Source organism: Triticum aestivum, chromosome 3D (assembly GCF_018294505.1).
Source record: "Triticum aestivum cultivar Chinese Spring chromosome 3D, IWGSC CS RefSeq v2.1, whole genome shotgun sequence".
NCBI classification, from domain to species: Eukaryota; Viridiplantae; Streptophyta; class Magnoliopsida; order Poales; family Poaceae; genus Triticum; species Triticum aestivum.
The window spans coordinates 601,141,901-601,213,989 of NC_057802.1; the positions used below are offsets into that span (position 1 = coordinate 601,141,901).

Genomic DNA, 72,089 nt, shown 5'->3' on the forward strand with positions numbered 1-72,089 from the left:
GACACGGGGTATATCGACAACGACATATCCGATAAAAAAATAAGAAGACGAAGAAGAAATAAAAAGAGGAGAAGAAGATATTAATAGAGGAGAAGATTGAAGAAAAAAAGAAAAAAAAAAGAGGAGAAGAAGAAAGGAATAGAGGAGAAGAAGAGAAAATAGAATATTCTATTTTCTCTTCTTCTCCTCTATTCCTTTCTTCTTCTCCTCTTCTTTTTCTTCGTTTTTCTTCTTCTTATTTTCCTTTTTCCTCTCCTTCTTTTCCTTCTTCTTCATTATCTTCCTAGCTAGATATATAATACTTTTCTAAAAATGTAACTTTTGCATATAAAACGTTTTCTTCTTCTTCCTTCTACCTTCTTCCTTCTCTTCCTTCTTTTCCTAAATATATAAAACTTTTCTAAAAATGAAACTAACCTAAAATGTACTAAATCAGAGAACATATATAGATAAAACTAACCTAAAATGTACCCAAATGTACTAAAAATCTAACTTTTATATGCACAGAGAACATACATACATATATACATTTTTATAAAAATGCAAAAAACAAATCATCATATATATGAACAAAAAATCTAAAAAAATGACATATAATCATATATACACACATACATTACTCACACATATACATATAATCTGGAAAAAAAACATCATAAATATGTGATAAACAGAGGTGAGGACAGGGGGGGCGGCGCCGGCCTGACCAAGGAGAGGTGTGGCGTGGTCGGGGCAGGGGCAGAGGCACGGCGCCGACATCGGTGTAGAGGGCGGCGACGGCGGCGTGGTCGGGGCAGGGGCGACGGCGGCGTGGTCGGGGCAGGGGCGATGGCGTCGACGGGGCAGAGGGCGGCGACGGCGTCGACAGGGCGGGTCGAGGGCGCGACAGAGGCACGGCGAGGGCGCGTGGCGTGGTCGGGGGGCAGGGGCGATGGCATCGACGGGGCAGAGGGCGGCGACGGCGTCGACGGGGCCGGTCGGGGGCGCGGCAGAGGCACGGCGAGGGCGCGCGGCGTGGTCGGGGGCAGGGGCGAGGCAGCGTGGTCGGGGGCGCGGCAGAGGCACGGCGAGCTCGGGCAGCCTGGCGGCGTCGTCGGAGGGATCGAAGAACTGACGAAATTTTCACAAGTGCTGGCTTATATAGCAAACCCATTGGTACCGGTTGGTGGCACAAACCGGTACCAATGCCACCTTTAGTCCCGGTTGGTGTCACCAACCGGGACCAAAGGCCTCTTTTCAGCAGCCCAAAGGGCAGGAAGCGGCGGCCATTGGTCCCGGTTGGTGGCACCAACCGGGACAAAAGGGGGGGATTGGTCCCGGTTGGTGCCACGAACCGGGACCAAAGGGTGGCATTGGTCCCGGTTCGTGCCACCAACCGGGACCAATGGCCTTGCACAGCGGCGTGGTGGTGGGAGTTTAGTCCCACCTCGCTAGTTGAGAGCGTCCAGTACCTTTTTATTAGCACTGCTACCTCCTCTCTCTCGAACTCCTCTGAACTGCAGGCCTATGGGCCTAATTTGACACTGCTTTGCCTGTGGGCCTGTTGGGCCTTCTGCGGGCCTGAATCCTGGCCCAACTAGCTGGGTTTCTAATCGTATTCATGCCGTGGTGGCCCAGGAGGTGGCATTTTTTTATTTTTTTTTCTAGTTTTTTTGTTTTCTTTGTTGCTTTATTTTTTTCATTTTGTTTCTACTTACAACAAAATACTTACTGTTGCTATTTTATTTATTTTATTAAGGTTTATTTATTTTGTTTTATTATAGTTTATTTTATTTTATTTTATTTTGTTTCTACTTATTTATTTTTATAAAAGTTTATTTTATTTTGTTTCTACTTATTTATTTTATTTTATTTTATTTTGTTTCTACTTATTTATAAAAGTTTATTTTGTTTATACTTATTTATTTTATTTTATTTTTTGCTTTTTGTATTTATTTTACGAAAATTCTTTTTGCTTTTAATGTTTTGAACAGAAAATACTTTGATAATTTTAGTTGCATAAATTCTATATAATTTAGTTTCAATAATACTAGAGGTTTATAAAAGCTTTTTAGTTGATTCCTTTAGTACCGGTTCTTTCTGCCCTTTCTGACTTCATTTGTTATTTTTCATGCATTTATTGATTATTTTGAGCTATAAGACCCTGAAATTGAAAAGCATTTCGAATGAACTCTGAAAAGGTTGAAAGTTGGCATGGTATCATCATTTCATCCACATAGCATGTGCAAGAAAGTTGAGAGGGTTACGGCAAAAACTGGATGCACTTCATGTACAAAACGGACAATGGTATCATACTCGTCTGTTACAAAGTTGGCATGGTATCATCATAATAGTTGCGGGAGAAAGTCTTCACTTTTTCTTCGCTTGTGTCATTTGCTTATTGCGCCGTAACCATGGATAATCTTCATCGTTTATCAGGATGCTTGGGTCAGCCTTGACTTTGAAGGGAGGAATTTCATGAAACTTTTGATAATCTTCAGACATGTCTGTCTTGCCCTCCACTCCCACGATGTCCCTTTTTCCTGAAAGAACTATGTGGCGCTTTGGCTCATAGTATGATGTATTCGCTTCCTTATCTTTTCTTTTTCTCGGTTTTGTAGACATGTCCTTCACATAGATAACTTGTGCCACATCATTGGCTAGGACGAACGGTTCGTCAGTGTACCCAAGATTTTTCAGATCCACTGTTGTCATTCCGTACTGTGGGTCTACCTGTACCCCGCCTCCTGACAGATTGACCCATTTGCACTTAAACAAAGGCACCTTAAAATCATGTCCGTAGTCAAGTTCCCATATGTCCACTATGTAACCATAATATGTGTCCTTCCCCCTCTCGGTTGCTCCATCAAAGCGGACACCGCTGTTTTGGTTGGTGCTCTTTTGATCTTGGGCGATCGTGTAAAATGTATTCCCATTTATCTCGTATCCTTTGTAAGTCAATACAGTCAAAGATGGTCCCCTGGACAATGAGTACAGCTCATCACAAACAGTGTTGTCACCTCTGAGACGTGTTTCCAACCAACTGCTGAAAGTCCTGATGTGTTCACATGTAATCCAGTCGTCGCACTGCTCCGGGTGTTTGGAGCGCGGACTGTTCTTGTGTTCATCGACATACGGGGTCACCAAGGTAGAGTTCTGTAGAACTGTGTAGTGTGCTTGAGACCAAGAATGCCCATCCCTGCATTATTGAGTCCGCTCCTAGCGTGCCTTTTCCAGTCAGTCTCCCCTCATACCGCGATTTAGGGAGACCTATCTTCGTAAGGCCAGGAATGAAGTCAACACAAAACCCAATGACATCCTCTGTTTGATGGCCCATGGAGATGCTTCCTTCTGGCCTAGCGCGGTTACGGAGATATTTCTTTAGGACTCCCATGAACCTCTCAAAGGGGAACATATTGTGTAGAAATACGGGCCCCAGAATGACAATCTCGTCGACTAGATGAACTAGGACGTGCGTCATGATATTGTAGAAGGATGGTGAGAACACCAGCTTGAAACTGACAAGACATTGCGCCACATCACTCCTTAGCCTTGGTATGATTTCTGGATCGATCACCTTCTGAGAGATTACATTGAGGAATGGACATAGCTTCACAATGGCTAATCGGACATTTTCCGGTAGAAGCCCCCTCAATGCAACCGGAAGCAGTTGCGTCATAATCACGTGGCAGTCATGAGACTTTAGGTTCTGGAACTTTTTCTCTGGCATATTTATTATTCCCTTTATATTCGACGAGAAGCCAGTCGGGACCTTCATACTAAGAAGGCATTCAAAGAAGATTTCTTTCTCTTCTTTCGTAAGAGCGTAGCTTGCAGGACCTTCATACTGCTTCGGAGGCATGCCGTCTTTTTCGTGCAAACGTTGCAGGTCCTCCCGTGCCTCAGGTGTATCTTTTGTCTTCCCATACACGCCCAAGAAGCCTAGCAGGTTCACGCAAAGGTTCTTCGTCACGTGCATCACGTCGATTGAAGAGCGGACCTCTAGGTCTTTCCAGTAGGGTAGGTCCCAAAATATAGATTTCTTCTTCCACATGGGTGCGTGTCCCTCAGCGTCATTCGGAACAGCTAGTCCGCCGGGACCCTTTCCAAAGATTACGTGTAAATGATTGACCATAGCAAGTACGTGATCACCGGTACGCATGGCGGGCTTCTTCCGGTGATCTGCCTCGCCTTTGAAATGCTTGCCTTTCTTTCGACATTGATGGTTGGTCGGAAGAAATCGACGATGGCCCAGGTACACGATCTTCCTGCATTTGTCCAGGTATTTACTTTCAGTGTCATCTAAACAGTGCGTGCATGCGTGGTATCCCTTGTTTGTCTGTCCTGAAAGGTTACTGAGAGTGGGCCAATCGTTGATGGTTACAAACAGCAACGCGTGCAGGTTAAATTCCTCCTGCTTGTGCTCATCCCACGTATGTACACCATTTCCATTCCACGGCTGTAAAAGTTCTTCAACTAATGGCCTTAGGTACATATCAATGTCGTTGCCGGGTTGCTTAGGGCCTTGGATGAGAACTGGCATCATAATGAACTTCCGCTTCATGCACATCCAAGGAGGAAGCTTATACATACATAGAGTCACGGGCCAGGTGCTGTGATTGCTGCTCTGCTCCCCGAAAGGATTACTGCCATCCACGCTTAAACCAAACCATACATTCCTTGGGTCACCTGCAAACTCAGTCCAGTACTTTCTCTCGATTTTTCTCCACTGCGACCCGTCAGCGGGTGCTCTCAACTTCCCGTCTTTCTTACGGTCCTCACTGTGCCATCGCATCAACTTGGCATGCTGTTCGTTTCTAAACAGACGTTTCAACCGTGGTATTATAGGAGCATACCACATCACCTTCGCAGGAACCCTCTTCCTGGGGGGCTCGCCGTGAAGATCACGAGGGTCATCTCGTCTGATCTTATACCGCAATGCACCGCATACCGGGCATGCGTTCAGATCCTTGTACGCACCGCGGTAGAGGATGCAGTCATTAGGGCATGCATGTATCTTCTGCACCTCCAATCCTAGAGGGCATACGACCTTCTTTGCTGCGTATGTACTGTCGGGCAATTCGTTATCCTTTGGAAGCTTCTTCTTCAATATTTTCAGTAGCTTCTCAAATCCTTTGTCAGGCACAGCATTCTCTGCCTTCCACTGCAGCAATTCCAGTACGGTACCGAGCTTTGTGTTGCCATCTTCGCAATTGGGGTACAACCCTTTTTTGTGATCCTCTAACATGCGATCGAACTTTAGCTTCTCCTTTTGACTTTCACATTGCGTCCTTGCATTGACAATGACCCGGCGGAGATCATCATCATCGGGCACTGGTTCCTCTTGATCTTCAGCAGCTTCCCCCATTGCAGCATCATTGGGCACATCGTCTGGTTCCTCTTGATCTTCAGCAGCTTCCCCCGTTGCAGCATCACCGTATTCAGGGGGCACATTGTTGTCATCGTCCTCTTCTTCTTCGCCGTCTTCCATCTTAACCCCTATTTCTCCGTGCCTCGTCCAAACATTATAGTGTGGCATGAAACCCTTGTAAAGCAGGTGGGTGTGAAGGATTTTTTGGTCAGAGTAAGACTTCGATTCCCACATTTAGGGCATGGACAACACATAAAACCATTCTGCTTGTTTGACTCAGCCACTTCGAGAAAATCATGCACGCCCTTAATGTACTCCGAGGTGGGTCTGTCACCGTACATCCATTGCCGGTTCATCTGCGTGCATTATATATAATTAAGTGTGTCAAAAACCATTACAGAACATCATGAATAGATAATTAAGTGACCAAATTAATAGAGGTTCATCATCACATTAAAACCAAAGTACATACATAGTTCTCATCTAACAACATATAGCTCTCCAGAGCATCTAATTAATTAAACCATACATCTAAAGTAAGAATTTTTTTCTTTCAGAAAGAAGATAAGAACAAGAGGCTCACCACGGTGGTGCCGGCAACGAGATCGGCGCGGGCGATCGACGGCGGTGAAGACGGGATTGGGACGTGACGGGCCGCTAAACCTAGACAAATCTCGAGGAAAATGGAGCATTGAGGTCGAGCTTCGAGAGGAGAAAGCTTAACTAGTGTGGCTCGGGCATTTCATCGAACACCTCATGTGCATAGAAAGTGAGCTAGAGCACCACAAAGCCCTCCCCTCGCCGGCCAGAGAAAAACATAGCACTGGAGTGCTCTGCTGGCGGGCGAGGGGTTATATAGGCACCTCATTGGTCCCGGTTCGTGGCATGAACCGGGACTAAAGGGCAGCCTGTGGTCCCGGTTCAAGCCACCAACCGGAACCAATGGTGGTGGGCCAGGAGCGAGGCCCATTGGTCCCGGTTCGTCCCACCAACCGGGACCAAAGGTGCCAGACGAACCGGGACCAATGCCCCCACGAGGTCCGGCAGGCCCCTGGCCTCACGAACCGGGACCAGTGCCCCCATGGGTCCCGGTTCTGGACTGAACCGGGACTAATGGGCTGACCCGGCCTGAACCAAAGCCCTCTTTTCTACTAGTGTATAATAACCTTTTTTGGATGGCTAGCGTAGTAGTATATACCTGGAACCTGTAGTTTAAGTAATTTCCTTCTGTTGAACTAGGATTCATGTTGTGAACCTATTACTTACGGTAATGGTAGTAGAATCTGATGCAAGTTAAAAATGTGGATATGTTCTGAGAGATTGTGTTCACCATGAAAGGTGTCATGTGTGTTTTAACCTTGTTTAATTAGTAGTATTGCTTTTTTCATTGCTGCTAATTTTTTATTGCACTACTAACGTAAATTGTATTATTTGCTAGATAGAATTATTCAGAATTTTCCATACGAAAGAGAATTATGCAGAAGTTTGCAGAAATGTATTAAGTATGTAAGCCTTCACTCATATGCGAAACAAGTCCATGTAAGTGCATCTAGTGCCACCCCTAGTTGGTTTTGGAGTATTCACGACAAACCTGGTTGAGGGACTAATGTGTTTGTGAGAATTGCAAGATAACACGGGTAGTAGTCCCTCATTGAGTCAGTTTACCTACCGGAGATGACCCCTAAAAATGTATGAAGACAATAGTGGTATGTGAAGATATTCACATTGAAGACTATGACAAGAGAAGGCATTGCGTGAAGACTATGGAGCGCGAAGACTTCGTTGTTTCGTTGTTTCCTTTTCTTCTTTGTTGAGTCGTAAGAACCACCGTACTGTTAAGTGGGGTCCCAGTGAACAAAGTCAGAGTGACTGAAGTGATGCTCAACCAAAATCCTATGTCTTCGAGTGAAGACAATGAGAGCAAATCTTATCCAGAGCTGGATGAGTCAGCTTTACTTGTAGCCCAAGTAAAGTTGCCGCGTGTGTTTGAAATCTGACCGTTGGAACACGTGTCAGTTCCTTAGTGACCCAGGGTCATTTCGGACAAATCAGGTCGGGTTGCCTAGTGGCTATAAATAGCCCACCCCCTACACCATAAATTGGTGGCTGCTCAGAGTTAGTACACAGCTTTTGTCGTTTGAGAGCAACCCACCTCCGAAGCTTTTGAGAGAGAGAAATCCTTGCGAGGACAAAGCCCAAACACCCAGAGCCAAAGAGTGTTAGGCATCACTGAAGTCTTTCTGTCCGCGTGACCTGAAGACTTGTTACACTTGAGGACTGTGAATCCTCCAGCAGGTTAGGCGTCGCGTTCTGAGCATCCAACAGTCATTGTGGATCGCCGGTGAACGAAGTATGTGAAGGTTTGGAAGTCTACCTTGAAGACTTACCAGAGTGATTGGGCGAGGACTGGGTGTCCTTAGCTCAAGGGGAATAAGGTGAAGACGCGGTCTTCTGAGTTGAATCTCAGCCTCCCTAACCAGACGTACAGTTGTCACAGCAACTGGAACTGGTCCAACAAATCATGTGTCCTCAACAAGTGACTGGTTCTATCCTCTCCCTCTCCTTACTTACAGTTTGTCTTCGTGAAGTCATTGCCTATTTGCTTACCTATTTGACTTCACTGTGTGACTACTATTGTTGTTTGGCTTCATACCATCTTCCATCCTGATCCTTACTACCTAGCTGCTATTAGTCTTCGTGCTTTCACTTCATTGCATACTTGACTATGGCTTGCTTAGTGTAGTCTACCTTCCGCTGCATATCAATAGGTTCATTTCTATTGTTTGTCTTTGAAACTCTCATGTTTTGAAGACTTTCATAAAAATCGCCTATTCACCCCCCCTCTAGTCGATAACTAGCACTTTCAATTGGTATCAGAGCAAGGTACTCCCTTGTTCTGTGTGATTCGGTTTAACCACTTGGAGTTTTAGCTATGTCGACTGCAGGGATAATCAAAGTCTCCGCTGCTTGCCCCGTCTTCGATGGAACTGAATATCCCTACTGGAAGAATAAGATGCGCATGCATCTTGAAGCCATTGATGTCGACCTCTGGTATGTCGTCAAGAATGGCGTTCCCAAGACTGGTGAAGGTGTCACCCCTGCTGATGTCAAGAAGTTCATTCAACTGGATTCTACTGCCAAGAACATCATCTGTGGTCATCTGACCAAAGGACAGTATGGCCGTGTGAGTGCTCTGGAAACGTCGAAGCTAGTCTGGGACTGGCTCTCCAAGGTCAACGAAGGCGTCTCAACCCAGAGAGATCAAAGGATCAGTGTTCTTCGCAACCTCTTCAACCGCTTCAAGAGAAACGACAATGAGAATGTCCAGCTCACGTTTGATCGCCTCACTGACATCACAAATGAGCTTCGTGCTCTCGGCGCCACTGAGATCACCAAGCATGAAATCGTCAAGACACTACTGAGATCACTTGACAGCTCGTTCGACACCCTTGCCCTGATGATACAAGAACGCCCTGACTTCAAGACACTCGATCCGTCTGATATACTTGAGAGGCTCAACACACATGAGTTCCAGCTATCTGAGAAAAGAGATATCTATGGTCCCAACTACGGCCGAACTCGTGCTTTGAAGGCAAAAGCTGTTTCCTCATCTGAAGAAGAATCTGACTGCAGTTCTGATGATCCTGAAGACATTGGAAAGGAACTTGCTATGCTTGTGAAGAAGTTCCAGAAGTTCACTAAGAAGAAGGGCTTCAGAAAGTCTTCACGATCCAGCTCAAGAAATGATGAAGCTTCCACTCATGACTACAAGAAGAGAACATGTCACAAGTGCAAGAAACCTGGACACTACATCTCTGAGTGTCCACAGTGGGACAATGAGAACAAGAAGAAGAAGAAGAAGAAGAAGAAGAGCAAGGAATATGATTCTGATGACAAGAAGAAGAAGAAATCCTCAAAGTCTTCTTCCAAGTCCTCATCCAAGTCTTCATCTCATAAGAAGAGCTCATCTGGCAAGGCTCGTGCTTTTGTTGGCAAGGAGATGGATTCAGAGGAGGAGTCTGCTTCTGAGGAGGCGGAGGTGGAGTCTGAGGAGGAGTCCGACTATGGAGTTGCAAGTATGGCTCTAGCTACAGCCTACGTTGCCAAGTCCATCTTCAACACTGAAGACAATGGCCCCGTCACCAACGCTGATGCTAATGACAAGGACGACTCTGCTCCCACCTACTGCTTCATGGCACGTGGTGCCAAGGTAAAATCACGCGATGCTTACTTTCAAACATCAAGTGAAGATGACTCTGATTGTGGATCCAAACCCATCTACAAAACACTTGCTAAAATTGCAACTGAACAACAGAAAGCTATGGAACATACTCAAAAACTGTTAGACAAAAGCGATGACCTGTTGGACGCGGAAATGACCTGTTCTCAGTCCTTAATTGAAGACATAAAAAATCTTCATGTTAAGTACCAGGAACTTGAAAGTCGTCATGAAACGCTCTCAACCACTCATGAAAAGCTCTTTTATGATTATCTTCAAAGGAAGCAAGAGCTTGAGAAATTGAGAGCGGCTCACGAAGATCTTCAAAAAGAGAATGAGTCACTTCACGCTCAACAGATCAGTTCCGCTCAGGAAGGATTTGAACCACCATGTCTAAAATGCCTTGAGCGTGATAACGCTACTTCTGTTGCTGAATGTTCTACTGCTGCTACTGTTGCAATATCTTCAACTGCTGATGTGGTAACTAACCCCTCTGCTGAGGATACCGCTACTATTGCTGATGAAAATGCTAGGTTGAAGACATTGCTTGAAACAGGGATGTACAAAAGTCTCAAAGGGTATCAGACACTGTGCGATGTCCTCAAAAAGCAGATTCTGAACCGAAACCCTAGGAAAGAGGGTGTTGGGTTCGAGAGGAAAATGAATGTTGATGGCTCCTACTGGAAGCCTGAGCAGTACCCCAAAACCACATGGGTTGCGGCAAAGGGACCTTCAGTGGATCCATCCACCTTATCTGGCTTCACTTGTGCTAACCCTATTATCATTGATGAATCCTTTGATGCAAACTATAAACTGTTTAAGAATCAGAATGGTGAAGTGTTTGCCAGGTATATTGGTACTAACTGCAGGAATGGGCCACCTATGAAGAAGATCTGGGTTCCCAAAAGTTGTCTTGAGAATCTTCCTGTGAATGTCATCATGACACCACCTGGGAAGAAGACAAATCCCAGACCAAAGGCTTCATATGGTCCAAAGGCTTCATACAGATACAGGACTCAACTGAGTCACCCTAACGTCAATGTTTTGTAGGGAAACCATACTCAGACTTATGAATATGAGCGTGTTTCTTCAAACCGCTATGTTCATAAAACTAAGAACTTTTCTGCTTATTCATATGAGTATCATTCATCTCCTGCAAGGCTATTTGCTAGGGCTCCAAAGCCGAAGTTCTCAGATGCTGCACTTAGACTCATTGCTTCTAAGCCACCCCTGAAGATGTGGGTGGTTAAGAAGAATTAACTTTCTTTTGCAGGGAAAGGTCTCCAGCCGGAAATCAAAGGCGTCTGATGCTATTGCTGGGGACCTAAAACATCTTGTAGGGCGCAAGATCAAATGCCCAAATGGTCTCACTATGTATTTTGTTCCTGAATCGTTTGCCAATCATCCTATCAGTCCTAATCTTGATCTGAGCTTTGATAATCCTCTTGCCCGTCAAATGTTTATGCTTCACAATACTCTTGGTGAAGCCTATCCCCCTAACTGTACTGTAGGGTATGACACCTCATGCTTCAGAATGGATTATGGACAGCGGATGCACTAATCATATGACTGGTGATCGAAGTCTTCTCATGGACTCAACCTTACGTCCATCTGACAAGAGTCACATCACATTTGCTGACACTGGTAAAAGCAAGGTATTGGGTCTAGGTAGAGTTGCAATCTCAAAGGATCAGCACATGGATAAAGTGATGCTTGTTGAATCCCTTGGTTTCAACTTAATGTCTGTCTCAATGCTTTGTGACTTGAACATGATTGTGATATTTGGAAAATATCGTTGCCTTGTACTAATGGAATCTGACAAGTCTCTAGTCTTTGAAGGGTACCGGAAAGATGATCTGTACATGGTAGATTTCTCAGCAGGACCACAGCTTGCCGTATGTCTTCTTGCAAAAGCTTCAGAGTGCTGGCTCTGGCATCGGAAGGCTAGGGCATGCTGGCATGAGGAACTTACACACTCTCGCAAAGAAGAAGCATGTCATAGGCATCGAGGGCGTCAAGTTCAAGAAGGATCACTTGTGCGGTGCCTGCGAAGCTGGAAAGATGACTAGGGCCAAGCATCCCTCGAAGACAATCATGACGACATCTCAACCCTTCGAGCTGCTACACATGGACTTATTTGGCCCTACTCACTACTCTACTCTCACTACTACTGCTTGTCTCTATGGCTTCGTCATTGTTGATGATTATTCAAGATATACATGGGTGCACATAATTCTCTACAAGACTGAAGTGCAGGATGTCTTCAGACGCTTCGCCAACCGTGCCATGAACAACTATGGCGTCAAGATCAAGCATATCAGGAGTGACAACGGCACAGAGTTCAAGAACACCGGCCTCGACCTTTACTTGGATACATTGGGCATCACTCATGAGTTCTCAGCTCCGTACACACCTCAGCAGAATGGCATCGTGGAGCGCAAGAACAGAACACTCATTGAGATGGCTCGGACGATGCTCGATGAATACAAGACTCCAAGAAAGTTCTGGCCTGAAGCTATTGATACTGCATGCCATGTCATCAACCGTGTTTATCTTCACAAGCTTCTGAAGAAAACATCCTATGAACTCCTCACTGGTAAGAAGCCAAATGTCAGTTACTTCAGAGTATTTGGTGCTAGGTGCTGGATCAAGGATCCACATCACACTTCAAAATTTGCACCGAAAGCACATGAAGGTTTTATGCTTGGTTACGGAAAGGATTCGCACTCCTACAGAGTCTTCAACCTCTTTCACTATAAAGTGGTTGAAACTGTGGATGTGCGGTTCGATGAGACTAACGGCTCGCAAAGAGAGCACCTGCCAAATGTGCTAGATGAAGTTCCACCTAGTGAATCCATCAAGCTAATGGGAACTGGAGAAATCATACCGTCTGAAGCACAGCCTGAAGAGGAACTTATCATTTCTGCACCTAATCAACCTGAAGACAATGCTCAGCCTGAAGACAATCCTCCTAAGGATGACAATGATCAGCAAGAGCAAAATCTTCGTCCGGTTCATCCTCGTGTTGCAAATGAAGTACAGATTGAGAAGATAATTGATAGCATCAATGCGCCTGGTCCACTCACTCGTTCAAGAGCAACACAGCTAGCAAATTTCTGTGGGCACTTTGCATTTGTCTCAATATCTGAACCCAAGAAAGTTGCTGAAGCCTTCATGGAACCTGAATGGATTCAAGCTATGCAAGAAGAGCTTCAACAGTTCAAGCTGAACAATGTCTGGGAACTTGTCAAGCGTCCTGACCCCCGCAAGCACAACATAATAGGCACAAAATGGATATATCGCAACAAACAAGATGAGCATGGTCAAGTTGTCAGAAACAAGGCTCGTCTCGTTGCTCAAGGATACACTCAAGTTGAAGGGATTGACTTCGATGAAACATTTGCTCCTGTGGCTAGGCTTGAAGCTATTCGCATACTGCTAGCCTATGCAAACCATCACAACATCCTTGCTGTATCAAATGGATGTGAAGAGTGCATTTCTCAACGGCAAGATTGAAGAAGAAGTGTATGTTGCACAACCTCCTGGCTTTGAAGATCCAAAACATCCTGATATGGTGTACAAGCTAAACAAGGCACTGTATGGCCTCAAACAAGCCCCTCGCGCTTGGTATGACACACTCAAAGACTTCCTGAAGAGCAAAGGCTTCAAACCTGGTTCCCTGGATCCCACACTCTTCACGAAGACATATGATGGTGAACTGTTTGTGTGCCAAATATACGTGGATGACATTATCTTCGGCTGCACCAACCAGAAATACAGTGATGAATTTGGACACATGATGCAAGAGCAATATCAGATGTCCATGATGGGTGAGCTGAAGTTCTTCCTTGGTCTTCAAATCGTCAACAAAGCAATGGCATCTTCATATCTCAAGAGAAATACCTCAAAGATTGTCTGAAGAAGTTTGGAATGCAAGACTGCAAAGGTTACACGACGCCAATGCCAACCAAGAGTCATCTGGGTCCTGACGCCAATGGTAAAGAGTTCGATCAAAAGGTATACCGCTCCATGATTGGTTCTTTACTTTATTTATGTGCATCTAGGCCAGATATTATGCTTAGTGTTTGCATGTGTGCTCGATTCCAAGCGGCACCAAAGGAATCGCATCACTTAGCTGTGAAGCGAATTCTTCGATATTTGGCTTACACCCCAACATTAGGATTATGGTATCCAAAGGGCTCAGAGTTTGATCTAGTTGGATTCTCGGATGCTGATTATGCTGGTGACAAGGTGGATCGCAAGTCTACATCAGGCACATGTCACTTTCTGGGACGATCACTTGTCTGTTGGTCTTCAAAGAAGCAGAACTGTGTATCACTCTCCACTGCTGAATCTGAATACATTGCTGCTGGATCTTGCTGCGCTCAGCTTCTATGGATGAAGCAAACACTCAAGGACTATGGCATCCATCTGAAACAAGTACCACTCTACTGCGACAACGAAAGCGCCATCAAGATTGCCAACAACCCAGTTCAGCACTCGAAGACAAAGCACATTGAAATTCATCATCACTTTCTCAGAGATCATGTCATGAAGGAAGATATTGATATCATACACGTCAACACTAAAGAGCAACTGGCAGATATCTTCACAAAGCCCTTGGATGAGAAAAGGTTTTGCAAGTTACGGTGTGAGCTAAATATCTTGGAATCCTCAAATGTCCTATGATCTGGCACACATCCTAACACTTATGCATGTTGATGACTTAGATGTGCAACACACGAAGTAAAGTATATTTTCAATCAATGAAGACTTACATTCTAAGTGTGAATACATTAACACGGAATTTGACTTCGGAGCGCCACGATAATTGTGCGTCGTGTCTGGGTCTAATACTTCCTATACGGTGGGCAACGCCACCACCAAATTCTTCTGTTTGAAGTGTTTTTCTCATGGCGTTACATTTGCTATGTCTTCACATTTGGTTTGTCTTCAATTTCAACTTGTCTTCATGATTATTTTCACTATGTTGATTTGGTTGCATTCTGATATATACATATATTAGTGTCCTTTCCTCTACAGCATTCACTTATAGCTATGTCTTCTCGTTTGAATCTTTTGAACTAAGTGAATGTGATCGGACCCTAACCTCTCTATGCTTCCTACCTCAAACTCTGTCTATCCAAATCATATGCATTCTGTTGAAACTGTCGAATGTCTTCTCTGCGTCCTTGTCAGCAGAAGATACAGAGACAAACATTAAATCTGTTTTAAATGTTCAACTCTTATTGCCTGAAACCCGGAGAAGCCGGAACGACCATCCGACCGTCCAGGCGGGCGTGGGAACGTGGGACAACTCTAAATGTGTTGCATGTTCGCCACGTGTCCCTCAGATGTGAACCGCCAGGGGCACCTGCGTAATTGTGTTGTGCCGTCCCCTTTCCCTATAAATACCTGTCCAATCGCGGTCAAAATCCTTCTTCCACCTCGACAAACCCTAGCGCCACCGCTAGCTCTCGACGATGCCGGCGACGAAGCGCTTAGCTGCCGCGACCTCTCCGACGCCGTCTTCACGTCGGCCGCGGACATCGTCTTCTCCGCCGCCGCCGTAGGTGTCCTCCGTCGCCAAGTTAGGGCATGGAAGATTGAACTGCTCGGCCTCATCTTCTACTCCGTCTAGCAGTTCATCGTGTGGTAAATTAAAACCCTCTTTTTACTGTCTTTTTGATATTATAGATTCATCCTTTCTACCAAAAGTGGTTTCTGCCTCCACAAATTTGGATCTATCCTGTCTGCATCTCATATAATGCCTAGTATATTCACTTATGCTTCACACATAGTTAGATTCCTAACTTGTACTTATTCTTGGATTCGTACAAATCTGGAACCAACTCTCAACATATAAGTGAATGTCTTCGCGCTATCAGGGTCAATGTCTTCTAAACTGATTTATGTTCAAAATCTTCTGAGAATGCATATGACCTCTTCCCCTTCCCTCGCCTCTCTAATGCTGTCACAGGTACATGTCCGTGGGAGAATCCCTTGGTTCTCATAGTCTGCATTCATTTGTAGAATTCTTACAGCATCACATCAACTCTCCCGAAGCCAGTTCCTGTCTGACCAGCAGACGGAAGCCTTGACAGTGTTGAAGCCATTCAGTCTGAACTTCATGGCAACAGAGAAGTCTGCAAGGAAGGGTGGCAGACAGCGTCGTGGGAACACCTCAAGAGATTTGCCTCCTGACCTCTATGAGTTGTACAAGACAGATCCAGAGGAGGACTACAATCAGTGAAAACCCCGAATCCAATGGATTTGAAGATATTGGGCAGAACAATGGTACAAGTACAGGTTCGTGACCCAGGAATATGCTGAGAAGAATGCCATCAAGCGACCCTGGGGAGACATTTGTACAAAAATCTTCCACCCAGGTCCAGAGCTGAAGCCATTGAACAAGGCTTCTACCCTTGCATGGTCCGTGGACCGCAGCCTGAAGATGCCGACCCATCTTCATTGCTATCGTGTCGTGACGACAATCTGTTCAAGCGCAACTTCAAGTTTGCCAAGAACTCTGCCAAAGAAAACAAGAAGTCGCGGGGATTAGACTTCAATCCAGGCCCCTCTGCTCCTCGTGCCGATGGCACACCTGAAGCTGAACCCAATCTTGTTGGGCCCGTCTACAACCTAGAGGGTCTCATCACTCATATTATGGTTCAAGGGACAGCCGTGGATGAGCCTGCAGACGACGCTGATTCTGACGAAGCGCCTGCACCACCGAAGCCAAAGAAGCTGAAGAAACCTAAAGCTTTGAAGCCTTCCCCTGCACCAAAAGCTTCATGAGTGAAGCCTCTGGTCACTGCTCCTCCTGCACCAAGTGTGTAGTCTGAAGATCACTCACGCATCTCCAAGACTGAGAAGAAGAACAAGAAGCCTATGCACACCACTGGTCCAGTTCTGACCCCTACTGCTGTTCTGAGGAACGAGAATGACGCCATTGATCTGTCAAGTGACGACGATCTTGCTGATGACACTCTTGAGCAGCTGATAAAGAGCAAGCAAGAGGCGGAAATCTTCAATGATTTGCCTCTCTTTGACGTGGAAGTATTGAACAACTTCATTGATGAGTGGTTTGACACCCCAATCTCAGCTTTGACGATCTACAACTTCCCATTGGCCTGAGCGTCTCCTTCCATGGCGCCATTGCTCCTGAGCTGGCTCTTGCTCAGAAAATTGTTGAGCTGAAGCACAAGATCGATTATGAAAAGGCTCAGTTCAAGAAGCACATGGCCAAGCTCAGCGTGGCAGACGTCCAAAACTTCAAGGTCATGTTGTATGAGCTCAAGGAAGCATTTCACAAGAAACGTGATGAAGCCAAAGGTTCTCGTGAGCGCATGAAGGTTCTTGCTGCCAAGTGTGTTCAACCTTACAATGAAGCTGAGAAGCGCAAGGCACTTGGGCATCCTGGCATCGACCCTAAGATGGCTGCCAAGCAGAAGAAGAAGCCATTTGTGGACCAAAGTGAACCATCCAGGCGGGAAGAACCTCGCATTGTCTTCCCAGCCAGTATGACAGGCGTGAAGCCTAAGGTCCCCACAGTGGCTTCAGAGCTTCAGAAGACAAGGGCAGATGAAGCCAAGGCCAGAAAGCGCAAGACCAAGAACACCACTGATGATGCTCCACCCACCAAGAAGCGCAAGACCAAGAAGAGAGATCGGGCTGCTCCCACAGAGCCCCTTGTAGTCGAGCCGATTTCTGTTGCTCGTCCTGAATCTGCACAACAAGAACGTCGAATGATAGTTCATGAGCCTGCTTCCACAGAGGCTCCTGAGGCTGAAGACCTTCCAGCTGTTGACCCCACCGCGGCTGAAGACATTGGTCATCAAGACAATGTTGAAGATGATGAAGTCCTTCCTCAGATCGAGCACAACGTGGTATCATCGCCTGTTCTTACGAACAGCGAACTCATCAGCATTGGTTGTCCATTGACGCCAACTGCTCAGGATGACTCATGGGCTGATCACCCACAAGACTCCCCCCGTCAAGAAGAAACACCTGTTACTCCCACAACTCAAGTCACCACTCCGGTGATCGAAGATGAAGACTTTGTGGCCCAACCAACTCCATCTCCACAAGCGTCGCCAGCATTTCGCAGGCTTCGCAAAGGACCAAGGCCACAGGTCACTCTGTCAAGTGTTCTAGAAGGAGAAGAGCGCCAATCCGTTTCACGCCAAGTCTTTCCTGAAGCCTCTCCAACTGTGAACAACCCCGAGACTGAAGCCAATATGACTGAAGATATTCCAGCTGCATCAACCGATGACCAAGAAGAACCAAGAGAAGAAGAAGCGTGTGTTGCTACACCCCCTACCAACCAAGTTGTTCTCGAGGAGAATGTGTCTGACCCTCCAGCTACTCAAGTGGAGGTTAACAACATTGAGGCGGCCACAAACACCAACACTGAAGCCAATGACGTTGTCATGGCTGAAGCTAATGTGGCGCCTGAAGTCAATGAGGTGCCTGAAGTGATAGCACCTGAAGTCAATGCTGCACCTGATGCCAATCTGCAGCCTGAAGTCGCTGCCACTGCCACTGCCACTGCTCCTATACCGCCTCCCAGGCCACATACTATTGAGCAAGCATACAACTATGGTCAGCTGGTCACTGTCAGATGGCCTATTCTGGTTCCTCCTCCTGCTGCTGGTCCGCAATTTGACTATCATGTCGAGCACAGGCCTCAGGTCCAGAAGCCTAAGCCAAGACTGCCCAGGTTTCCAGGTATTGCAACTTCACCAGGGTCCTTCAATGCTAATGGCTTCATTGCGCACAACACTTTCTTTGATAGCGCCAAGAACCCCTATTCCAAGCCAAGGATTTCATCAGATCGGTTCTGGAGCTATCAGCAGTGCAGTTATTATTCATGTGTTCTTTACGATCAAGGGCGCATCTTTCCTCATATGCGTCTTGACTGCGAAGCCATTGTTGGATTGCCATGCCTTGAAGAAGCCCTTGACTGCTTCCGTGATGCTGGCTTGCTAAACTTTGTGACTGATAAGGAGCATTGGAATGAAGAACTTCTCCTTCAATTCTATGCCACCCTCCACATTCGCGGCTACAACAGGGATCCGAAGACTTGGGTCCTTGAGTGGATGACAGGCAATGTCCATCATGAAGCCAAAGCTTTTGACATCATTGAGCTAACCGGCCTGCCCACTCCAGGAGAATTATATGAACCTGGTTGTCAGCTTCACCGCAATGCTTTGGAGAGTATCTTCATAAGCCAGAGCCCAACATGAGCCAAATGCTGAGCATGATGAAGCCTCTGCCACATGACGCTGATTACCCAAAGGAGTTCTTTGTCGAAGACCTAGAGTATCTGCCCCGCACTATTTATCACATCATCAGGCGAACTCTATGGCCTGTCAAAGGACATTCTTCAGCAGCAAAACTTGAAGGAGCAATGAAGACTTTGGTCTTTTATATCTTCAACGGCATCAGCTTCAATGCTCAAGACTTCTTTATCAGGCAGTTGGCTGCATCTGGCTCTGATCTCTTTGGACTGAAGTTCTACGCTCCGTGGGTCATGCGCCTCATCAAGCTACACTCAGCTGTCAACTATCAGCCCTCTGCTCGCAACCATCTGATCTTTCTGCCAGAGGTTGATATGTCAGTTGAAGCCATATACCCAGAGCCTGCCAAGGAGCCTGTTTGTCTTCACAATGCTGATCACCAAAGCTTCACGCAACCCATTGAAGGAGTCCAGGCCGTCACTCGTGTTTATCCTTTGGTTGGAAATACACACTTACCTCACCGTGCTAAAACTGAAGCCACTGAAAGCACTATTGCTCAAAGGCCTTGGAAGCGATCTCGTGTTCTCAATGACCGAGAACTTCTCGTTGCCCTGCATCAGAAACAGGATAAGCTTCACTTCTGGCTGAAGTGTCAGATGCAAAGCCTCTTGGTGGACGTCAATCGTATTCGCAATGTTGCCACCAAGAATGCCTTTGTTACTCATGAAACATGTCGGAGGTCATGGAAGAGTTTGACATTGCTGAGTGCTGAAGTAGATCTTCAAGACGATGGCTTCACTGAAAGATTCAAGTTTGACTCCACTCCTCCAAGGAATGTTGTCTTGCGTCGAACTCCGTCTCTTGAAGACTCTGATTATTCCTCCTCCGCTGCAACGGTGAATGCAAGAGTGATCGATGATCAAGATTATGCTACTTCACCACCTCCAACTTCAGCACGTATCGACACTGCACCAAGTTCGTCTGCACCGCCAAACCCCGACGCCGACCCTGCATCCTCTCCTACTCCTTCTGGGAACGAGTAGAGGCTCTATGTCTTCAAACCTTTTTGGTCCTTACTGACAAAAGGTGGAGAGGCATATGAGTTGATAGTCTTCAAGCGGGTCCATATGGGCGGTTGCTTTATATTTTGCCTAGTGTTTACAACTCTCGCTTTTGATACATTTGGTTCTTTGAGTTGTAACACTTAAACTTGATGGTCGTCTGCTACTTTTCTGCTATTCTGTGATGCGATGATAAATTCCGCATGTGCGAGGATAAATCCGCACTTAGTCATTTTGCAGACGTCCATTTTTCATTATGCATGTCATTATCTTCGTTATATCAAATCATGCATGATGAATTGTCTTCATAAGTTGAAGAGGATCTCCACAAGTACAACCTGCCATGTGCATTTGCATTCCAAAAGCAAATTACTTATATGCACATCTTCAGGGGGAGCCTTTTGCTACTTATGAAGACAATACCTAAATCCTTTACAATTTCACATACTTTTATCCCCGTTGAAAACTTCAACCAGTTTGTCATCAATCACCAAAAAGGGGGAGATTGTAAGTGCATCTAGTGCCACCCCTAGTTGGTTTTGGAGTATTGACGACAAACCTGGTTGAGGGACTAATGTGTTTGTGAGAATTGCAGGATAACACAGGTAGTAGTCCCTCATTGATTCTGTTTACCTACCGGAGATGACCCCTAAAAATGTATGAAGACATTGAAGACAATGGTGGTATGTGAAGATATTCACATTGAAGACTATGACAAGAGAAGGCATTGCGTGAAGACTATGGAGCGCGAAGACTTAGTTGTTTCGTTGTTTCCTTTTCTTCTTTGTTGAGTCGTAGGAACCACCGTACTGTTAAGTGGGGTCCCAGTGAACAAAGTCAGAGTGACTGAAGTGATGCTCAACCAAAATCCTATGTCTTCGAGCGAAGACAATGAGAGCAAATCTTATCCAGAGCTGGATGAGTCAGCTTTACTTGTAGCCCAAGTAAAGTTGTCGCGTGTGTTTGAAATCTGACCGTTGGAACACGTGTCAGTTCCTTAGTGACCCAGGGTCATTTTGGACAAATCAGGTCGGGTTGCCTAGTGGCTATAAATAGCCCACCCCCTACACCATAAATTGGTGGCTGCTCAGAGTTAGTGCACGGCTTTTGTCGTTTGAGAGCAACCCACCTCCGAAGCTTTTGAGAGAGAGAAATCCTTGCGAGGACAAAGCCCAAACACCCAGAGCCAAAGAGTGTTAGGCATCACTGAAGTCTTTCTGTCCGCGTGACCTGAAGACTTGTTACACTTGAGGACTGTGAATCCTCCAGCCGGTTAGGCGTCGCGTTCTGAGCATCCAAGAGTCATTGTGGATCGCCGGTGAACGAAGTCTGTGAAGGTTTGGAAGTCTACCTTGAAGACTTACCAGAGTGATTGGGCGAGGACTGGGTGTCCTTAGCTCAAGGGGAATAAGGTGAAGACGCGGTCTTCTGAGTTGAATCTCAGTCTCCCTAATCAGACGTACAGTTGTCACAGCAACTGGAACTGGTCCAACAAATCCTGTGTCCTCAACAAGTGACTGGTTCTATCCTCTCCCTCTCCTTACTTACAGTTCGTCTTCGTGAAGTCATTGCCTATTTGCTTTACCTATTTGTCTTCACTGTGTGACTACTATCGTTGTTTGGCTTCATACCATCTTCCATCCTGATCCTTACTACCTAGCTGCTATTAGTCTTCGTGCTTTCACTTCATTGCATACTTGACTATGGGTTGCTTAGTGTAGTTTACCTTCTGCTGCATATCAATAGGTTCATTTCTATTGTTTGTCTTCGAAACTCTCATGTTTTCAAGACTTCCATAAAAATCGCCTATTCACCCCCCCCCCCTCTAGTCGATAACTAGCACTTTCAGTCTACTATCACAACAGTCTAAGTTTCAAGACTAAATCCATATGAAAATAGGAAACATATCTCTTCTAAATGGAAGAAGGTAGTGACGTTATAAAATTCACCAACAAATCAACTCTAGTTTGCGAAGAGCCTCCTTTCTTGATGCATCGGGTTGCTTTGTCCTTCAGATCTTTTGCCCTTCGCCTCATTTCTCCACCTACTTCTTGGCACAACAAGTTTCGAACATTCCTCTCAATCTCCCCCCTCTCCAACTTGCCCTCTAACTCAAATCCTATCTTCCACACCTCCTGGACATACCTTGCATTTATCATCTGGTCGGCGAAATGGGGTCTACATAGCATTGGAACACCCTCACTTATGCTCTCCAACGTCGAGTTCCAGCCATTATGGGTCCAAAATCCACCAACTGCTTGGTGCCCAAGAACTTCTTGTTGTGGGGCCCAACTCACCACCATTCCCGTACCTTGTACCGCTTCCTCAAAGCCATCAGGTAGGCCTACCTTCTCTGAACCATGAAGCAAGTCATGCCTGATCACCCAAAGAAATGGAATGCGGCTATTGGCCAAGCCCAATGCAGTCTCCATTAGCTCTTCCTTGTCCATCGACGCCAAGCTCCCAAAGCTCACGAACAAAACAGACTCGTCCTCCTGCTTGTCCAGCCAATCCAAACAAGTCCGATCTGGAGCCAGCAGGCTGCTCTGGGGACCTGAAGATATCTTGTGAAGCGGACCAATCGCGTACACTGGGACACCCACGCTATCATTGACCTTTTGAAGCTCAACATCTTCGAGGTCACAGAATGTGCTGAAGATGACACCGGAAGAACACCTTACTGATTCCACGATGCATTCTAGACAGGTGGAGATTGTTTCATGTGGACTTGTGGTTGAGAAGACCATATCTCGCACCCGGAGTGGTTGGAGATCGTCCAGTGGCATGTTGAGTTGTGAATGGTCTGAAATTTTGGTAAGAAAATGCTCAACCACCAGGTGACGTAGTGAGGATGCATATGCATTAGTAGGAAACTAGAACCATAAATATGTGAGCCTAGTTATTAATGAATGGTGACTGTGATTGTGATTGTGGTTGCGTGTAGTAGCGTGCATATGTGAATGCGAGTATATTGTAAGAGGTGGCTAGGGGAAAGACCCTAGTGCACTCGTGTGCGCTGCCCCATGAAATCCCACCAACCAATCCTCTCGAGAACCGTGCATCCACTATATATATAATTCGCCTTTGTGTCGTAGTCGAACCACCAAATCATTTAACCACTCGTATTTTGAAGCCACTCATCTGTACCAAGTGTGCGGGACGATAATTTTCACTTTCAGTTTCAGACTTGTTTCAGCACCAACCGAAATGAATTTCAGTGATTTTAGTTTGCGGTCTGATGCAGAAATATTCACTTGGAATTCAATTCAATATTTAGAAAGACTTGAAAATATTTTGAAAAGTATTTGAATTCCTGTGTACTGCTGAAATTGTTTAAATATTTTGACCGAAAGATAAATATTTCAGTGTCTACTGAAATTATTGAAATTCAGTGAATTTCATCGACAAACTTACCAAAAGTTAAAACCATGTGCGGGACCCATGAAAAACTTGAAAATATTTTGAATAGTATTTGAATTCTTGTGCACTGCTGAATTTGTTGAAATATTTTGACCGAAAGATAAATATTTCAGTGTCTACCGAAATTATTGAGATTCAGTGCATTTCATCGAAAATCTCACCAAAAGTTAAAACCATGTGCGCGACCCACCTCCAAGTTATGTTGTCGATGCCAAAGCATGCTCTCTCAACTGCCAACTACTCCTGTCAAATCATCTCCTGTAAAAAAAAACTCCTCTCCCTTCCTCACTAGTCCCTAGCATGCAGTAAAAAAACTTTACGAACCTGTCTGCTTGCTCGTAGCATCTAGCTCACTGTATACTTATAAACTCATTTGGCCTTAGCTCTCAAATTTGGCCTAAATTTAGTGCAAAAGGCGGGATGTAATCGCCTAATCATCAACTCTGACAATTTGGAGGTGATTCAAACCATGCAGGACGGAGGACAGTCAGCGGGAGCGGCGGCAGCAATCTTCGATGAATGCTATCACTATGCTTGTGATTTTATCATGACTAAATTCGTACATTATAATAGAGAGGCAAATAAAGTAGCACATGAACTTGCTAGAGTAGCTAGATTTTTTTCGACTTCGGATTGGTTTGAGGAGCCTATTAGTGAAATTGTAACGTTTCTCACAAACAATGTATTGGTTATTGCTAATGAATAAAAATTTATTTTATTTCAAAAAAAATACTTATAAACTCATTTTAGCTGGCCCTAATAATTCTGTACGCCCAAAAGCTACATGTAACTATTTATAGGAAACTAAATCTACTATTCCCTCTGTTCACTTTTATAACACGTTTTAGATAGCTTGGATAGAAATCAGCCGTCTAGAACGTTTTATAAAAGAAAGGGAGGGAGTAGCATTTGTTAGTACAATTACTCTAATAATGATATTCCAACGACAGTTATGACCCAACTGTACCACCTGAAAATGTCACATCAACATCATAACTTGGACAATTCATTTAGGCTGGTCATAGTGGGGAGTAACTTAGCTAGTAACATGCATATGTTACTAGTCTATATTACTACCTTCATAGTGCATAATATCATAGATTAGTATTATAGGTGGTCTCATTTATTGTCATGCATGACACATAGTAGCATCACATTATGTTACGGTATCTACCTATGTTACTATAATCATCTCTCTTTTTTTAATTGCCTGCCACATAAGCATGTTTGCGAGTTTCAAGTGCATGATACTACTTATGTTACCCCCACTATGGCCAGCCTTACAGAAGTGGGAATTAAAAAAAAAATTAAACCTACAAGGCATGACACCCAGATGGATTTTTTTTCTATACTTAATCACCGCCGACAGAACAGTACTTCACGTATTACCATTGATGATCAATACGCTAGTTTTCAGTGGATCTCACCTAGTCACGCAAAATAACTAATAACTATATGTCTCGAAATAGCCTTTTGCCGCGCTTTATAAATAACGTGAACAATACAACAAGGTACACGGTCGAATGATAGTGATAAAACAAATCTAAACATACAACATGAAGCATAGAACGTCCTAATACATCACCATGACCCGACAGCCGGCGTCATTGCTCCACGACAATGCCCTTAAGGGGGTTACGGCGCCAAGCGTCGCCGGTGCCGAGTCCGCAGACATGGATTTTCATCTGGAACCCTGCTGGTATAGGGAAGATGCCAGCGACAACATCCTCAAGAAGATAACGACACCCAGAGGCATCGCTGTCGTCAGCACCAAAGCACAAAAGTTTCACTTGGGAACTCCTCCGCCCTACTAGGAGACACAAGGCCACCACTGCGACGAAGATCAGCCCGTCCAAATCAGATTTCGGCGCCACCACCTCCACTAGAAGAGAGCGGACCAAAGCCTTCCGCCGCTACTCCTCTTGCCACCCACACAACCGAGATTCGAAGCCACCACCGCCACTAAGGAGCCCGATGGAGAGCAAAGCCCACCTTCCGAGGCCGCCACCCCGGCATCCAAGGACGATCCCTACACCGACGCCATAACAAGCAGATGCCACCCCCAAGCAACCTACGGAACCCCGCCAATACATGCTCGGAGGTGACCGAAGCAAGCACAAGGAACAGCCTGCCCCGACCAAGGGGGCCGTGTCAACACCTGCCTCGGTGGGCCAGCCCGCACCGCCGGACAACTGCTAGCCAACACTACTAGGAGGGGCAGGTGTCGCCCCATCAGATATGGCTGTCCAGATGTAGAGGGAAGAACACCGCGGCATCCGGCACCTCCGGCCGCCCTGTGGCAGCTAGCACCTCCGGACGCGAATCGCCATCACCTCCGTCGGCCCCCACAGCATGCTCTGCCACCGCTGCGCCACCATCGAGGGCCACCACACAACCTAGCACACCGGACATAGCAAGCCCCGGGAGGAGACCGCCACATGCCCACCGCACGAAGTCCACCTCCGCCACATCGCCACCTCCACCGAGCACTACAGAGACGGCCGACTGCGACCCAAGCTGTCCCAACGCGCCCGAGCCCGAGCCGCCCGCCAGAACCGGCCGCAGTCACGTCAGGTGCCGCCGGCGCATGGCTGGGCACGCCCCACCCCAGCACAGCCCACCAAGCCATAGGCAAGACCTTGGCACGCCCCACTGCATCTCCACGACCGCGCATCGCAGCGCCCAGGCACGACGACGTCGGCCTGCGCCAGCCCCTGCCGCGCGAGGGCATGAGGAATCCCCGCCGGCACCGGCGCCAGCCGGGCTTCGCCTGGTCGCGCCCTCTAGCAGTGGCGGGAGGGGAAGGAGGGGAAAGGAAGTGGAGAGGCGGCCGATGGCTAGGGTTCCTCCCCTGCCATCCGCGGGGCCGCCTGAGGAGAAGGGGAAAAGGGGGGTTTGATAACTACATGTCGGTAGACACTGCCCCCTGCTCGAGTGTACACATCAGTACAATAACAGTTTATTTCCGGGAAAATAATCATTACAAAAACTTTTGATTAGATAATATATTCTGGAAAATATTACCATCAGTGTTAGTCTTTAAAGTCCAGTTTGAAAAACTAACTTTAAAAAAGCTTGAAACATTTATTAATTACTTAGAAAAATCCAGAACATATTTCGATCAGTGTTAGTTTTTACGGTCCACTTTCAAAAAGTTACTTGTGCAAAAGCTGGCATTGCCAGACTGGTTGCATTTATTAGAAGGAACATTTAGAAGATCCCATCCTGAGATGTGCCGGCCTCTGTATGGCACAGATAGCGTGACGTGTATATAAAATAAAATAGTGCGGTTTGCCTCAGGGACGGACCGTTTGGTCCATAGGTGTATATACATTCTAAAAAACCCATGAAAGAAAACCCCCGTTGGCTACAGGTAAAAAAACAATTGTTTGGTCAAAATAATGTGAATAGTGACTTGTATATACCAATAATTTTTTGCATTTTTGCCCTCAAGTCAATGCCATGTTTTTATTCGTGAAAATTTATATACTGGTACAAAAGAAAGTCAAGTTTATTAAAAAAACTTCTGAACTTTTTTGACTATTTTCTGTAATTATTAATTTTTTCCCTATATAGGGTGTATGTACTCCCAGGAACCAAGGGGTATTTCCCCGTTACACATGCATCTTAAGGCAACAAGAAACGCGTTGGATTTTGGGAGTGCTTACCATCAAGAGTCATTCGTTCGCGTCGACGAAGCTACTTTTATGTTTACTTTGATTTGCTTGCTTCCATCTCAATGCTAGTCACTCTAAGTATTGTCTTGCCATGAGTCCTCCAATACCAGTTGTTTTTATCCATACGTGACTACTTTTGCATGCAGTCGCACTCAACTCAAGGTGCCATCTATATTTCTTTTACAACTCATTCTTGGGAGTTGCATTTGGTGTAATTGTTCTATATTTCCCTTTCCAATTGGTGCTTGCTTTAGTGGGTTTTCTGATTTGTTGATTGTTTATTTATGTTTTCTTACCAAATTTCAATGCAACATAGGATATGTGCTTCGTCTCCTGTCCGGACTAACTGGATAGCAGTTGATGCCTCCTTTGGTTCATAGGATAGAAATGTTATAGGAATAGGAAAGTCATAGAAAGTGAGATGACATGCATCTCAATTCCTATAGCTAGAGAAAGAGATGTCATTTGATGGATAGGATAGGAATTTTTCATTGAGTCCAAGCTAATGTTTTTTTTCCTCCAAAATGTAAAGGATTGATTCCTATCCTACATAGGGATAGAAATTCTTTCCTACAAACCAAAGGGTTTCAAAGGAATTTTTCCTTTGCAAATCATCTCCTATAGAATTCCTATAAAATTTCTACAAACCAAAGGAGGCCTGAGTTGCAACTTTCTCCCCAACCGTGGATGTACAATTTCTTTGCTGGCACCTCATCCTGACTATCCTACGAGTGAGATATGTAACTTCATATATTTCCCCAGCCATCTGTCCAGCAATCGATGTGACACTAAAATTGGTTTCTATAGTACTAACATTGGTTCCCTGGAGCCCGTGTATGATACCTAGTTTTGTAGACTTGCCGTGAGAGTTTCAATAGTGAAAGCGGATATAATTTTTGCTATCATATTCAAAATTTATATCTTTTTACAAAACATAATTAAATGCATGTGAAGACATAGCACTGCACTGTGGTAACCCATGTACTACATCTTGTGTGCCTGGATGTTCATGTTGCCATGCATATTGAGAACCACGTGGGGCCAAATTTATTACTCTCTCCGATCCATATTAATTGTCATTGATTTTAGTACAACTTTGTATGGTGGAGTACTAATTTTGTTATAAGTCGGGAAAAGTATGTTTTTCTTTCCATTTAAAAGCGTGAGCTCCAGGAAGTTAAATAGTCCAGCTGCACTATTAAGACTTCAGGTAAAAAGAATTCTTCTAATTCAAGAACGTTTCAACTATTACAGGAATATATTTGACGGTTTAAAAAATAATGTTTGGCTTGCGTTATAAAATGTGTCATTAGTTCTAAACAATGCTCCATGTATTAAATAAAAAATGTCTCCGACAACACCGAAATGTCCATGAAAACTTTTCTAACTATCCAAAACTCATCCTAAAGCATTGTAGAAAATAACACGAACGTCAATATAAAACAAATCCCGCAAAAAAAATATAAAAGAAATTGACATGACTCAACATCGGGAAACTACATAAATGAATTTAGTAAAGAAAAAGAAATGGCATGCATCCAGATGAATATGTTCTTCCATTAGTGCAGTGTCATGAATGTACATGACCCCCCAAAATTTCTATGTCGCCTCTCCATTTAATGTGATGTGTTTGCTGGTGTACGCTCAACTAACTCGCTAAACACTTTATTTCACGGACTCAAAGCATAGTGTTTTTCGATATTGTGATGTCCATGTTCTTCGCATCAGCTGAAATTTATCTACGTTGTTAGATATTAATTGTTATTAATGGAATATTAAATTGCTAGTTTGTAAATATTTGTTACGCTCAGTTTTAAGTTAATTTTGATACAATAATATACCAACAAATATGTAATATTGCCGGCCCTAACTATCTATGCACAATATGGATTTCGTCTGAAAACCCTAGGATACTATAAATGGATGTAGTCTTTTCACTTAATGAATATTTAACACAATATATATATATATCATATTCAGGATTTATATGGTGTTCCATGAAAAAAAAAGTTTCCTTCAATTTGTAGTTATACTATGTATTAAACGTCCAACTGAACTAAGCAATCCCAAGGGGGGGGAAGGTAAATTAAACGTGTGAGATGATCTCATAACAGTACCTCCGTTTGTTTGTCAGGTAGAGGGATGTACCTTGTGGTGGGAGGAGGCCCTTGTCGCAGAGCGCCGGGAAGGCCATGAAGGCGACGAGGCAGGCCGCGCCGGCCGTACGCAGCACCAGCGTCGGCACGCCGAGCCGGTCGGCGACCACCTGCATCCCACGGAGGTTGGAGTCCAGCACGAGGCACACCGCCGCTCCCTCCTCGTCCTCCTCCAGCACCGCGCGGAGGCTGTCCTGGAAAGGCGCCTGCAGGCGCTCGTTGATGCGCAGCACCGCCCCAGCGAAGTCGGCGTTACTGCCGGTGGGGACGAGGTCGGCGGTAGGCACGCCGGCGCCGACGGGCACGAAGCGGTAACCCGCGGGGTAGCGCTCAGGGTCCGGGGCGTTGAAGGCGGCGTGGAAGATGGTGACGCGGAGGCCCCGGGCGTGCAGCACGTCGGCCAGCTGCAGCATCGGGTTGAGGTGTCCCTGAAACGGCAGCGGGAACATCAGCACGCGCCGGGTGGCAGTGGCGCCGCCAGAGCTCTCCGCCGCGCTGGCCATGGCTTTTGTTAGGAAGGAGGAGAGTGCCTGATTGCTGAAAGACTCCAGCAGTGTTGGCTTTCATATAGAGAAAGACTCGTAGGGATTAGTAGTTGGCTAACTGGATTGGATCGAAATAAACGAGGATCGAGTGATTGATGAGCGCATTGATTGAGTTAGAGCGGGAGAAGGTGGTTGGATGATACTGGAGGCAAGGACGAGGATTGAGTGTGTGGAGGACAACGCCGACCACATCCTAGCACACTACGGATACGCACGAGAGGTGTGGCATTCCTGCTTCCACACATGGAGAATCACCATACAGGTTCCGCCCACGGATGTTACTTTCTTGCAGTGGTGGCTAGGCCAGAGGATGCGCTTCAAAGGAAAGATGAGGAGAGGCTTCGATTCCGTTAAAATTCTAATTGTGTGGTCCCTTTGGAAACAGCGCAATGTGTGAGTGTTCAACAACATATTGAGGTAGAGAACGGCGTTGCAACTTAAGACAGAGATACTAGAAGAAACAGACGAGTGGAGAAATGCCGGTCTAGGCGGAGTCGGTGCTCTAGATCCTTTCGCGAGAGAGTAGCCATTTAGTGATAGGGTGTAGGCGTTGGTGTGGGTTCTCCCTATGACTTGTTCGCATCTAGTCAGGGATCTTGTACATAACTTTCTGCCTTTTATAAAAATACAGTAGGCCATTGGCATACTCTTGAAGAAAAAAGTGTGTGATCGAATTAGGGAAATGTGTTAGAGGAGCATTACTAGCAGATCCCATAAAAAGGACCCCCGGCCCGGGAAATTCCAGCTGATATGCGGGTTTTGCCTTTTTGGCGGCCCAAACAGGCACTACATATCAGCCGGCCCATAAAAAACAGTGTGACCCGGATATGCGGCCCTCCGCTGCTATATACACTGGCACCGGGGAGCATTTAGGGTTAACCTTTGCTTAAAAATAAATTTTAGGGTTAACCTCTCGGACCCCCTCCGCCGCATTTCGTCTTCCCTGATCCGTCGCTTGCCTTAGACAACTACGGTGAGAAATTCCGTCCGCCTCTCCTCTGCTTTGTGCCCTTCTTCGGAAGATTGATGGCCGGCAGTACCGGTGGAAGCCGTGGAAGCCTCGTCGGGTTGCCCCAGGCAAGCGCGCATGAAACAACGTGCGGAGACCGGCAGCTCCAGTCGCGTCGTGGAACCATGGCGGTCGAGGCAAGCGCGGGACCGCCGCCGGCTCCCCAGACTAACGGGCGAAACCCTTGGGCCAACTTCGATCACCTAACAGTTGCCAACTACCCAAAATTCAATCCAATCCAGAGATGCTCCTCTTCGTTCCAACTGCCTCTTCCCCTCTTTGCCACCACCAAGTTCTTAAGAAATTTCTTTCAATACTTATTCCCAGGAAATTATGTATATAAATCTGAGAGATATTTTCTTTTATTCTGTTCTTTATGTTATAAGTGAAAAACTAAGAACGCCATGGTAATAGTTCTAGAAAAAATTTCATAATGATCTTAGGATGCTTTTGAAAATCTCATAAATTATTCTCTTTTTAAAAGCTATAATAATAATAATAATAAAGAGAAAGGTGCAATTAATCATTGCAATCAAACCTATTGTATCACGTCACATAGACACGAACGAAATTGCCACAGGCCATCGGTGAAAGGGACAATTTCTATCTTTACGGTTTATAGTGCTTGACTCTAGTTATTTTTATTAAATGGATGTGTACCACAAAGTATTTGTCATTCAGGGGGTGTTTGTTTCCAGGGACTTTTTTATGTAGGGACTAGAAAAAGTCCCTCTTAGAGACTTTTTTACCAAACGGGAGGGACTTTTTAGGGACTAAACTAGGCATTTAGGACTAAATGAAGAAGACTCTCAAGGAGAGTCTTTTTGGGACTTTTTGGGACTTTTCCAATAATGCCCCTCCATGCACCCATTGGCCCGCCACCCCATGGTGTTGTTTGATTGTTATTTTTCTATATACTAGGGGCAACATGGTCATTTAATAAACTCTAGGAAGGGACTAAGGACTTTTTAGTCTCTGGAAACAAACAGGGAGGGGCTTTTTAGGGACTAGGGACTTTTTAGTTGGGACTAGAAAAAGTCCTAGGACTAGAGAACCAAACACCACCTCAATACTCCGTTGAAATCTTTGATATGTTTATGGGACACACTACCTCGAATTAAATGAGTACGGACATTTCCCGAAAGTGCGTAGGAGCACTCAACGACTCAGCCCACCAAAATCCCACCCATTCATTAGCGTCGGGATTCACATCTCCTATATTAACCAGTTTGTATTACGTCATATGTCTCTCACATGCTTTTCCCATATTAATGCATGTACTTATGTCCTAACATTGTCAGATAGCACTGGCACAACCGGCCAACCACCCAAAGGCCAAACAATCAATGCTCACGATGCCTCCCACCCCTCTCCTCTCCCCATGCACCAACCCTTCTTCCCTAGGACACAACTTCTTCCTCATGAATCATCTCCCCAAATCCTTTTCTACAGCTCCTGCACTTCTTCCCCAATCTTGTGCTACACTTGTTCGTCGTTGTTTTTTGCGTCCTATGCACCGCGTCTGCCCTGGTCAATGACTCCATGTACTGCATGCCCGAGGCCGCCAGCGTCCTAGTCGTCATCGTCACCGGTAATAAGTCATCGACGTCCTGGTCTGGTCGTCCTCGTCACAAACAAGCTTAGCATGGTCGTCCTAAGTCTCAGTGCTCAAGGTCGTTGGCTCTTCCTACTCGCGACCGGCTTCCTTGACATGGCCTTGCCGCCCTTGCGCATGGCTTCCTTGATGGCCATGAACATGCTTCGCTCCACCCCAGCTTATTTGCATGTGACAAAACAGAGTCGTGGGGCCCTAAATAAATGCGATTCAATGTGCCGTTGTATTACCAGTGAGTATTTATCCTTTATTGGTTCAAAACAAATTAAACTGCATTAATTGCATGCATCCCAAGACAATAACGGACGTGTAGATTTCGGTGGGCTGCTTCGCCGAGTGCTCTTCGTCCACTTCCGGACATTTCTTGAATTACTATTGACATATACCCAAGCACGTTATATTAGGATTTCGCTGCCAATTAACAAAAACCTGCACCAATCCCTGAACTAACTATGAGTGGCTCTGATTCTAGGGGGTACGTCGCCGTGCCCTCCTCGACTGCGTCCATAGTAAATCCCTTTTTTTTTTAGAATGTCGTATCAGAGTTTTTTCGGAGAGACATTCGCTCAAGTCTCAAGTGCGCGCGCGCGCTCTCTCTCTCTCTGAGCATTTTCAACGGGGCGCTTCGCCTCGGCGCGGTATAATTCTTTTAAAGCGCTAAAATAGTCTTTTTGCGTGCAGGAGCGATGAAGAGGTTTTCCATTGCACAAAAACACGGCGCCCAATCCGATGGTCCCACCTGCAGCAGCCCCAGCGCACACCCATGCGCTAAAGTGTGCGGCTCTATTTTACAGCGTCTGCTGGAGCGCTATTTTTTGTGTCCGGCGCAAAAAAAGATGGTTTTTAGCGCGTGAGGCTTTTTTGGGCCCCTGTTGGAGAAGCTCTAAGGACCTCGCATGCACTATACTACTACCCCTTGTCATTGCATGTTCCGCGACGCATTCACCGTCATAGGACCACTGGGTCGCGTTAGAGCGCCTTCGCCGGAGGACGCCGATGGGCTAAGCCCCCGTCGGCTAACGGCGGTGGCAGGACATCTCTGCGCGCGCCTCGGCGCGTCTTCATAGTGGGGGAGGCTTGGCCTCCCTCCTATATTGCAGCGCGACTCTGGCCGGCGGGCCGGCGGCTGGAGCACCTCGACGGATCTGGACCGGGAGCTCGTAGTGGCAGCCTAGTGCGGCTGGATCTGGAGCTTCGGGGTGGCAGCCCGTGCTTCCCGCCCGGTGATTCTGTTCTGGTGGTGTGCATCGTGCCGGCTACGGCTCTTCGTCAGTGGCTTGACTTGGGAGGCTGTCGGATCTGAGCATGATTGGCGGTTTTGGGTCACTGGTTCTTTCGGCCGGTGATGAAGTTTGTGGTGTCTTCTGCTTGGTCATGGCGCGATAGTTTGTGGAAGGATCAGATCCAGCGCTGCAGCGGGCTCCTCATGCTGCGCCTGCGCCCGCTGCTGTCGGGAAAAAAAATTCTGCCAGTAAAACTTGTAAGATGAGCAGAATTTAAACCAAATTCCCCATATTCATCGACCGATCGTTAGCGATATGCTATGTTGATACGATACGATCGGCGGGGTCTGATGGGAAGTGTCCGCCGATGATGAGGCTCCGAGTTGGAGATGCAATCTAGCGCGCGGTGGCGATTGGAGAGCAGCAGGAGCGGGTACACCTTTTGTTTTCACGGCGTGTTCCGTACAGAGAAGGCATCGTTTCCATTTCTTGTTACGCCTGAACCGCGCCGGACGTTGAGTAGGTAGTACGTCTAATCTACGGTCCTCCGTAATAAACTCGTGGCCTGGCAATGATCCGACTCTGCTCAGGCCTCATTCATTCATTGATCCCTTCATTTGTTTGTGTTTGGTCATTCAGAAGTAATCACTAGCTAGCCTCCAATTAACGCTGTAGTCTGCTGATGCAGCACACGAGTAAACAGTTCTGGATTCAGTACTGAGTCGGGGTAGCGCAATAGTTATCGTTCCCAATGAAACTTTGCGAGTGGCTTTTCGGTAACGCACAAATTATCGTCAGTCTTGTGTGAAGTAATTGTCTGAAAATATGCAGATGGCTTTATTGTCCCTTGAAACAAATATACGAGAGTAGTCGAAAGGAATGATTGTAGCGGCAAGAATAATAATGACTTCCCAACCCTAGCCGTCCCTCCTCCTCCCTCCTCCTCCCTAGCCGCCCCTCCTCCTCCTCCCTTCCTCGCCACCACCTAAGGCAGCCGCCGGGCAAGCCCGGGGCGCCAAGGATGGTGGCGGCGGGGCCTCGGTTACCCTGCCTCTGCGTGGGGAACCCCCGATTTGGAGCGGCGGCTCCATTGGCAAGGCACAGCCGGCTAGCAGCCGTGCGGGCGGTGGATCTACCGTCCTGATCACATGGGCGGCGGGATCCGGTGGTCGTTGGCGGCCGGCGGCGGTTTCTGCGGTGGCCGGTGTGCCGCGATCTGGCGCCTCCCCTCCTCCCCTGTTCGGCGTGCGGGCCAACCTCGTCGGGACGCTCTTCCTTGGGTCACCGGTTCTGTACAGGAGACGTTGCTGGTGGCGGGGATCTAGTTCGGGAGAAATCCCTGGTCGGCCATGGCCGGCCGCGTCGACGGCGACGCCTGAGGGCGCCGTTCCCCTCCTTGGAGGCGACGGTATGGACTGATCCCCTCACTTCCCCTTCCCCTAGGTCTCCCGGGCGAAAGCCCTAACTTTGTTGGGCGGCGACGGCGCTCACGGCGCCGTTTCCTTCTTGAAGGCGCCGCTATGGGAACCTTGGGGCTGGGTGGCGCTTGTGGGTGGTGGGCCATGGCGGTGGTGCGGCCCTATCCTAGCATGGATCTGCGTCCGTTGCTTGGAGATGGACTCGCGTAGGTGGAGGTCGTCGTTTGGCGTCATGGTGGCGTCGATGGCGGAGGCACCTGCCAAGGTTGGCACCTCAATCTGCTCTGAAGAAGGACCAGTGGAAGATGGCGGCGACGACACATGTGAGTGCGTCGGACCGGTTTGTGCCCCGGACCCAGTATGTGGCTCGGTCTTGAGATGTTAGGCTTAGGTGGGAGGTCTAGGTATTTGGCCCAGTTTGCACCCCTTCATCATATGGATTGGAGTAGCGGCAGACATTGCCAAGATGGCGGATTCATGCATATTGTTGTACTACTTTGTAAGATCCTCGAGAATAATCAATAAAATGGCCGCATACATCTCCCAGATGCAGAGGCCGGGGGTCATCCTCCTTTCTAAAAAAAAGAATAATAATGACTTAAAAGTAAACAATGAAAAGTAAATGATTGTTTTCTGCAATAGAGAGATTAAGTGGGGAGAAACTTTGGATCATGATTTTCGTTGAGGGTGATAATGCGACATTAATTCCAATTAACTTGTATCATATCATGATTACAGTATGTAGATTATTTTTCGGTAGGCAGATTGTCCTTCAGTGGTCGAACTCCTCCATGCCGGATTTGTTTTTCTTTATAGTCCTACTTCGACATTGTCATGACATGGTCGTCTCCACAATTAAGGTCATGAGAGCAAAACCATTAAGTTTTGTAGATTATTGTTCTCTCATATTGTCTTTGATCCTCATAGATATCTCCACCTGTTACCTGGTGGTCACGGATTGGCTAAACAATATGTGCTTGTTGCGTAGGTCTTCAGATCAATGTTGTCTGGGCCTTTAAATTGAACACACACATAACACTCACTGCTGATCTGCAAATGCATAGGGTTACTGCAATCAATGTTAAGTAAAGTATGTCAATCCCATAGGGAACAATCGGGCAGATAACTACCAACCTCGCATCTATTTCGTCACTCAAACAGCTATATTCACACCTTGAGCATTATCTGAAAATAGTCTATTTCCTCGGTCGCTAACGAAAATGATAATAAGGGCAATTTGATCTAAACAACTAAGCGAAGGTAAAAACATAAATAAAAAGACGAATAAATAAAGGGGTGGCACTTGAGTAATAAAGGTGTTCTCAAGACGTTTGGAATCTCCACTGCTCGTATGATCTATGGATACTTAAGCCACTTCTCATGTTTCTTTATGTGGGCGAAGCCCGATAGAGGTATGTGCATATATGCAACAACCCTGTATTACATACGCCACCAGCGTTCATCACCACCCCAGTTACGAAATGATAATTAAGGCTTTCCCATGGATGCGGCCGAAGGCGGTCTCCGTATATCCTCTATTGAAGAAGGGAGATAAGCCGGCCCTATCACAACCTACCTCCTCAACTGACCTTCATGCCAATATTAATGACCATTTGTCAAAAACCGGCAAATATTTGATGGCCGACTTCACCTAATCACAAAAATAATTAACATAAACATGTAAAAGATGATCTCATACCTTGCATAGACAACCGGTTCTAATACATACTAGATTCATCTTATTCCTCAAGAGCAAAATAAATTACTCAAACATGGAGATGAAGTACATAGTGGTTAGGGACAAGTTACAAGCCAACATGATGTTGGAGATGGAAAGAAATATGGCAGTGTTGATGAAGATGGTCTGGACCAGTGGCGGATCTAGGCCCCAGGCCGGGGGGGGGGGGGGGGGGGGGGGGGCAGGCCCGGGGCGTGAGGCCCATTTCCTTCAGAGACTGTAGCGAAAATACTGTAGCAATTGCTACAGTATACGAAGGGGGGCCGGGGCGCTGGGCTGGGTTGGATCCACCCCTGGTCTGGACGGCATTCTATTCGCTATTTAAACGAGGCGACAACCAGCACAAAAACCGCACCACATCACTGTTTCGCTTCGCATCCTCCACCGTGCAAAGGGGTAGGGGGCAAGCACCTAGGAGGTACTAGACACCCCCCCCCCCCCCCACAACATGATATTTTTTGAAATGTTTGAAATTATGACATAAATTTGAATTTCTATAACTTCTAAATTTATGAAAAAAAGAAACAGGAAAACAATAAGAAAGAGAGAAAATGAAAAAGAAACAAAACAAAAAACAATTGGGTGGCCTTGCACGTATACAAATGGCCTGGCTCACTCCTTTGCCCATGGTGGCGCGTGGCAAAATAGCATATTCCCAATTTGTCGGTATTCCCTATTTGGCGTTTCAGACGCCCATATAGTGCATTTTTCCAACGGGCGCACATCCCTCCTGCAAGCTGGGCCCGACCATCTATCTTTTTTTGGTTTTTGACATAAAATTAAAATTCTGAAAACATTGAATTTATGAAAAAAAGAAACAGAATCCATTGTCCCAGGTGGTGCGTGGCAATATGGCAGATTCCCACTTCGTCGGCATTCCTTATTTGGCGCTTCACGCACCCGATATAGCTCTTTTTTTCAACGGGCGCATACCCCTCATCCAAGCTGGGCCGGCCAATCTTTATTTATTTATTTTAACCCGTGAAAAGAGTGTTCGTGTTCTGGGACTCAAATCCCCGACCTCCTGATTGAATCCACACTGCATTAACCAACAAGCCAGCTCATTATTATTATTTCCTCTCTTTACACCATTTGTTCTTTCCTCTTTTTTTCATTTTTTCCTTTTTTTTCATTTTCCTTTTTACTTTTTCAATTTTCCATTATTATTATTTCTTCTTCCTAGTTTGATGAATTTTTTAAATTCATGAACCTTTTTATTCAAAATTTATAAACTTTTTACAAATCCATGATTTTTTTTCAAAGTCGATGAACTTTTCCTAAATTGATTAACTTTTTTTGAAATCGGTTAAGATTTTTCAAATCTACATTTTTTAAGTCAATACCTTTTTTGAAAATTTGTGAACTTTTTTTCAAATTCATTGACTTCTTTAAGTTTTTGAACTTTTTTCAAAATCCATCAATATTTTTGAAATTTTCTATTTTTTATATTTTTGGGCTTTTAAAAACAATTGATAGTCAACGGTTGACCGGTCCATGCTTGACCAATCAACCATGACCAGTCAGGAAAGACCCAGTGGTGACTCAGTAGCGAACGAGCGAAGGAAGTTTTTTATTTCTTCAGCAAACGAGCGAGCCAACGCGTGTTGGGCCAGCCCATGTGTGGCTGCATGAGCACCCCTTCGCGAGCAGGCGCCTGAAGTGCCGTATAGGAGCTCCCCAGTTTGTCCTCGTTGCCCACGAAGCCGCATAATCGATCTAAGATGTGAGGCTTTTCACCGCATACTCGTATGACTGAGTGCCCGCACGCCGCTACCGATTGATCATATGTGTTGCGGTGCTACGACGGTCGCAGGGGATGTAGAATACACGGACACTGTTGGCCGGCGACAGCCGCGGTGCTATTATGTATAATGCTAGGCATGGCCATTCTAAGAGCCTGTTTGGATCCATGCCCTCGAACGCCCGGTCAAAACATTGGCGTTAACCAGGCTTTGGGTACCCGTTTGGATGAGCACCAGATAATTGGTGCGTCAACCCTGCCCCAGCCCTCGTAGTTCATTTTCACACCAATCTTTCGGCGAGCACGGGCGTTGAAACCGGTCGCCAATTTATTGGAGCGCCCGCGGTTGGCAGGGCCAGCATCGGGACAATCCAAACAAGCCCTAACTGCCAAATCTGCCGCAATGTCAAGACGATGTGTCATTTTTATGGATTACAATCTACTAGTATTGTTTTTATTTAGTCACTGATTTACAATTTTTTAAAGGAAAACACTCGTTTACAATCTTAAATTGCTGCTAACAATCAAACATTGGTTGACTGTCGGATGAAATGGTGAATCAAACCGCGATGATGTGGTGGGCTAGTGTCACCTAGGGCACCAGATAATCATGTGCTTCTAATTTGCTTTTGCTAATTCTAAGTTGCCTATTTTTTTTGTAAATCTAAGTAAGTAAAATTTGCACATTAGTTAGCCTACAGTTGATTCTTGAAAGTTCACAATCTGAATTTAATGTTAGAAAATTTTGCCGAAAAAATAGAGTTCGAACAACTTGAGATGAGGATGGTTGGATGCGCAATCGTTCGTGACAGCCATCTTGTATTTAAGTAATTATCCATTGAATGCACGCTTGGTCCGGTGAGAGCTCCTCCACCACGCTCCTTCCATCTCCCATGGCTGCCTTCTGTGTTGCACTGCACCTCCCTGACCTTCATCGCTTCCTTTGCTATCACATGGCCCCTCCTGCTCGGCTAGTCTGGTTCCACCAATCCCCTACTACGTGAACCCACCGACACTGAATCCTGCCGACGGCGAGGGCAAGTCGTCTCTCAAGGAGGGTGAGAAGGCTGATATGGAAGTCATCGCCGCCATCAAGGACAGGGCAAACAACTCGTCAAGATAAGATGGAAGGACGTCGTGGACTGCTACACGAAGGACATCGCTCAGATGGGTGCTCTCTCCGCCCGGAACTATGACGCCTCCGCTTCTTCACCAACTGCGCACTTCAACCTTCTCACCGTCAACAACCACCACGCCCTAGACAACAAGTAGCCCTGGTTCTCCCAAGAGGCGTCCTTATGCGGATGAGGGGTCGAGCAAGACTAACAAGGGGCTCAAAATTTTCATTTTTTAGTAAAAGCTCAAGAAAAAAGAATCTCGTGAGTGGAGCTGCAGCAACACTAACAATCAATGGGCCAAGGTTGCACATGCCATATGCGCCAAATGTATGTTTATTGTGATTTGCGATGTGTATTTGCTTTATTGTTTTTCGATGCATGTGATTCACTAGATTAGATGTAGGATCATAATGCTGCTATAGAGAAGAGAATGTCGAGGCTGGGGAAGGCGGTGTAACAGGAATTGACCGAGCTGGATGAGCGACCAGTTCTTCTGCACTAGCCGGAGGTCATGTCAAGTGACTTTTATCGAGGATTTTTTGGAGACCAGTCTGTTATCGGAGTACTTGATTTCGTGTCCTTGAAAAGTTACATGGTGTTTTTTCAGGTAGTATGTAAAGGAATGCATAGGCAAAAAAAGGATGCATGAAAAGTTACATGATGTTTTTTCTCGTAATCGTCATAATTCGAGTGGCATTTATCTAACTAACCCTATATATACTCTCTAGATATTTTACTTGCTTTCCTGAATTCATGTTGGCCTTAACTATCAAACATGTTCTCCACATTTACCATGGGATGACAACCACGCTTACACAAGGGAGATTATTAAGTTGTATTGTAAGGTCAATTTACGGCTTTACGCACTTTGAATTTTACATAGAATGAACCTCTAAGGTTGTACCTTCTGCACAAGACTAGCACCTACAGCTGATCCGGATTTTCTTCCTCTAAATGTCACGAGGCATGAGTCAGAACCTCTTTCTTTGCGAAAAAACTTCCGGTCTATTCATCATGCCATGAAATAGAATTCCCCAATTCAAACTTCAAACCCAAGATCGAGTGTGTATCTTACACGTTGCCTCCGTGATGTTCCTGCATGTGTTTGCTCGGTACCTTTTTTTTAGAACGAAGACGCTAGGAGCGTCCGGCTTTAAATTAATAAAGCCCACATCATAGGCAGCGTAACAAACAAGTCATAGTCAAGCGCAAACGAAACGAGCACGGAGGCTCAGGCCACGCAGATACGGAATCTGGAGAGTTTAAACGGCCAAAAGAAGCACGAGCGGGCAGATTACATGGCCATTGGCCAGAGCACAGAGCATGCAGGCTCGCTCGCTCGGACGACAAAAGGGCCACTTCACGGCGTAGAAGTGGCAGCTGGCTCCCTTGCAAAACATAGACCTGACGGAGACGATCTTGAGCTTGCTTCAATTTCTCGGCATCCTTGCGCCTTGCCAACGGACTCCACTCCTGCAGAAAGAGGTTGCATTTGTAGATTATGTTAACAGGGTGAGTCGGAAAGGTCCCCTCGATCGCTAATTTGTTCCTAATGAGCCAAATGGCCCAAAACAAAGCTCCAATACAGCTCCAAAGCACACGCTTGTTGCTTCCTTGCACGGAGTCAAGAATGGCCGCGAGGTCCAAGGACGACCGCGGGTCCCAGGATGTATTGGCCACAGTCTTGACTGCACTCCAAGCAAAACGGGCCAATGGGCACCAGAAGAAAACGTGATTCGCATCTTCGGTAGCGCTACAGATCGCACAAACGCCGGACGACGGGCCATTTCTTTTGGCGACATTAGCCGAGGTGGGAAGTCTGTTCCGAAACAGCTACCAAAAGAAGACCTTGATCTTGAGCAGGAGATGCGAGGTCCACATGCCCTTAGGCACCTGGAGGGACGGCCCCTAGCACAGTTTGCGGTAAAGGGACTTGACCGAAAACTTCCGGACGGGGTGAGAGCCCAAGTCACCGAGTCCACGGACGTGGACAACGAGACCGGATTGATGAGCGCAAGCAACGCCACAAGATGCGTTTGTTCCTGCCCGGTTAGCTCACGACGGAAGTGAATCGCTGGGGGGACGAGGCTAGTGTCGTGGCCACAGATTGCTCCAGGTTGACAGCCAAGGCATAAAGGTCCTAGAATTCCGACCATAGAGGCTGGGATCCGACCCAATGGTCAAGCCAGAAACGGGCCCAGCGACCATTGCCAATGGAAAAATTGGCCCCCATTGCAAAGGCCGGACGAATCGCTTGGAGATCGTTCCAGAAAGGTGATCCCCTCGCTGCACCCTCGAAAAAATTCCCATTCGGGAAATATTTGGCTCGCAGCAGGTCTACCCACAAACCCGTCGCCCCCTGGGACAGCTTCCAAATCCATTTGCACATAAGTGCGATGTTAAGGATTCTAGTGTTTGTTATCCCGAGACCTCCCAGGTCTTTAGGAGGGCACACCGCGGCCCATTTGACCATGTGATATTTACGTTTAGGCCCGGATCCTTCCCAAAAGAAACGAGACCGAGGCGTGTCCATCTTGGCGTGAACCCCTTCAGCCAAGAGGAAAAGGGCCCATTGCAAATTGAGGTAGCGAGGAAAGGCTTGAATTCGTGAGCACCAATCTAGCTGCGGAGGAGAGGAACTTTCCCCTCCACGGGCAAACCCGCCCGCCCACTTTGGTCCATAGCGGAGCCCATCCGTCAATCGTGACGCGCTTGGCGTCTGACGGGAGACCCAAGTAGGTGAACGGAAGTTTACCGACTTTGCAGTTTAGCAGGTCCGCTATACGCCTGCCCTCATCTACGTCCAAACCCATGGGCAACACTTCGCATTTGTGGAAGTTTATTTTGAGCCCTGACATGAGTTCGAAGCTGAGTAGCAGGGCTTTGACCGTAGCCACACTATGGAGGTCAGGTTGGAACAGCGATAGCGTATCATCCGCATATTGCATGTGTGATATCCCCCCGGGATAAGGTGTCCCAGCACCCCTTTGATATGGCCTGCCTCCGTGGCTTTCGCAGCATAGCCGCCAACGCATCCATGACAAAATTGAACAGGATCGGGGACATAGGGTCGCCCTGACGCAGACCGCGCTTGTTCCTGAAGAAGTGGCCTACTTCTCCATTTACCGAGACCACAGTTTGGCCCCCCGAGACCAATTGCATGACTAGGTGCATCCACACAGGCGAGAAGCCTCGACTGATGAGCACCTGACGCAGGAAATCCCAATAGCTCGGTACCTATAGCTGGTTGATCGGTCCTCCACCTCGTGCACATCACAGAGCTCAAAAGTTTCAAACTTGCCTCATGATGTCATGCCGGCATCCATAGAGTGAGGAGATCGATCTTAGACTTGGCTCAGGCACACAGCTTAAACCTAGGTACTGCCACTGTCACATGACAGGTATGTTTTGTTTTTACTTCTCTATCTATTTCTGCATATTACAACATAAACTTCCTTGATAATAAGTAGACAGTAGAAGATATATGCTAGAATCACTAGTTCAACATGTATAGTTACAAAACGACTACTTCTGTAATACTGATAAAAACACATCAAACATGCCGAAGCCTTTTGTGAACAGAAGGAAAATAATACTGCAATGTACTAGAGCCAGTTTAAATAAAATAGTGCCATATGTAAAAATTGATTTACATATTTTTATGATGGATTCCACTAAAATGCATAATCAATCACTATATGATCAGTTTGAAGTAATATGGCACTTTTATTTCCTGGGAGCTGTACGGTTGCAATTTAAATCGAAATAATTCACGCAAGCTCTCAGAAAAGAAAATACATCAAAATCACAACTGGAATAGTGCATTAAAAAGAAAAGACCACAACCGGTCATAAAAGAAGATTACATGATCAATCACATAATCTAGGATGTAGTTTTATATATTGTGTAATATTTTAAGCACCAAAATACATCCATATGAGAATATTTTGCTAACAATTAATTTAGGATGTGATGGATCTGCACCAAGTTTTCCTAGTTATGAGCCTGATGAGTAATTTCTACTCAGTGTCTTGAAGTTGAGGAAGAGATTGAGGAAGAAGATAATTTAATGGTAAACGGAAGTCGACGGTACCGTTCTAATGTGCATGGAAGTCCTAAATATATGTAACAGCTTATTGATATTAATTAATCCATATAATATATAGGTCTCGTTGCAATGCACGGGTCTTTTTGCTAGTTACACCAATAGGCGGTGTTTTGCGCAACAAACCCATTCAGTAGGTGTTGTACGCAAAACTAATCTGATAGTTGATGGTTTCCGTAATTTTCTCATCTCGAACACACCAAATGTGTATGCATTTTTCACAGAAAACCGGCACTGATATAGCATATATTTGTTCGGCTACCTAGTGTACAATACAGTGTAATAATTGAAGAAATAACATGAAGAGTAAACATAGCTAGAAGGGGATGCGGACTATCTGCCCCCAAACTGAACTGCTCTCAGATGAACAGTAAAATTTAAAAAAGCAGTAAAAGAATTCTGAGAATCTCAGCTAGAAGGGAACTTTTAGCTTCCTGTCCAGTGGAACGTGTTTTTTTTCGAGAATACGCAAATTGCGTATCATAAAATATAATTTTATAGAAGGGAGAATTTGATTACAAGAAGCCAACAGTAGTGCGAACATCACCATTAGCCCACCCACGCCACAACAAGAAAAGAAACTACAGTCTCACAAAACGCTGTAAACCACCAACTCCGCCTCTAGCAAGTTTCCAGTACAACGTGCTAAGTGGAAGTAGCAACGCTCTGTTCAAATTGATGAAAAACAATAAACCAGATCATTAGGGGATTTTACGCAAAAAAAAAAAAAGATCATTAGACAACCACGTCTCGCTACGGATAGGGATGGTAACGACCGCTCGGCGCGGTGACGCGGCGGGCCGCGACAGCGCAAGGCGCACGTGTGCAGCCACCCGAGGCGCACGTGTCGCCCCAACCGACAGCGCGGCACGCCCTGACTTCTCACTCAGCCTCTGTCCCCAGCATGGAACTCTCAACCAAATCCATCTCCAGTTCCACCCAGCACCCCTCTCCTTGCTCCACGACACGGCCGGCGTGCGTGGCAGTGCTTATCTTTTTCGCCGGAGGTAGCAAGAGTGGCGAGAGTAGTTGACCAGCTAGGTAGGGGAGAGTGGCAGTCTGGCAGAGAATGGTGGCGCCCGACCTGACCTGAGCAGAGCTGAGATCCTCCTTTGCGCATGCTTTCTTCGTCTTGCTCCGTCGCGGCGTGCGGCGTTCGTGCGTTCCGGCTCCTGGCCGTGGCCGCCGTCCGGCTCCCGATGCTCCTCTTCTGCGACGCCATGGTGTGGGCCGTCACCTTCCTCACCTTCCCCGTGCGCCTCCTCGCCGCCGCCGACAGGGAGCGCAAGGTGACCAACTAAGCCGCCGTCCGCCGTCCGCCCTTCGCCGGCTGGTCCGCCCTCGCTCGGCTAGCTCTGATTCTTGCGGTTTTCTTCTTTTTGGGGCAGCTGGAGCGGCTGGTGGGGGAGATGCAGGGGCAGATGGAGCGGGTGGTGTGGGAGAACAGGGACCTGGAGCAGCGGCTGCGGACGGCGCTCAAGGAGAACGCGACCATGGAGGGCATCCTCGACGAGATGGAGGAGGAGAACGAGGAGGCCTTCGCCCGGATCGACCTCCTCGAGAGCCAGGTATGAGCAGAGCCGAATCCGTCGATTCGCCATTGGGGGGATGCAGAGCAGAGAAAGGGGTGTGGTACACTAATTTTGTGCCTGGCGTTTGTGCCTGCTCGGTCGGCATGCAGCTCAAGGCGCTCAAGAAGGAGAACATGCGGCTCAAGGAGCAGAGGGGCAAGTCCGTGTGGGACAAGGCGGCGGCCACGGCCACGGCGGCGACGGTGGCGGTGGCCGGAAATGGCGGCGGCAAGAAGAAGCCTGGCGAAACGAGGGCATGGGAAGGCCAAGAAGAAGAGGAAGAAGACGCGCCAGCGCAGAGGGACCAGCCGGTCGTCTTCAGACCCGGCGACCTCGACGCCTTCCCACCGTCGGAGGCGCGGGATCAGCTGTTGCGGGCGACGGCGCGGCGGCGGAGCCTGTTCAGCCTGGGCATGTCGCTGGCGGTGGGAGGGATCGCGTGGTCGGCGGACGCGCCGTGCCTGCCGCTCCTCGCGGGGCTCGTCGGCGTGGTGGCCATGTCCATGTGCAGCGTGTCGCGCCTCTTCCGGGCGCCCGCAGACCACCGCGTCCTGCCTCCGGCGTCGGCGGCCTCCGACGGCGCCGTGGCGCTGCTGAGCCTCAACTGGTTCCTGCTGGGCGTGCTCACCTACCCGATGCTGCCGGGCGTTGCGCGGGCCGTCGTCCCGCGCGCCGCGCGCCTCGCCGGCCCCGCCATCGCGTGGCTCGCTGCCGCGGTGCCCGTTTGACGGCATGAGGTGGCACCGCAGAGGGCATCCCTGTGTATCCGCGGCTCCGGTTCTCGAGCCTGTCTCTGTCTATCCGTGCTGCAGCCGCCTCTGTTTTCTGAAGCTGTGCGAGTCGTTATAGTAAAAAAGAAAAACTTCATTCCGTTCTCCTAAACTTGAGCATGTAAAAACGTAGGATCTGCCCACGAGTACGTGTATTGTCCTTCTCAGATTCAAATAACACACTAACATCGTGGCTTTGAATAATATTATTGTGTCCTTTTTTCTTGAAATAAAACGCTAAAACTGTAATGCTATGATTAATTATGAGTGTTTGATAAGTTCTCCTCGCCTGATTTTTGTGGTTTTCTATTATGCAACACATTTGTAACCAACATGTGGTTGGTTTTGCAAAAAGAAACATGTTATTGAATGGTTAGAAGGATAGTGGTATTGGTTTTGCAAAAAGGGTTAGAAGGATAGTGGTATCTAATGTCTATCAGACTGCCCATCAGAATTTAAGTCCTAAGACTGCCCATCAGAATTGAAGTCCTAGACTAAGTCTGGACTTGATATTAGGGCTAAGGCTTTGTATATTCTTGGATTTATATCCCAAGCCTATCAGAGTTTAGATTTGGTCCAAGTCTAGACTTGATATTAGGGCTAATATTTTCTGGATTTATTTTAGTCTTTATGGCTATGTGCATTGATATGCATTGATTTTAATTTTTGTTCGTACTATTGCTATGGCTACAGCTCTTGGTGAACTACGAAGGAGTCAGGATGATGTGTATGCTCAATCTATTGGAGGTGCTTATAGATATAAATTATGGTGCACGTGCACTCGTTCGTATGGATGAGTATATATACATATGAAATTATGGGGCACGTGCACTCATTCATATGGATGACTATATACATGTGGTATGGATGAGTATATATACATATGAAATTATGACGACGCACGTGCTCTCACTATATGTACATATGAATGTGACTATATGTACATATGAATGAGTATATGTACATATGTACAAATGTGTGCGTCTGTACTCTCTTAAAAAGAACACATGTTTTTCTATATGAGCCAACTTATGTTTATGGGTTGCCTATTATGCAACACATTTTTCAATCGATTTCTACGGTGCAGAGGCTAAGACAGTGCAACCCAGCCGGAAGCGGCTTTATCGATGAACAATCGGTGCAACCTGGCTGGGAGCGGCTTCATGAGTAGATGCTATGGGCGCCAGACTGAAGTCATGGCTTCCTCGGTGGAGAGAAGACTCGCGATTTCATCAGTGGAGGGAAGGAATAGGGTTGACGGTACAATGTTGGAGTATGGTCGTTGATGCTGCAGCCGATCGAGGCTAAGAGGGGTGATCGTGGCGGTGGCGTGTCAAGGAGGACAGCTCTGTGAGGTGGGATGGGATTATTTTCTAGATAAAAAGAAAGAAATGCTAAAATAAAAAGTGGTGAGTCGTTCGATGCAAAATTGACGATCAAAAAATGGTTGATGAGATTTATTTTTTCTGAACAACTACGCCTTTTTAACTACGAGGTGGGACAGCTAATGTTTATTATTAAAATGATCGAATACAAGATGCTTGTGTGACTTTACAATATTTAATATTCAGATTACCTAGCTTTAGAAACACAAGGCAGTGATCAGCTAAATGACAGTTGCCAGTATGAGTCATTGCTAAAATTGAGATTTGAAGAGTAATCCATTAGGCCCCCTATTGTGGAGATCTCTGGAATGGAATCATTTGTCTGAATGTGACTAGTGGTGCCACAAAAAACTTGCTAGGTGACTCCTGGTTTACCAATGCTCAAAATTATTTCTAATATCTCTAGAGACTACAGCCAGAGCCAACATTTTATTGTATGTGTAGAATGTTGCTGCTTCTTCCCTGAGCGAAATAACTATCTGGGCTACCACCTGTAAAACGAGAGCTTCAGCCAACAGAGAAGACCATACTATTTCTTCCTATAAAGAATGTTGATTTTGATTTGTTGTTATCTTCCTTTGTTTGGATGGATAGTTCAATCTCTGTGATATTCTGCATATCTTCTCTCCATGTTGCATTTGTGAAAATTTTGCAGTTTGAAACAACGACTAATATAACTTTTCCATTGACTTGCTGTTGTAGTTATAAAAACATGTTGATGTTCAGGGGGGATACTAAGAAGAAAAATAAGGCATTGCCCTATCATGGCGACACAATATAAATAATTATTATTGAAATCAAAAAATACTTAAACATATAATCATGACTGCTTACACCATAAAACACAAATTAACATATTATTTTTCTAGTGATGCTCACAGTTCAAATCTGATCTTTAAAAATATAATATTTACACTTATTATGGAAGTTCATTATTTATTTAAATTGGTATAGATTAAATTATTCTGAATAGAAGCCGATCGATTCCGTACTCAAACAAATCATATAGAGGAATTTTCAGACGTAGATTTAGTTCTTTTTTCGTATATTTTATTTTACACTTACCAAAATTAATCACATAACAATGTTGCTAACGTTAATTTCACTATACAGTAATATTGTGCACTAATAATACACATGTAATAAATTTTGAACAAAGTTAGTACAAAAAAGAGTGATAGTACTTCTTCCCGTTTTGATACACTACACTATAAAACTTTAGTTAAATCGCACCATAACCGGTCAAATATATGTTAATTTTTAGCACTTTATAGGCATGTATATGTATGTGTTTGTGTCTATTTTGTGTCTTTAAATATCTTGGTAGAGACCTTTACCATCTAAATATATTTTTTTGTAGAGGTTTCGAGAGTGAATGATTATTTTAGGTGTATATCAAGGTGTTTGCAAAAGATTTTTCTATGAAACATTGGCATTGCTCATTTGTTGCTTCTTTCATGGCTATGTTCATGGATTTTCTACTTTTTGAAATTGGACCGCTTGCGATGGATATCCATGAAAACCAGGTATTAGTTATTTTCTTTGTTTATCCATGAAAAAAATACTGGCTTGTTACCCACTCAAAGTCTGACCAATAACCCACATAAGCTCTATGAATTCACTGTTTGATTTGGAAAACCATCATTGTCATAAAGTATAGATCCACAACTCGTCCATGTGTGTCACTGGCGTATGGAATGGAAGAAGCAAATGATATTCTTAGAGTGTACAACTAAAATGCTTAGATAAATTCTTAGTAGATGAACTGGCTTTCTTTTCTGCTATTTAAGATCTCGCTGCTTGTTTTCAAATGATGATTGCTTGACTAGACACCAAGGGTGCAAACCTTTCCGTGCCATTCGATGAACTTCATCTATAGGGGATATGCAAAGAAGGAAGAAGGCACGAGAGGACGAAAAGCAAGGGAGAAGGAAGGAGGGAAAGGTTTATCACCCGCAAGGTGACCTCAACTAGGAGAGTGGCTCGCCACTATCGTGCGAGCTGGGTAATTGGTGCTCGTTTGATCTCTCGGAAGAGGGGTTGGGTAACCCCAAGTATAGAGTGAATTAACCTAGCAATAAGTATTTCAATTAGGATAAGCTGTGACCTCGGCATACATAGAGATGGAATGGTTGTAGAGCACTAACCCAACCTTCCGCCATGAAATCTGCATGGCCTGCCACTGCCGTGGTCGATACCATCGACCGACTTGCTCCTCAACTGGGACTCCCCCTGAGACTAGTTCGGTGCTTGTGCAACCGGATCATTCGACGAAGGAATGGCGGGCAGGCCAGAGCAGAGCAATTTCTTTCTAAGGACGAGAAACAAATCAACCGAGTTATCAATCTGTCGCGCGCCTAATGGGCCACCGGCATAAATGTTTCCTAGCCTAATGGGTGATCAAAATAAATGGGCTTCTATCTGTCGACCACTCTAGTGACCAAAAGTAGAAGCTGTCATTGGGAGGTTTGTGGTGTGGATGTGACAAGGGCAATACTTCGTATTTTTTATGGGACAGAACCAGCGGAGAGCATAAACAATAATATTCTTGTTCTAATTCCTAAGGTCAATCGTCTGAAGGAGATCTTACCTAAGATACTATCAGAAAAATAGTTAGCTTTTGTTTTGGGGCGCCAAATTACGAATTATATTATATCAGATTATGAATGATTCGAGGAATAAAGCAAATGTTCATAGATCTTGTGCCCTAAAGTTGGACATGATGAAATCTTATGACAGAGTTGAGTGAGCTTATCTTCAGAATATCATGGAAAAACTAGGTGTTGCACATCAGTTGGTTTCCACGGTAATGAGTGTGGTAATCTCAGTTTGTTTTTCAGTTACGTCCAATGGAAAGAGACCTGAAAATTTCAAACCATCCAGAGGTATCTGGAAGGAGATCCTCTTTCACCCTATCTTTTCTTGTTGGCAGCAGAGGGCCCCTCATGCCTACTAAAAACTAACAATCAGTCATCTCATCTTAGTGGCATAAAAGTGTCTCGTCGGCTCCACTGGTGAATCACCTTCTCTTTGCGATGATAGCTTATTGTTTTTTAAAGCTAGCAGAGAAGGGGCTGAAGAGGTTTCAAACTTGTTGAATGCTTATTGTAGTGCTTCCGGACAGAGGATTAACAAAGATAATAAGCCCTCCATTTTATTCAGTAAGGGTTGTCCTAACAATATTAAAGATAAGGTAAAGCTTTATCTTAACATGCAAAATGAATCTTTAAATGAAAAGTATTTGAGTATGTCTTCAGATGTGGGGATATGAAAGAACGTGACTTTTAAATACTTGAAAGATAGAATGTGGAATAAAATTCAATGGTCGCTCGAGAAGTTATTATCCATGGGAGGGATGGAAGTATTGAAGAACTCAATGGTGCAAGAAATTCTATGGGATGCCTTAAACTTCTTGTGGTCTATGTGAACATATAAATTCCTTAATTAGGAAGTTCTTGTGGGGATTCAAGCTAGAATGGCAAAAGAACGGTGGCATGGGTGCATGGGACATCGTGAATATACCTAAATATTTTGGCAGTTCGGGTTTTCGGGATCTAGAGATTTTTAGTTTGTCTCACATTACCCGGTAAGCATGGAGAATTCTTCAAGACCCAAATTCGTTGAGTGCACGGATCCCAAAGTCAATGTAATTGGAGATAGATAATTGAAAGAAGAGATGTCTTGATTCAAGGGCTGATTAGGCATATTGGAGATGGTGCATCTATAAAGATTTGGAACCATAACTAGCTTCCAAGGGAAAATTCTATGAAACTGATAACTGCTGCTCTTAACAATGTCTATATGGTCTCGGGCCTAATTGATGCTACTGCTGCTAGTTGGAAGGAAGATTTGGTGCGAGCCCCTTTTCTTCCCCATGGATGGTGCTGCGATTTTAGGCATTCCTTCCTTCATTAGGAACATGTCGGATTTCTGGTCATGGGCAATGAAAACAATGGTTGCTTTTTGGTCTGTTCGGCCTACCAAATGTTGATTAACACCAAACTCTTGAGAGAAGGCTGGTTATATAAGAGTGGAGGTGCCTTAGATTTAGAGACATTGAAACAACGGAAGAATTTGTGGGGGTGCTTCGGTCTCGGCTAAACTGAAGGTATTCTTATGGCGTCTTATGCAACACTCAATCCCTACTTTGGATGTTTTGAATCAAAGGAACATGGCCGACAACCCTCAATGTCCTTTGTGTGGTGCTCTTCATTCTGGGAGACATGCGCTAATTGAGTGTCCCATGGCCCAGTCTGTTTGGACACTTGCAAAGGAAGGTATCGTAGATAATACGATAATGACCAGAATCACAAGTGGAAAGTTTTGGCTCACTTGTATTCATGATTTGGAATAGTAGGCGGATTTTACTGAGATGGTAGTAACACTATGGGTTGTGTGGTTCACGCGAACAAAATCTATATATGAGCAAGAATTCCAGTTGCCAATGTCCACGCACTCATTCATCATGCACTACATTTCAGGGAGGGAATTCATCACCTCATCGGTGGCCGGCCAAGCCACATTATGTTCGGAATTATGTGCGGCAACCCTGGATTAGACCGCCAATGGGTATTATGAAGTTTAGTGTTGATGGAGCAGTGAGTAGACATGAATGTAGAGGCGCAATTGCGGGAATATGTCGGGATCATCCGAGAAACTACATGGGTTCATCGACGGTCACCTACAATGGTATAACAGATGCCCCTATGCTAGAAGCTCTTGCATGTCGCGAGGCGTTGGGTTTGGCAAAAGATCTAGACATATCTCGTGTTCTAATGTCTTTGAATTGTGCTACGGTGATAAAATACATTTAAGGTGGTGGTGGCGGGAGATATGAAGCTATTGTAAAGGAGATTCTCATGAGTTTGAGTCTTGTAATTTTTTTTGCATGAAAGTAGAACTAGAAACTTTGAGGATGATAGTGTAGCAAAATTTTCTTTATCCTTCGGTGTGGGAAGGCATGTGGTTCCTTCAACCGCATGACATTGTAACAATTCCGTTGAAATTACAGGAATAAAGATTCGGTATACCCGTAAAAAAAGCAGAAGTTGTCGAGGCGAATGATCATCACAAAAGATGGGAGATCCTATCTTTGTTCTTTGCGGCAAATTATCGGGGACAGGCACAGGCGACCTCGAATTTGATGCCCCATTGGCGAGTGCGCGTTAGTCTGCAGCAAGCAAACTCAACCAAGTATTGTAGCGAGTTGGTCGAGTACTGTAGCTAGTGAAAGATCCACCATAGCAAACCAGTATTCTAGCATATACTTTAAAAATAAAATTAGAACAATTTTTGTTTTTTGAACCTTTTCGATAATGTGAACAATTTTTGAACTTCAAAAACATTTATGGAAACGAAAACAATTTTTGAAATTGGGAACATTTTTTAAAATAGGAAGTAACATTTAAAATTTCTAACATTTCTTGTAAAAATGTGAAGAATTTAAAATTTTGGAACAACTTTTGAAAATGAGAACATTTTAAACTTTTTGAAAACCACAATCTTTTTACGAAAAAACCAAACAATTTTTGATAAAATGAGAAAACATTTGAATTTGTGAACATTTTTTATTAATGTTAATTCTTTTTTGAAAAGAAAACAATCTTTGTAATTATGGACAGTTTTTTAAAATCAAGTAATTTTTGAAATGAAAAAGGAACATATAAAGAAAAATAAAAACAGGAAACAAAGACCAAAAAATAATAAAAAACCAAAAAGGTAATCTTCTACAGAAGGTTCCCAAAACCGGTAAAACTTGCTTGGAACCCAAAACCGAAACCAAAACTTTTCTATCGACGGCTCAATATGGGCCAGCCACTTGCTCTCACTGGCGCGCTCCTGCTATGCAAAGCAGCGCCTGCCGGCGTGAACTAGGAAATGTGGCTAAAGTTTTGCGGAGCTCCTGTTCGACGCCTTAAGCGCGCGAACAGGTCCCTGGCGCTCCCTGCAGCGCCTAGTTAGGACGGTTCTTGAACGCCCTGTGCAGCGAACTTATAAGAGGCGAAAAAACAGCAAAAATTGTGGCCCTCTCCGGGATTAAAACTCGAGCCGTTGCCTTCACATATGAGTGTGCATAACCACTAGAACTACTTGACTATAGTGAATTATAAGAACATGCAGCCGTGATATTTATTGCATGCGTGCTGTATCACTTAGCTTTCTGAATTATTTAGAAAAATCATGAATTTGACTAAGTATATCAATTTATAAAAAAATCATCACTTTTGAAAATAAGTTCACAAATTTGAAAAAAGTTCATCAATATTTGAAAAAATATCATGATTTTAAGATCTTCTGATTTGAAAAATCAGTTCATTGATTTGAAATTTTTGATCAATTTCTTAAAAAATTATCAATTATGGAAAAAGTTCGTCAATTTTGGAAAAAATTATTCAATTTAGCAAAACAATAAAAAACCGAACAAAGTCGTTTCGAATAAAAAAGTAAAAGATAAAATGAAAAATGAAAAAATGAATAGAAAAAAGAAAAGGCCATAAGAAGAAAAGAATGCGAAGATGTGACTGAGCACGTAAGGTGAGAACAGTAGGGTGGTTACTGCAGCGTACGAATGACCAGGAGGTCACCGGGCGCGCAGATGTTTTTAAGAACAGAAAAGGGAAAGATGGGTTGAGCCCAACTAGACACTTCTGTAAGCCCCCGTTTGCAAATAACAGTAGTAAACGGGCGCATAAAGCGCCAAACAGGGAATGACAAAGCTTCGTCCGAAATCACTAATTAAAGAATACTTGTTGCAAAGAACACTTCACTTTCCCAGGTCGTGATAAGTGGCGCCCATGCAGCGCGCCACTTGTCGCAACCTGAGAGTTTTTCCTTTTTCGTAGATTCGCTTATTCAAAACGTTTTTATCTCTTAAACCGTGCTTCCAAATCTCGAACCGCTTTCATCATTGGATTCCTCGCGTCGAGATATTCAAAACTAGATCCCATGTTGATAGGTTTTAATGAACTTTTTTTTCACAAAAAACGGATAAAAAAACTGGGCGAAAAAACTAAACCGGGAGTACGGTTTATTCCCTTTCTCGCGAAATAACAACCGTGCCTCTTGTGGAAGCAAAATCGTGACTCTCGTGGAAGGAAAAAAACAAAAAACACGTTTTTTTTTCGTTTCCAAGAGGCACGACCGTGACTCTCGCGAAAGCACAACCGTGCCTCTCGCGAAAGCAAAACCGTGACTCTCGCGAAACAAAAAAAAACAGAAAACACGTATTTTTTCCCTTTCCGAGAGGCACGGCCGTGACTCTCGCGAAAGCACAACCGTGTCTCTCGCAGAAGCAAAACCGTGACTCTCACGAAAAAAAACAGAAAACGCGTTTTGTTTTTCCCTTTGGCACGGCCGTGACTCTCGCGAAAGCACAACCGTGCCTCTCACGAAAGCAAAACCGTGACTCTCGTGAAAGAAAAAAAACAGAAAACGCGTTTTTTTTTACTGTTTTCGAAAGGCACGGCTGTGACTCTCGCGGAAGAAAAACCGTGACTTTCGCGAAAGAAAAAAAATGAAAACACATTTTTTCACGAATTTTTTTTAGATTTTTTTGATCGAAAAGCTAAGGAAGACCGGGGGAAAACCAAAATGTCGAAAAAACCGTCTAAAAAGCCGAAAACGCGTGCGAAAAAATAAAAAAAAATCCGGAGAAAGCGTCCAGAGCGCGACACGTGACGAATGGCTGAGAGCGCGCCAAGTGGCGCTGATCGTTGCGAGGCTCCCAAAGAAGCGCTCGTTAACTAGTTGCTCTCATCTTCGTCTCGCTTATTGCAATATTGTTCCCCTCGTCTCGGGCGCATTCAGGGGCGGAGCCAGGATTTGACCATAGGGGGGGAAGAAGACAATGAACATTTTTTTTTCATATAACGACCATACAAAGAGAAACACATGATTAATTTGTATGTTGCAACTATAAAAATGTAGATTTTTCATTAGTTTAATGTGGCTCTTATGCGTAAAACCCATAGAACAAAGTCGGCAATCTTATAGGGTGCGGTTTCGATTCTAGCTGGTTGTGTAAATTTTACTTGAGCCTGAATATTTGATCGGTAGTTTGTACATCAACTAATCGGCCTGAAAAACAGAAACTACTACCTCCGTTCCAAAATATAAGAATGTTTTTTACATTATGCTAGTGTCAAAAACGTTTTTATATTTTGGGACGGAGGGAGTAGCATCTAGCAGTTTGTTAATAATAAAAAACTGCAATAGGCTAGACATGAGCCTCTAGCCGATGATACACCTAGCTCTTAGATCTGGCGTGAGCCAGTGAAATTTGAAACTTAGATGATAGAATCATAATCAGCGAATGCCTAATTTAGTGTACCAATTTTTTAGAAGAAAACAAGAAATTGACACCCTTAATTAACTTGATCTGAACAAGAAGTTTCTGGCCTTCTCGAGCCAGATGCGGATCAATTCATCAGTATTGTTGCGCAGTATAAATCAATAAAGGAATCAAGGGACTCACCGCAGGAGTATGCTGTCCTCGCCGCCGGCGCTGATCGGTTGTGCGGATGCCCTAGTTGAGCTTGCGGCCACGCGTATTGCGTCTGCGCCGAAACAATCGATAGAGGATGCCCTGGTGGCCTCGTCAGCTTCCGAAACGACCTGGTAGTTTGTTTCGTGTAGCGTGGGCTGACTAGCTAGTACATGGGCTTTAACATGCAAAGTTCCTGGGCTTCAAGCCTTAAGCGCACACTTAGGCGTGGCCCCCGCTCGTCCCCCCGTAGCTCCGCCCCTGGGCGCATCCGCTCGTCGGCCAGCCCAATAAGTAGCGTTCCTGTAGTTTCCTGGGAGCTATTTTGAATCGGGGGCGTCTCCTTAGCGCCTCTGCGCTGGGTTGCATTTTCTGGCACTTATGTGCATGGCTTCGTGGGCCTGCCCAAAAACGAGCCGAGACACTCAGGTCGTTGGGTTCAGTAATAACCGATCGTTGTTGACCGGCCCACTATTGACAGGTCAACCGTTGAACTTTGGAAAACACAAAAAATAAAAAAAATCGGGAATTCAATTTTTTTATGGATTTCAACAACACTGCAAATTCAAAATAGTTCATGTATTACAGAAAATGGTTCTCAAATTCAAAAACACTTTCACGGTGTTATTGAAAATAATGTTTGTAAATTTAAGAAAAGTACATTGATTTAGAAAAAAAGATCATGAATTTAGGGGAAAAAGTTCACAGATCTGAAAAAAAAATTCATCGATTTTCAAAATAAAAATCACAGCTTTTAAATAAAATTCGGTCATTTTGGAAAAAAAAATCAACAATTTTGAGGAAAATGTTCACGGATTTGAAAACTTCATTCATATTTAAAATAGTTCATGTATTTAAAAAATTTCACGAATTTAAAAAACATCCATTAATTGTGAAGAAAAAATTCATGGATTTAAAAATGGTCATCAATTTTGAAAAAAAGGTTCATAGATCTGAATTTTTTTTTGCAGATTTTTGAAAAAAGATCACCAAAAAAAGTTGTGGAAAACTGTTCATGAAATTAAAAGATTCACGAATTTTAGTTCTTCAACATTGTAAAAAGTTCACACATTAGAAAAAGCAAAAAAAAAACAAAAGAAAAAGAAGAAAGTAAGAAACAAAACAGAACAACCAGCAAAAAAATCTGGTACGGAAGCTTTCAATAGCTTCATAAAACCGGAGAGTAATATTCCTCAGGGGTGCTCTATGATTAGGCCCATTTGTATCGAACGAAGCAGGACGCCAGCTTGCAGGATGGCCTGTAACATGCGCTTTAGGCGTCAAACTCATTGGGAAGAATCGTACGAACCGGTTTTTGAGCTTTAGCGTCGTTTTTTTTTTCTTTTGTGTTTTCTATATCAATTTTGATTTGTTTCTTTCGGTGATACATGCCTAATGTTTTCAAATACATGTTGAACATTCTTTGTATACATGTTGATCATTTGTGAAATCACGTTAAACATTTTTCAAATGCACATTGTAGTTTTATCTAAATACATGAGTAGCATTTGTAGAATGCACATTGAGCATTTTTTAATACATAATCAACATTTTAAATTTACTTGAAAATTTTCAAATACGCATTAAAGATTTAGCTACATACATGAGTAGCTTTGTAAAATGCACATTAGTATTTTTTAATACATAATCAAAATTTTAAGTTTACAATTTTTTTTAAATGTGCAAACATTCCATCAAGTGTTAGCACATTTTTCTAAATGCACAAAATTTATTATATATTATGAAAAATTTGAGAAAATGCGAGAACCACTTTGTTCTTTTCAGGGACATTTTTTAAAATGTCATCAAACCTATTTTGAAACATTTTCAAATTTCTAGAGAATTTTTGAAAATTACATGAAGTAATTATATATTATGATGAACATTGTTTTAGTGTGCGAACAGTTTTGTAAATTATGTGAATTTGTTTTTGCTTGTGTGTATTTTTCTTAGTGCACATGATTTTTTTTAAATTTCACTTGCATTTTTCCAAATTACACCAACATGTTTTTATATTATCTCAAACATTTTTCAAACACATTTCTATTTTTTGCAAGTGTTATGGAAGTTTTGAAATGTGTCACGGTTTTTTTATAATCAATGAATACTTTTTTAATATATAATTTTTTTAATACATGATTGCCATTTTGAACAAATAGTGAGCAGTTTTAGAATACAACAACAACAACAACAACAACAACAACAACAACAACAACAACAACAATAACAACAGCAACAACAGCAACAACAGCAACAACAACAAGTTAGGGTAGGCTAGAGGTGAAACCCATAAGATCTCGCAACCAACTCATGGCTCTGGCACATGGATAGCAAGCTTCCACGCACCCCTGTCCATAGCTAGCTCTTTGGTGATACTCCAATCCTTCAGGTCTCTCTTAACGGACTCCTCCCATGTCAAATTCGGTCTACCCCGCCCTCTCTTGACGTTCTCCGCACGCTTTAGCCGTCCGCTATGCACTGGAGCTTCTGGAGGCCTGCGCTGAATATGCCCAAACCATCTCAGACGATGTTGGACAAGCTTCTCTTCAATTGGTGCTACCCCAACTCTATCTCGTATATCATCATTCCGGACTCGATCCTTTCTCGTGTGGCCACACATCCATCTCAACATACGCATCTCCGCCACACCTAACTGTTGAACATGTCGCCTTTTACTCGGCCAACACTCAGCGCCATACAACATTGCGGGTCGAACGGTCGTCCTGTAGAACTTGCATTTTAGCTTTTGTGGCACCACTGGTAGAAAAAGGGCCATTTGTCCCGGTTCGTAAGGCCCATTTGTCCCGGTTGGGGAACCGAGACTAAAGGGTCTGTACTAAAGCCATACACCTTCAGTCCCGGTTCTTACACCAACCAGGACAGATGGGCCTCCACGTGGCCGCTGCGGTGAGCCCAGGCAGGAGGGCCTTTGGTCCCGGTTGGTAGCACCAACCGGGACTAAAAGCTACAACGCGTCAGCAGTTCAGGGGTTGGGGTTTTTGTTTTTTTCTGAAACGGGGGGGGGGGGGGGGTTGGGGTTTTTTTTTGCTTGGTCGACGCTACGTACTATACGTATAGAGAGGACTCGACGCGCTAGCTAGTAAGCAAATGAAGGAAACCATTAAGTACAGAAGATCGTCATGAACATATGCATACAGAGAGAAGTGATATCGACCTCTCCTTCTCCGAGAGATTGGTCAAACAACAAGTTTTCGTATATCTATCCGACACTACTGGCTACATATATACAATACAAGATCTCTTACAATATAATCCCCTAATTATATATGAACTCAGGGTCCACATGGTATTCTCCGTCTTTATTGATCACGTGGTCAAGAAAGAATCCCGCCAATTCCTCTTGAATTGCTCGCATGCGATCTGGTGCTAGGAGTTCATCCCGCATCCGAAACATCTAATTTGAAGAAGGGGATCAATACATATATATGAATGAATGAAACTCAACACAAATGATGTTAATAAAATAAAATTGTGAATATTATTGCTTACGCACTTCATATTATTTGTTAGAGTAGCCCCGCGTGTGGCGGACGGATGGACTCGCAAACGTAGTATCCACAGTAATTATTCCCGGCTTCCTGCCACAACCATTTTACAAGAAATAGAGGTTAATCAAACTGATAAGCAATCGTGCTAAATGGTATTGATGAAACTAGTGCTTGAATCACTAGGAGATGCGTGGAACTAGCTAGTAGTACTTACTTTTGGGTGTGTAAATCGCAGCTTCCCCGGCAGTCCTGGAGCTTTTGCGGTGAATTTTTTCCAAACCCTGCCAGATAAAGAAAACAATTACTTGATATCAGAAAATGAACAAAGTTGCCGATATGGTGCGATAATGATCGATTTAACTTACTTCTCGAGCATTTCAGTCATGTCCGCATACTCCTGGGGATCTTTTCGTCTCGAGTCTAAGACGGTTACTAGTCCCTGCTCAAGCTTAATCTCTAGGAGAATATAGTGGAAGCTGTGCACATATGCATAACTCATCAATTACATTACTATAACCTCGACTAATAAGGGAAACCGGATATGCACAAGACAGTAATACTCACCTGAAGTTGTAAGGAAAGAGTATTATAGCTTTGTTTTGATTTTTTACCAACGATAGTAGCAAGTTGGCCTCGGTATCTTTGGCATGAAATTCAACCATATATGCATCTATGAGATTTGTGTTAATGAACCCAATATCACCGATTTGTCTTTTCTTCAATTCGGCGACCTTCAATCTGCATAATATAGTGAGGATAATTATATATATACATGCAATGAAAGAGCTGCCCTATATATAGAGACTTAATGACAGATGTAGTACTTACAGACAGTAGCAAGTGACCGTTAATTTATCGAGGGTCTTTTGATTGAAAAACTGGAAGAACTCCTCAAATGGAAGAGTCAGCAGTTCAATTCCAACGAGGTCATACTCCTCTTTAACTCTCAGCGTCAAAGTATCCTTCCTCCAAGACTCTCTGCAGGTTTCCATGTACCAATCATGGAATCTTCGCATCATCATTGTTAGAGATCTTTCATCTTTGATGAGAGGCTTCCCGTAATGGTATTTGTGTTCGTCCACCTCCATTGTATCATAATGTACATCGTCGGGCAGGTAATCTCCAAGATTGGTACCGGGAAAAATCTCCGGATGATTAGCGACGATATCGCTAGACACCTTGAGCGGGGGGCACGATTAGTTCGCTTGTTCGCCGAGCTAGGCAATTTTTTTCCCAGCTCGTCGTTCTGCTAACCTTCGATCACTGGTAGTACTTCCCGACCGATCCGCTTCGATAAATGACCTTTCAATAATGCGATCATAGTTGGATTGCGGCGGAGAAGGTGGTGGTCGCTTCAGGGCATCGATAGTGCGCTTCGCTTTCACCGGGTCTATCTTCTCCTCCGGAGGTGGATGTTTCTTTTCTTTCACCGCTGCAAAGAAGTCCTTCACTTGGGCTTTCACGATCTTCTCATTTTCCTGTTCGGTCATATCGTATGGTAACTTCTCTAGAGGCTTGAGAGATGGAACGAATCTGTATTGCCTCCCGCCTCTGGCTGTACTGCTAGACGCCGGAGCAGACGGAGCGGCTGCGGCTGTCTTCTTTCCTTGCTTACGAGGCGGAGGAGAAGGACTACGACGGGCGGGAGCAGCCGGAGCGGCGGCGGGTCTCTTACGCCTTTGCCGACGAGGCGGAGAAGGAGGAGGCTGGCTGCTCGGGTGCGCCGGCGCAGGCGGAGAAGGAGGCGGAGTGCCGCCACACGCCGGAGAAGGAGGCGTAGTGCCCTGATCACTCGCCGGAGGAGGAGGCAGAGTGCCCTGACTCGTCGTCGGAGAAGGAGGAGGTGGAGGCGTCCAGTTCGGAAGGTTGATGAGCTCCTTCCGCCATAGGCATGGAGTCTTCAAAGCAGAACCCAGCCGAGTCTCCCCTTCATCGGCAGGGTGGTCAAGCTCGAGGTCCTCAGATCCCTCCGTTATTTCGTACACCGTCACCCTAACATATCCTTTTGGAATCGGATGGCAGTGAAAAGTTGCGCCGAGTTCAGGAGGTCGAACAGAGCCGACAGTCGCCTTGACTTTGAAGTTCTGCCACTGCGTCATAAGGTGGCAATGTTGAGACTCCGTGATATCATCCACGGGGTAGCTAGCAGGAACCGTGAAGACAGGCTCCTGAAGCAGCTTGGTGGAAGCCACGCTGCTTCTCCGCTGAGATGGCGGGGTAGCTTCGGCATGTCGCTTAGTGCGAACTGCGTCTCGTTCCTCTAGCGCTTGTACCCTTGCGTGCAGCTTCTGCAGTTGGGTCTGCTCCACTTTCTTCCTCCTCTCCTGGCATTTGTAACCGCCTGCGTCCGGAAACCCAGCCTTCCACGGAACGGAGCCTGGCGTGCCTCGTGTCCATCCAGGGTGCTCAGGATTCCCGAGGGCCATTGTGAGCTCGTCGTTCTCTCTGTCGGGAACGAACGTCCCTTCCTGCGCTGCGGCGATATAGTCCTGAAGCTTCGTGATGGGTATTCGCAGTTGCTCGTTCGTCCAAACGCACTTCCCTGTTACAGGGTCCAAGGTTCCGCCAACCCCGAAGAACCAAGTCCGGCAACGGTCTGGCCAGTTCAATGTCTCTGGTTCGACCCCTTTATGAAGCAGGTCATTCTCAGCCTTGGCCCACAACGGCCGAGCTTTGAGGTAGCCACCTGACCCCGTGCGATGGTGAAGCTCCTTCTTCGTGGCATTTTTCTTGTTTCTCGTTGACATCTTCTTACTCTTTCCGATGTCTTGTGGGCCACAAATGCGTCCAAGTGCTCTCTGATCTTCTCATACCGGCTGGTGAATTCTGGAGTCTTGTCTTTGTCGACAAATGTTGTTCTCAGCTCAGTCTTCCACCTCCTGAATAGATCCTCCATCTTCTTAAGGGCACGAGCCTTGACCATGGCTCTATAACTGGCTTCTCCGGATCCTCCTCTGGCGGTAGGGTGAAATTTGCCTTCAGCTCGGTCCAAAGATCATCTTTCTGCCTATCGTTGACATAAGGGTCTTCCTCCTTAGGCTTATACCATTGGTGGATGCTGATCGGGATGATGTCCCTAACAAGAACCCCGCACTGAGCAGAAAATGCTTCCTTGGTCCGGATGGGTGCAATTGGTTGGCCATCGCGCGCGATTTCTATGATCGTGAACTTTTCATCCGAGCGCAACTTTTTCTTCGGGCCTCGTCTCTTTACCAAAGTTGTGCTCGATCCGGAGGGCTAGAAAAAAGAAGAAAGACGAGAGTTAATATGTGTGCATACCAAAACAATGAATGCATCTAGTCAGCACAGGATTAATTAATATATATACCTGGCCGGACTCTGTTCGGTCACCGGAGCCGTCATCACGGTGTCCTTCTTCCACCGGCATTCGGTCAACGGAGCCATCATAATCATGTCCCTCCTCCTCCACTGTTCGATCACCGTAGCCTGCTTCTTCACCCTGTCCTTCCAGACCATTGCTGTCGTTAAGATACGACAAGACATCAGCTCCGGCTGCGATTATGTCCCCCAACACCTCTTCTGCTGCCTCGTCTCGTCCGTGCTCCATTATTTCTGCAAATATTACACTAGTACAAAACAGGGCTTTCGTCACAGGGCAATATTCACATTAGTCCCGGTTCAGTCACGAACCGGGACTAATGTGAGCATCGGTCCCGGTTCGTGCGGCTAAGGCATTAGTCCCGGTTCACCTGGGCCCTTTAGTCCCGGTTGGTGCCACGAACCGGGACTAAAGGGTGCGATGCCCATTAGTCCCGGTTGGTGCCACCAACCGGGACTAATGGGCTTTGAGGCATTAGTACCGGTTCATGGCACGAACCGGTACTAAAGGGCCCATTTTCAAACTCTACCCCCGTGGACCGCCTTTTCAGTTTTAGAAAAAACAAAAGAAAATGATGGAAATGTCAAAAAAATAAAATAAAATAAGTTTCCCATGTGATATGTGGTCTAGTTGTTGGGAAAATTTACAAATATGAATTTCGACTTTATTTGCAAAATATCTCTGGAATTTGTAAAATGGGCATAACTTTTGCATACGAACTCGGATTAAAAAGTTTTTTGTATGAAAAATCATCTACTCGGAAAGTTACATCCGATTTTAACCGGGGGAACCCCGTTAAACATTTTCAAAATCCTCAAAAACCTAACAGAAAAAAAGTTACGGGGCTTTTAAGATCTGGAGAGGCAAAAAAATTCAAAAAAAATTCAAACTATGGTCAAACAATGGTCAAACTAATTATTCTAGAATATTAGTGTTACTAAATAATTATTTCATTTTTTTTGAATTTTGGTCAAATCTGGTCAAACAGTGGTCAAACAATGGTCAAACTAATTATTCCAGAAATATTAGTGTTACTAAATAATTACTGTTTTTTAAAACAATAGTTTCAAACTCAAACAGTGAAATGTGTCACTTCATGCTCAAGCTAAATTCCTGAGGGTTAATAGGATTGACATCTTAGTATTGTCAGGAAAACAACAAGTGCAGACTTGGAAACGAGGGAGAATAGAACCCGGAAGTTAAGCGTGCTCAGGCTGGAGTAGTGAGAGGATGGGTGACCGTCCGGGAAGTTAGATGATTTGGAATGATGAGGGGTGATTAGAGATTAGAGGATAAATTGAGCAGTGATGAGGGGTGGTGATTACAGATTAGAGGTTAAAATAATTCAGAAATTTGAAAATAAAAAAAATTCAAAAAAAATTTCAAAAAAAAATCATAAAATTTCCTTTAGACAAGGTGGAGCTCCACGTGGCCGCGGCCTTTAGTCCCGGTTCGTGTAAGAACCGGGACTAAAGGGGGGAGGCATTAGTAACGACCCTTTACTAATGGGGGGAGGCATTAGTTCAAAAACCGGGACTAAAGGCCCTTACCAACCGGGACAAAAGCCCCCTTTTCTACTTTTGTTACAAAATGGCAATTATTATACAAACATGACATCAGGTGGATATATTAGTGGCAAACGTAGACCTAGCTACCTAATCACAACAAGGAATCATATTAGTGGCCTCGGCGCTTCTCTAGGGTTTGCGGTGGCCTCGGCAATGCTTATAGGGTTCTGGGTGGCCTCGACGACAACGCTCTTTTAACTTGGTAAATTTGGGTGGCCTCGGCAGCGCTTCTAGGGTTTGGGCCGGACTGCCTCTCTCATGATTGTCCGACGTCCAGACCGACAAGGGATTTAACAAAATGGCACCATTCTGGATGTGCAGATAATTGGCTAATGATGAAGCCATGGATTTTTTCAATACTTTGACACTAGGCAACCTGTCGACCCCTCGGCGACCATCGAATCCTCGACCCTCGACCCTCGACCCCTCGACCCTCGAACCCTCGGCAACCCTCGACCCCTCGGTGACCCTCGACCCTCTACCCTAGCTAGTTCCCGACCCTCGACCCCTCGGCGATCCTCGACACCCTCGTTCCCGATAAAAAGAAGAAGAAGAAGAAATAAAAAGAGGAGAAGAAGAAAAAAAAGAGGAGAAGAAGAAGAAGAAAAAATAGAAGAAAAAAAAGAGGAGAAGAAGAAGGAATAGAGGAGAAGAAGAAAAAATAGAGATTTTTCTATTTTTTCTTCTTCTCCTCTATTCCTTCTTCTTCTCCTTTTTTCTTCTACTTCCTCTTCTTATTTTTTTCTCCTCTTCTTCTTCTCCTTCCTCATTCTTCCTCTTTTCTTCTTTTCCCTTATTTTCCTTCTTCCTCGACGACCCTAACCCTAAACAGTACAACTTCCTCGACGTCCCCGCCTCTCTCATGAACAAAAAAAATCTATGAATAAAAAAACATCATATTCTATGAACAAAAAAACATCATATTTCATCCACATCCATGCATACATCATATATATGATCATCTATGAACAAAAAACATCATATTCTATAAAAAATCATCATATATATGAACAAAAACAATTATGATAACAAGCATATATATCATCATATATATGAAAAAAACAAGTATATATATGAAAAAAAAACAAGCATATATATCATCATATATATGAAAAAAAACAAGGAGAGGGAGGGCGCCGGCCGGACCAAGGTGAGGAGGGGCGCGGGGTCGGCGGCGAGGATGGCGACGGCGATGACGTCGACGGGGCAGGGGGCGCGCCCTCGAGGCAGGGGGCGACGGCGATGAAGGGGGCGGGGCAGGGCGACGGCGACGACGGGGACGGGCCGAGGCGGCGGGCGTCGGGGCAGGGGCGGCGAGTGGCGACGGCGCGAGCGAGAGGCGCGGGCGACGGTGAGGGTGCGGGCGATGGCGACGACGGGCGCGGGCGACGGCGACGGCGACGGGCGGCGTCGGGGCAGCCTGGCGGCGTCGATGGGCGTCGTCGGGGCGGCAACTGCGAGATGAGAAGTGAAATTTTCACAAGTGTTTGCTTATATACCAAAGCCTTTAGTCCCGCTTCGTGGAACCAACCGGGACTAATGCCCACCTTTAGTCCCGATTGGTGCCACCAACCGGGACCAAAGGTCTCTTTTCAGCAGGCGAAAGGGCGGGAAGCAGAGACCTTTGGTCCCGGTTGGAGGCACCAACCGGGACTAAAGGGGGGCATTGGTACCGGTTCGTGGCACCAACCGGGACTAAAGGTCCCCCTTCCGTCCCGGTTCTAGGCACGAACCGGGACCAATGGCTGTGGGCCAGGAGCGAGGTCCATTGGTCCCGGTTCGTGCCTAGAACCGGGACAAATGGGTCCACACGAACCGGGACAAATGCCTCCCGAGGCCCGGCCGGCCCCGTGGGCGCACGAACCGGGATGCATACCCCCATGGGTCCCGGTTCGTGACAGAACCGGGACTAATGGGCTGGCCGGGCCCCAACCAAAGCCCTATTTTCTACTAGTGCACTCTCTTGCCACAAAGAATGCCAGAAGCTTGGCGCCACTTCATCCATCCGGCTTTGATTCGATGGTTCACATCTTCATCAATACCCCCATCCTCCTGCAGCATTGACCCCAAATATCGAATGGTGTCCTTCTGAGGTACCACCTGGCCATCAAGGCTAACCTCCTCCTCCTCACACCTAGTAGTACTGAAACCGCACATTATGTACTCGGTTTTAGTTCTACTAAGCCTAAACCCTTTCAATTCCAAGGTTTGTCTCCATAACTCTAACTTCCTATTTACCCCCGTCCGACTATCATCCGCAAAGAGCATACACCATGTGATATCTCCTTGTATATGCCTTGTGACCTCATCCATCATCAATGCAAAAAGACAAGGGCTCAAAGCTGACCCCTGATGCAGTCCTATCTTAATGAGGAAGTCATCAGTGTCGACATCACTTTGTTCGAATAAATGACTAAAAATTAAATCACATAATGAACCTTTGGTAAATATACGATAACCATTTTTATAACCAATTTGTATATAATATAGAAACATTCTTCTAAAAATTTCCTAAACTATTTGTTAGAACGTTTCAAAAAAAGGAAAAAAGGGAAGAGAAAAAAACCCCACATATTTGGGGCTGAGATCTTGAGATGTTTAAGCTTGTGAAGAGTTACCGAATAGGCCCTAATATGATTAGCAAGTTTGTATGTTTCTTTCACGATTGGGTCACAGTCACAATGGCCTTGCACTCCACATAGAGGGGAAAGGAGGAGCACCAGCGCTGTACTGGTCATTTTTATTTGGTACAGGTGCATCTGCCCACGTTTTTATATTCTACTTCTTCTTCTTCTTCTTTTGTATTGCCAGAGTCCCTGCCGGGCTAGGCCGGAGATGGACCAGTGTAGAGTTGCTTCACGTCGTACGGTCACAGGCGAATAAATAAAATAATAAAAATAAAAATAAAAAGTTTCTCAAAAGAATGGCGAATAAAAAAGGAACAAAAAATATTCCCATGCAATGGAACAAGTGAAGAAGCGACTGCAACAGATTCTCATTGTCACTCACGTGGGGAGGGGTTTTGTTTGGGACCGTAGCGCGAGAACTGATCAATGGACGGGAGCGCGGAACGGCAGCGACGTTCTCACCACGCAAATCCGGGTGCCACCTTGGCGCGTCACGACATCAACGTAACCCGCGTCTTATCCCCCAATCTATCCATCCATGGTTACACTGTGACTACATGTACAAGGAGGCCCATTTTGTGCGATTGGCCCCTCGTTCTCCTCCCAAATTGCAACTGCTTGAAAGCATTTCTTCATTCCCTGCCGATTAGCTCTTGCACGGCATTTTGCTGAGCGAACAGTGCAATTTCTAGAGAATTTATAGCTTTGGGTGATCTTTTTGGCACTTTTTTTAAAAAAGGATGATTTTTATAGACTCATAATATAGCACCGAGGGATACAATCATAATGAGTACATGCTCGGTATATGCATAACTAAGATGCACACATCCAAAACTAACACACACACACAAAAAGATCACACCGGCACAAAGCTATGTCATACAAGACCGAAACTATGCCCATGGATGAATAGAATGAAAAATCTCGAAATGATGAATATAGTGACTGATGATAGACAACAGAGACCATTAGCACGGACCATCTTTTAACAACACAGACCGGCGGGCGCGAGGGAGGACGCACGGCAAAGCCTCCCAGAGAAAGTAGTTCGGGGCCTCCCGATCACCAGTCTTGCATGACTTAGGAGTCTGTTCCCCACGACACGTTTTTTGAGGCCATGTTAAAAATATCAAATCCACATAAGCTTAGGTTTGCACTCAAACTCACTCAAACACATATTAGAGCAATAATTATACAAATACTGCAGCACTAAACAAAAACGTAGCTTAACTAAACTGTGTATTGGCACTCTGAGCTCAAACGAGCTAAAAACAGTAGAACTACTCCTCGTCATCGTCGGAGACCTCGATGACTGCATCCACACTATCAACTCGGCAGCGGTGAGTATGTGGAATTTGTGTGCTACCTCCGTCTCGTCCGCGACTGATTCCTCGGTTTCGCGATGCTCTGCAGCCGCGTGCGGGTAGGATGCACAACACTTCTCCTCCTCCTCTTCAGACATGGTGTGCTTGTATTCTCACTCAGCATCCTCCCATGAGAGGACATCCACCACACCGCCGCCCTGTTGTCCTCCTGTTCCGGGTCCGGCATCCCTTCCTAACCCTCCTTCTCATTGCGTGATGAAGAGGAGGAGCTCAAATCGGTGTTGGTAGTCTCCGTAGCCTCACACGCGGCGACAATGGCTGCGACCTCAACCATGATTTCAGTCCGGCGCACAGTGGAGAGCAATGCTGAGACGGCGGGGCATGAGCAGACCATGGACGAGGCTAGGGGCTGCTCATGACACGTTGGGTGGACGGGGAGGTCATGGTAGATAGCGGCAGTGACGACGACTCAAATCCCCTCTATTACTTGGGAAATGGGAGGCGGCGAGGTAGGTCAAGGTTTGGAGATGTGTCGGTGGGGATTTATAGTGGCATAGGGGTGAATCGAGCACTGAGCCAATGGCTGTGTCATGAATACAAGACAGGGGCGGAGAGCTAGACTTTACCAAAAGTGCCTCTTTTCAGAGCAAATTTGTGTTGTAGGGGCAAGTTTTGAGGGGATAACTCCTCAAACTTTTGTGAGACTATAGCTATAGGGGAAGTGCTAGCTACACCATCTTTTTATTTTTTATTTGTTTCCGCCCTACTTTGGCATAAGATCCATATGATTTTTAACCTACCTGCACCTACTAATATAGTTAAACTTGTTTGGAAACTGGCTGGGTGAGGTTACTCTTAAAGTAAGACACATTTTGGAGAGCTTTATTTTGGGACTTAAGGAGCTACCATAATGTTTGTAATTTAATAGTGGCTGCTATTATCCTCCTTTAAAAAAATAAAAGAGATGCTCTTACTACACAATACATGTCCCAGAAACGGTGTCACTCTTTCAGGAGTTAGGATTTACCCCTCCCCAGCCACTAGCTGGAAATACAATGGCTGAAAATTACAGAGGGGGTTTTGGGAGGAGGTTCAACATGGGTGGTGGCCGGGCTGGATACCAAGATCTGAAGAAAAATTTCCAAGGGGTGAGTTCTTATGGGGGTAGGTTTAGAAATAACCTCTCTATGCCTGCCTATGGAGCTGGTGGCAGAGGAAGTGGTGTGGGTAGTTCTTCGACAGGAAATTTTAGTGCTGGAAATGGAGGAGGATCTAACATTCAAGGAGGGCAGCAAGTATGGAAAGGACAGATGGAGATTAGTGGAGCTGTGAAAGGAGATCAAGGGATTGAGGGGAAAGAGGCACCGGGTAATGGAGGCGGTGGCTCTAACACCCTAAACTTGGAATCTGCTCAGCAACAGCAATTGTTGGCGGCTTTGCTATCTAAATTAGCTCAAACTATGTCCATAGAAGGAATTGGAATGCCTCGGATCCCTACTACTGCGATGGGCGATATTGGAAAAGAGGCACCTCATGTTGGAGGTGCTAATTCAGGTGGAGAGAAGCTGATGCTTGGTGCAATTGCAGGTGCTGCTGATAAGATAGGAGAGATCAAGAAACAGGGGAGCAAGACTGGTGGTGGTCAGAGCTTATTTCGGGATAGAACAGGGAAGCGGGTTTGTGGGAAATGCAAAGATATAAGACATTCTACCAGGGAATGCAAAATTGGATATTGTTTAATTTGTGGAAGAGATAACAACATTACTAATGATTGTGCTTGGCTGAAGCAAATGAAACATGTCCCCAAGTATGTTGGTTATGCAGATAGAGGTCTGGGAGTGCTGTTGGTGCAAAGTTATAAGGATGTTCTTGTGGCAGAGCACAAGAATCCTTTGGCTGTGGTGATTATTAGATTTGGTAAATTAATGAAACTGATTTTGTAGGATTTTAGTGATATGTTCAGCTGGGATGGGATTGAAGAGTTAGAGAGTATGGATAGAATTGCTATCTGATGAGATTTCCTAACAAACTAAGTTGGTAGAATTGGCAAAATTTAATGCCTTCACTCTGCTAAACACTGGAGTGATGATTAAGGTGCAGGGGTGTACTCTGGACATCAGGTTGTTGGGAAATTACATACTGCTTGGCTAAGATTTGGAGGGGGCCCTGGCTGCTTTAGGCACTTTTTTGGTATGTGTGAATTTGCTGCTGCTGTAGGACCTGTTCTGGAAATAGATATGTACACTATAAATCAGGAGAAAGTTAGAGCTAAATGTGGTGTGAGAGATGGGGGGGGGATCCCACCTCATGTTGAGATTACCTCCCAGGATCTGCCGATGTTTAGAATTGAGTCTAAGCTAGAGTCTGTGGTGGAGCTGGGTGGTATAAAGAAGAAAAGATAAAGGATCTGGGTAACAATGAATTGGAAGACATAGCTGAGATTGATGAAGCTAGGAAAAACGCCAGAATTTATGAGAATAATAGTTGTCAGATTTCACTAGGGAGTTTTTCTCTGGCACAAATTGAAGAAATTAACAAAAGAAATGAGCTAGTGAAAAACTCCACCGAGGACCCTATGAGAGCAAGATAAAGGAAATGGTAGCTAAGAGAGCTAAAATGCAGAAGGAAATGGATATCATGTTTAAGAAAATTCAAACTCCTGAGGAAGATAAAATGAGACAGACTACTTTATGGGGAAAAGAAGAGAAAATAATTACTAATTAAAACTGAAGATGACAAGTTAAAGGTGAAAGATGAATTGGCCCAACAACATGCCATTGTGCAATAATTGGTTCAGGAGGCAACTAATAGAGAACAATATGAGCTGGAGTTGGCTAATATGGAGATGGATGAGATTGAGAAAAGAGAAGAGAGTAAAAAGAGTGGATCGGAGACAGGTGGATACACTGAGCCTACTGACTATAAACTTAGCGAAGAGTTCAATTTTTTTGGAGAAATGACGACAACTATTCGTGGAGAAAAATGACTGAGGAACATGAGGATGAATGGGACGAGGAACTCAGAAGAAGCCTGAGATTCAAAGGAAAAGAAGACCAAAAGATAGAGGAATTGGCCAGAAGTAGAGCTGAAGAGAGAGATAATTATGGCAAGGGAACAAAACAAAGAGGTGCTGGAGCTGGGAACAAAGCTACTAGAACATGTAGCAAGTGATGTGTATAAAGCTTCGCAGGGATGGTGGTACAATGTGCCAAGGCTGGAAGGTCGAGGAGAGTTGCTGGAACGCCTTGCCTGATACTAGCTTCTTTTGGTGCATTGTGCTTGTTCTATAGTTATGGATGTCGTAGTTTGGTCACCGGTACTTTTGGGGCTGTTTTTGTTCCTTTTGGTCTTGTTCCTGATGTAACCAAAACCTAGTGGATTTGTTAGCTCCCTTCTAATCAGGTCTTTGCGCTTGTGCTGCCTGAAAGCGGGGTGAGATACCTAGGTGTTGGGCGTCGTTTGTTGGTGACATTCTCGGATATGTCTGGGAGTGCGCCTGATGGTGTTTGCTTTGCTTTATTTTGGTTCTCTAGTAGTTCTCTAGTAATTGGTCGTTGTGCTTGTAGAACTTGGATCTTATAGTTCAAACTACTGGTTTTCCTTAATGGAAATCAGAAGGGGGAGCCCTTCTTTTCACCCAAAAAAATGAAGGAAATATGCCCTAGAGGCAATAATAAAGTTATTATTTATTTCCTTATTTCATGAGAAATGTTTATTATTCATGCTAGAATTGTATTAACCGGAAACATAATACATGTGTGAATACATAGACAAACAGAGTGTCACTAGTATGCCTCTACTTGACTAGCTCGTTGATCAAAGATGGTTATGTTTCCTAACCATGGACATGAGTTGTCATTTGATAAACGGGATCA

At 45.2% G+C, this 72,089-nt stretch overlaps 2 protein-coding genes across 2 annotated transcripts; one reads left to right on the forward strand and one right to left on the reverse strand.

Moving 5' to 3' along the window:
• Positions 1-21,760: 21,760 nt before the first annotated feature.
• On the reverse strand, positions 21,761-29,942 carry LOC123080856 (DIMBOA UDP-glucosyltransferase BX9). Its single transcript, XM_044503802.1, has 2 exons — positions 29,118-29,942; positions 21,761-22,675 (listed from the first exon to the last, which is right to left on the reverse strand). Exons 1-2 carry the CDS (start codon positions 29,626-29,628, stop codon positions 21,786-21,788), a joined length of 1,401 nt encoding a protein of 466 aa, XP_044359737.1. The 5' UTR covers positions 29,629-29,942; the 3' UTR covers positions 21,761-21,785.
• Positions 29,943-44,557: 14,615 nt separating this feature from the next.
• LOC123075813 (uncharacterized) lies at positions 44,558-46,182 on the forward strand. The gene is made up of 3 exons (XM_044498330.1): positions 44,558-44,926; positions 45,026-45,205; positions 45,319-46,182. The coding sequence occupies exons 1-3, from the start codon at positions 44,756-44,758 to the stop codon at positions 45,934-45,936; spliced, it is 969 nt and encodes a 322-aa protein (XP_044354265.1). The 5' UTR covers positions 44,558-44,755; the 3' UTR covers positions 45,937-46,182.
• The last annotated feature ends 25,907 nt before the right edge of the window (positions 46,183-72,089 follow it).

Excerpts from the sequence above, each read along its gene's own strand:
- LOC123080856 (XM_044503802.1), bottom strand. The coding sequence starts at position 29,628 with ATGGCCAGCGCGGCGGAGAGCTCTGGCGGCGCCACTGCCACCCGGCGC. Across the intron at positions 22,676-29,117 it reads GGGCCTCCTCCCACCACAAG|ACCATTCACAACTCAACATG; the intron begins GTACATCCCTCT and ends CCAAAATTTCAG.
- LOC123075813 (XM_044498330.1), top strand. The coding sequence starts at position 44,756 with ATGCTTTCTTCGTCTTGCTCCGTCGCGGCGTGCGGCGTTCGTGCGTTC. Across the intron at positions 44,927-45,025 it reads CCGCCGACAGGGAGCGCAAG|CTGGAGCGGCTGGTGGGGGA; the intron begins GTGACCAACTAA and ends TTTTTGGGGCAG. Across the intron at positions 45,206-45,318 it reads TCGACCTCCTCGAGAGCCAG|CTCAAGGCGCTCAAGAAGGA; the intron begins GTATGAGCAGAG and ends GTCGGCATGCAG.